A 60,948-nucleotide genomic window follows, 5' to 3' on the forward strand; every position below is an offset into this window, starting at 1 on the left:
TGACCAAAAAATAAATAAAAAAATCACTCAGCTCACATATTCAACAGAAGATTCCTCTCAAGTAAAATTATCTGTTTACTGTTCTAAACTTCTCAAGGTAATGTTGGAATTACATACTATGTCAAGGTGCTGTTGTCAAAGCTTTGCTGTTTATTTTTTTATCCCCACCAGAGGAAAAAATATATTTAAAGATCATATATATATATATATATATATATATATATATATATATATATATATATATATATATATATATATATATATATATATATATATATATATATATTCATTGACATGTTTCTGGGTTAATATTCATTTTGTATGTTGTGAAGTTGTTTGCAATATTAAACTGAAATATTTGAAGAAATAAAAATGACTATAGGCAACTGAAAAAACACAAATCAATGTCGATACAGTTTCAACATCTTTAGGCAGATTAATTTGCGAACACCTTTTTTGTGTATGTTACACAAAAGGGGCACGTTTTCAACAAAAACAACACATTTTATGACGACCTGCAAAGCTACTTCAGAGGGATTTCTTTGCTCAAGCTGCTGGAAGACAGTCATGGAATAATAGGGGAAAGTACGAAAACAGTCTTTGGTGACAAACGGAGCACACGCTCTCTTCCAACACAGTAAAGGTGACTTCAATAAATTTCATTTTATATATTTTAATATATCCTTTTCCATGGATCACTCAAACTTGCGAACGAGAAACATCAGGAAAAAACATGCCTGCAGTTTCAAGTGCAGACTAGTAGAAGTGTTTGAGTACACATCGGGTATGTCTGAGGTTGACAGTGATGGATTCAGCCACCCATACATTTGTGTACATTATAGATATACACCCAAGATTTTCTTCTGAGTTCAAGGTAATCCCATGTTTGAATCATTTTTCAATAGAGCAGTCGTGGCTGATCTGACCCGGCCTCTCACACTCACTGTGAGCAGAAGGAAAAGCCATCCTTGACACCTGGGAGACGACTGCTACATTCCCTCCAGCAGAAACACCTCACAGTATCTCACAGTATCTCACAGTATCTCATGCCAAGTCTAAACGTCACAGTCTTAAGGTTTTTACTGGAACAGAAGTAGACTGTGTTTATCCTCTGCGTGAGAAATTTTGGAAAGAGCATGTTTTTTTTTTTCATTATCATCAAGGACCTCCAGATTCCAATCACTTCAAATATTCTTTTCAACTGAAAGTTAAGTGTTGCTGCTGAAAACAAAAAAAAGAGAAGAGTCTGTCAACTTCTCCTGGAAGGATCCTTCATCAATACCAGATTAAATTAAGTTTAGTCTCTAAGAAAAAGGCTTCTCATCCATTGCCACAAAGCCATTGTGATGCAAGAAGAAAAGCTATGTGCTTTCAAAGATATTTCTCACTGAGACGGAGCTGAAGCATATTTTGTCAAATTCAAGTACAAACACATCCCTAGCAAAAAATGAAAAAAAAAAAAAAAAGAAAAGGAACAATGAATCAAACACGGGGACTCTTACTCGATAAGGTAGGTGCTCCAATTCCCAGGAGTATGAACCTCCGGCTGTTTTTGCCGCAACAATTTACAAGTGAAAGAAAACTGCCATGTTCTAATTACACACTTCTCGATGACAGTTGTCGGATAGAGGCCCCTGTTTGAATGACAGAAATATAGTCAAATTAAAATGTAGCACAGAAGAATTACTACGTCATGATATGGTGTTTTGTTTTCTCTATATATAATTTTTTTTGAGCTGGGGCAGTAGCAGAAGAAATAAAAACAGATGAACAAAAATTACAGCTGCTGCACAGATTTTAAATTATGTTAGGCCAAACACATTTCAGAGTCAACAATGTTACGGAATTTCCACAAACTTTTTTCTTGTGTTTGTTTCATCACTAGATGGGGTGTGGTCAGAAATGAATCATGCTCCAAAGTTGACTTACAGAGAGAGAGAGCAGTGCAGCAGCAGCAGCCCTGATGGGTTAGATTTTAGAGCAATGCTACAATTAGCCACAGGAGGGCAGTAAAGAAACTAATCTTCTTCTATGCGAAAACCCAAGTTTTTTTTCCTGAGGGCTCCGTTTTAATACAATAAAGTCTAATATTTACCTCTATTCAAAAGAGACTCTGGCAAGTCTCTTTGTTAGAATTAGCATAAGCATGAGTCATGACTAAAAAAATACATGATGGAGATGAAAGGGGAAAAGGAAGTACGGAGTAGCTGAACAACAAAGATTGATTCAAATGCATCATGTTTGGTTTAAAGAACAGTTACGCGAGACAAAAGTCGATACATTATCTAATAAACAATTAAAGACACGTCTGTACGGAAAATGGACGTCATCTTACACATAAAACCAGCAAAAGTATCAGTTTTTGTCGGAATTGTCCTCTGTCCGAGGCTCACCTGAACGCAACATAACACTGGCACTAGCCGTGCTAACAGAGCTAATCTGATTTATCGTCTCAGTTAAGCGCACGAAACGTCCACCAGGATTACCAAATTTAGTTTTCCTCATATTCCCCAAAGCGGCATATCGATCTAAACTCGTCCGAATTCTGTTTTGGAGGATGGCATCTCTTGGGGAGCCTGTGCGATTGGAAAGAGGTAACAATAATTAGCTAGCTAGTTACAGTTGTTTGTACGAGAAAGACGTTGACCTAGCTTTGCTGCTGGTTGTTTGAATAAAAGTTGTGTCACTTTCGCGTTCAAGTTGTTATTTGGCGGCATACGCTGGATCATGGACGTTGCACGAATCATTCAAGCTGAATTCTTTTGATCAAAGGACAATAAAGACAGGGTTAGCTTGTTTAACTCGCACTGGCTACCTAGCTAATATTGACAACAGTGATAGACCAACCCGGCTGGCCGAATGAACTTATATAGAACTTAAAAGCCTTACAAATCAAAATGTGTTCATTCTTATTGGCATGACGAAGAAAAAACTGACATGTAATAACTATATTTATTTCGAATAAATAGATATTTGTAATAGCAAATTACGCCTTTAAATTGACCCTTATCTCTTTATGTGTTGTAGCAGACTTAAACAAGTTTAAAAGTGCCTCACAGACATGAAGCACATGCACGTCTGTACAGTAAGCAGTTTGTTGGTCATGTTTGTAGGCCATTTTTGAACTGATTACAACATAAACTGAAGGAACTCCGATGACCTGAGGATGCCTTGCATACCAGGAGCAATATTTTTAACAAATGTTAATGTACAAGACACTCTGGCAGTGTTCTGAGCAGTGCTGTAAAATGCTAAATATGCTTTTGCAGTAGTCTAACCTATCAAAAACAGAATAATATCACTTTTTCAGGGTGATGGTGTCGCTGATAATTACTCAGTTTGAACCAGTTGAAGTGGCAAGTGACACAAACTTCCCTAAAATTCTAAGCAACATTCATGGGATGCTTTGAGATTTACTGTATCACTGTGCAGGGCATCAACTACAGCTGTAGGTTATATCAAGTCACAGATTTCATCACAGTATTAATGATGGCATAATTGCAATTTCTGGATGCAATACTTGATAAGTCACATTTCTAAGGGTACTTTTAAATATCTTATTTAGCTGGTTGGATGAACTTTTACTGTCCTTATTAAAAACATGTAATATAAATTTCAGTCTATAAAATGCTTGAGCTTACATGTATAAGGGAACTTGGAGAAGAGCAGAAAATGTGTGTTAATCAGATTTTATAACAATCATATTCCAATTCTTTGGTTTTCTAATACCTTGCTTCCCTAGTCTCAACACAAATATGTATTACTATGACTAAATTGTTTTCATTGAATATCTGAGAAAAACAAATATTTCTGCTTCAGCTAACACTGGGACTCTTATTTAATACCGTAGGTAACATATTGTCACCTTTATAAAATAATAGCGTAAGTAAATAATCTGCTTGGGAAGCTAGCTCGCTGTGGGTTGCTTAACAAATAAGCTGCCTAAAATTATGGCCTCGTGCCCAATGAAGTTTGTTGATTCATTTGTGAATATCGCACTGTGATGGAGCTGCTTATGTTCTGGTCGACAGATATCAACCGTGCAATTGAGCTGCTTGACAAGCTGCAGAGGACGGGGGAAGTTCCTCCTCAGAAGCTGCAGGCGCTGCAGAGGGTCTTGCAGAGCGAATTCTGCAACGCTGTCAGAGAAGTGAGACTGTTTGAACATTGAACTATTTTCTATTCTGGTGCGTTGTTTTAGTAATTTGGGCTATTTTTGTGCATCTTTAGGTTTATGAGCATGTGTACGAAACGGTGGACATTAACAGCAGTCCTGAGGTCAGAGCCAACGCCACAGCTAAGGTAGGCTTCGGATTACTTGCTAATCCACAACTATCTTCAATTCCTATTGCATCAGTAAACATTTTTCTTTGATTGCAGCATATTTTAGTGCTAACGTAGCAATTTTGCTTATTTTTAGGCAACCGTGGCAGCTTTTGCAGCAAGTGAGGGACACTCTCATCCACGTGTGGTGGAGCTGCCCAAGACAGAGGAAGGCCTAGGTTTTAACATAATGGGAGGAAAGGAGCAAAACTCGCCGATTTACATCTCACGGATCATCCCAGCAGGCATCGCTGACCGACATGGAGGCCTTAAAAGAGGCGACCAGCTTCTCTCTGTTAACGGGGTGGTACGTTCTGAGAATTACTAAGGGAAACTTGAAGCTTTAGCCTGACACCACAGTCAGAAAATATTTAGTGACTTTTGTGGACAGGCAATATTAGTCAAAGTACAACTATGCGCAAGAGGACCCTATCATTGAAAAGTTATGCAAACTTAAGATGTTAAATGGGTAATATTATGAAAAGGCTACTTTTTTTAGCTTTACATCATGTTATAGTGCTATTCCGTCATCACCAAAAACTTAGCTGGAGTGTTGCCTTGATTCTTTCATGCATGTTTGAGAAATCCTTTAATCTCCCATGGCAACCATTGAGTTGTGCAAGTTGCCTGGGTGGACATAGCACCACCTTCGAGGTGCAGCTCCTCCTCGGAGATGTGGTTTCCAAGTTTTTTGCCTCACTGCAACTCCCCCACACAGTTTCTTCAGACTAGCCAGCAGCAATTAGCACAAAAAAAAAAACCTGGTGGAACTGCACATCTGCTGAGCTCATAATATGACTTGTATTTAATTAGGACTCATAATCAAAAGAAATATATCACCATGCATGTAACAAATCTTAATAGTTTCTTAATTCACTGAAATTCAGCAATATTCCAATTTGCACATGTACTTAACTTTGTTCATATGAAATAAATAATTTTAAGCGGCAGATAGTGAATTGATTCTTGTGTTTCCCTTTAAAAAGCACTTGTGGGAAACAGATTCCAGTTTGTGAAATCGGTATTCTGTGTTTCCGCAGAGCGTGGAGGGTGAGCACCATGAGAAAGCTGTGGAACTCCTCAAAGCAGCCCAGGGCACAGTGAAGCTGGTTGTAAGGTACACCCCCAAAGTCCTTGAGGAAATGGAGTCACGATTTGAGAAAATGAGGTCGGCAAAGCGCCGGCAACAGAACAACTACCAGCAGTAGGATTTTTCCAGCTTCCTGCTCAGTTCCCAGGGGTCTCCTCTTTTAGTTATTTTGGTTATCTGCTCTAGTCTCTTTTTATCCTCTTGTTCACTCACTCTTCTCCCTCCACACACAAAAGGAAAAAAAACTTTACTAATTTTAGTTATTTCTATCATATGCTGTATATTGTGCTTCTAATCTCCTCTGTAGCATTTTAATAGTAACCACTGTTACTGTGCTTGACACTAAAACTCTAGATACACTAGAATGATCATGATTGTCTGTGACTTGACAATTTGAATGCAGAGTTGGCTTTTTTTCTTTATTTTTTTTTAAGGTGAACTGTGTGACTCTTTGACGGAGAAGGTTTTTATTTGTTTCATCACGGCCACTACCAAGTGCCTCAGGGCAAACGTATTCATGTCATGTGCTGTGGAAACTAACCTTGTTTCATTTTAACATTTTAGATGTAAGCACTAGTGACTGGTGGCAGGAATTAAACCAACAGAGCATGCTTTCTTTAAGAAAATAAAACGTTTTAGAGAGCAAACATTAAATCACGCATTTTAAATTTAATGGCATTTAACAGACTTGTCATCAATAGAAAGACTTTGAAGTTGATATAAAAGGGATGTTTGGCTTCAAAAAAGATAATAACTGTATTCTCAAAGCTCAGGGTGCACAATAACAAGCCCAGCAGGGATTTAATGGGGTCTCAACAAGTCCAGAGCTGAGCTGGTGCCACCGCCGGGCTTCACATTGTAACATTTCTCAGAGTTTGACACCTTCAGAAGCACAAACTCTGCAGTCACCCGGAGCCGAGACAAAATGTATACTCATCATAAATTTGAATCTCACAGCTTTATTGAACTTTTCATTAGTTTCAACAACCATGATTTCTGTAGCATAATTTTTGAACTTCTACAATCAGTTCAGATTTTTATTCTAAGAATTTGGTTTCTAAAATCTTTGAAGAAATATAAATTATTTTGGTAGTTTTTCTCTTGAATGCCCTCATAGGTTTCTGGTTACTCTCTTCTTATGATAATTTAAGGTTGTACAGGAGACTTCATAACTAACTACTAGGAACATTTTCATCACTACTCTTGCTAGAAAGTAGTCCCACCACATCGTACTACCACCGCTATGTTTGAAACTAGATTATGCCTACCTTGCACCTGATGTTTGTGTTACCATAAAATTTTCAAATAAAGAGCATTTTCTTTTTCTAAGTTGATCAGCTGAAAACTTTGCTGGAACTAAAGGTGCTTACAGTTGATGACCGAGGTTTCTTTATTTGGCAGCAGTCTGATGTAAAACTGCAGTCAGTGACACAGGTTTAGAGTGAGACTGGTTATTTGATGGTTTCTGCCAGTTTGAGCTACTTTTCTGCCAAACTAATAGCAAGCCTTAAAGTAATGTGTCTGTACCATCACATTTTTTTGGATTATGACCTGTAGGTCTACCGCTAAGAAATGAATGTAGACATTTGCTCCTTTTCCTGGATCTACGTTTGGACTTTTCTTGTTTTTGGGGGTTGTTTGATTCAATGATAACTGCAGGATGGTAGAAAAAGCACAGAAAGTTGGGAGATGTTTTTTATTAATTTTATTATGATCACATCTTTGACACTTTAATTACGACTAAAATAATCATCTAGGAAGGAATATGGATATATCTGATCCTGTGTTGTCTTTTGGGAAATTGAATTGTCCACAACAAACAATGCTTAATGCAATCTTTCATTATTTTTTCCTAAACAAAAGAGCAGACTTTAACCCAATATGGTATACAAGTTATCTGTATGTGCACCAAAATAAAGTGTGGATGCAGATTCTCTGCAGTTTTTAGTATTTTCCAAAAGTGAACATCTCAATTCACATGACCTTCATTCTCCATTTATATCCTGTAGTTGATGAAATCATTGAAGGATTAATAAGAAAATGATAACAGGCTTTTTAATTAATCGTTTAGATGCTTTCAGAAAGAACAGAAAGCTGCAGGTATTTCCTTCAGTAAAAAAAAATATAACAATAATTTTCTCAAAACTGTCTTTGCCTCATTTCTCACATGCATGCATGTTCTTTCCAAAAATACACATACTAAAATGTTCTTTATGAATTATGATCCAAAATTTCACTGTGATCATATAATAAACACTCCCTTTACATATACATCACTGCATGTACAATAATATCTTGTATTCCTTAAGTCTTCATTTATGAATTCTTAAAAAAAACAAAACAAAAAAGAACATAATAAATTCTATGTTGGGAATTATTTGAGTTGGTAAAGCCTCTCCTTGTTAATAAGAGCAGCATAAGTGACATGAGAAATTTCTTGCTTTTCCAGTAAAGGACATATAAAAGATGATTCTAAGGTTAAAACTATTCAAATTCCTCATAAATCAAATCAAATTTATTAACAAAGCTTTTTGTCTCCTTGTTTCTCACGTACGTTTGATGTTAAATGTGTAGCATGCTGCAAAGTATATTTTAGTTTTCCAAGCCATACAGTTGACTCAGGATTGATATGCTGCATCACTGGGACACTAGAGCATCAATAGTAGCTCTGATTAATCTAAATGAAGGAAACAGATGATAGATTAAGTGTTTTTAACAGCTCTTTAGTAGAGCATCATGTTTAAAGAAGTAGTAGTTTTGATTTTTAAAAATTAGAATGATACAGTTAAGTCAACCACTAAGTTTTAGCATGTTCTTACATAACAGAGATGACCTAAACCCAATGTAAATACAGTCAGTTTTTGTGAGCAGTGCATGAAATTTGATCGCTGAATGTACAGTTTGGTGATATTTGTGGTGGTATTTCACATAATAAAATCTATTGACAACACCAAGAGACAAATAACTCACTAAAAACAATTCTTCAGGGAGAGCTAAAGAAAAGTATTTTGTGGCAAACCTTGGGGAAAGTTCCAAGTTCTTGTGAAGGGGGTGTTAAAATTGTGCAAGTTGCATAAACAACAGTTTCTGAGCTCACAGTGCAGTTTTATTTAATGGCTTACATCCAGAACTTTTGCAAGAAAAAAAAACAAAACACAATTGTTGGGGGAAAAAAACATAAAATGGAACAGGCTCAATGCAAATCGATTATCTATGCAAAGTCATTTCATAAACTTCAGAAATAAAACCTATTGGTGCAAAACAAGTGAACAATATTGTATGATAGAATGTTACTCAAAATTGCTGTTGAACCTGAGGCTAATGGTGTACTGTGATTCATGGGAGTTATACAGCTTTACTAAATCATTATCGTTCTGATCAGCATCTATGTTTAAAATATGAGACTTAAACTCCTAATTAGTGATTGTTGAAAGGCTTAACGGAGGAACATCTTCTGTAGTTACCTTTTTATTGAGCATTATTTAGCACTGTATGATAAAGATATAATTCGAAAAGAAAGTTAAAGTATTTGTCTACATCTGTCTGCTGGTGTAACTTTTGGTTCAAGCTGGTCAGAACCAGTTTGTTTGGGCTGCAAGTAGCAAATCAGTTCAAAAATGTATTTGAATGGGTGCAACTTTAAAATAAGACTTCCCTTATAAGATATTCCTGGTTAGTTAAACCTACTACTCATAAGAGTTTAGAAACAGAAATGAAATCAGGTTTGTGTATTGCTTTTCAGGACACTCAAAGACACTTTACATAAAATCAGTCATTTTTATTCACGCACACATTCCCATCTTGCCCATTAACCAACTTCCTGTGTCTGCTTTGGAATGGCTTATAGATTAACAACTTATTTATAACTGATTTATTTACTATTAACCACTCCTAAGGAGAGTTTTGTTATAAAGTTGCGCCCATAAATTGGTGGAAATATTGGAATTGAACATTGAAATGTTTTCATGTTGACTTAGAACAACATTTTGGTATTATTGTCTAAGTTATATGATATGATCTTATTAAAGCGAAAGACTGGGATTGCATATGATTCTTATTTCAAAGAGGGAATATTTAGATATTTGTTGTAACTTACTCCAATTTACTTTTGAGTTGAGTGTAAATAAAAATCCTCAAATAGAATACATTTTGTTCCCTAATTATGTTTAAATCCAACAGTAGCTTGCTTAGCTTAATTCTCACCTGCATACATGCTCATATCAGAAAGTAAACATAATGAGATTTAGCATTGACACTGCATAGTCACTGTTTCTCTGAATGTTTATGGTCATTGTCTTGAGTTCAACTTTTTACAGGTTTCCCTTGTCTGTAAATCTGAATGGTCAATAGAATATTTTTTATAATAGTTTTCTTTTGATAATTCTTCTCAATTTTGTAAGTGGTTTTCCTAAAAAAATAATAATAATAATACCAGCAATTGGTACTTCCATTTTGACTGTGTACTAGGGCAATATCAGCTCAACCTTTCCAGAAGAAAACTCTGAATCAAAAAAGGTAAATGGTCCGATATCGGTGCTTCTTTTCTGAGCTCTGAAATAGTTTTCTTTGTAAAACTAAAACCAAACTTAATACATTTGTTCAAATTGTTGATGATGTCTTCAGATTTTTTGGGTCAGTTTTGATTCAATTTTAAGATCAGTAGATTGTGTTATGTCATTTTGTGTTGTCTGGTTTTGTTTTATTTACTCTTACATTGATGTGGAATGTAAAATGTGACGTAGAACAATGAATATAGTTGTATCATACATTCAATAAATTGTGCTTACATTTATGAAATTTATGTGTTTTGTGTTTATTCTTGGAGAGATTCACTGAAACTCTGTCTTACAGTTTTAAAAGTTTAATTCATAAAGAAGAAAAAATTCAGCTGTCTTCACGTCAGTGTGATCATGTCATTACTAAGTTGTTAAAGAGTCCATCTTAAGTATCAATTTGCAATGAGGATTGCTTGGCTTGAAATGATTGTGTTGCCAATCGTTACTTGCACAAAAACGTGCGACCATCATAGACAGAATTATGTTCCCACTAGCGCAGAGCTTAGATAATGTGAGAGGGTAGATTATTAATGAAATTAGTACTCTTCCCTGATTGTTTATTGATTCATCATTAATTATTAATTGATTACATTTTGCTTTGATTCAGACATGTTTGAGTAATTGTTGAATCTCTCTTGGCAATCATTCAGGGTTGTCTAAGAACTTACTCTCACAAAAAAAAATGGTGATAAGCCCATCTTATAAAAGAAATATTGTAGGAGAAAAACAGCTGTCCTGTTGATAAAGTTTGCCTTTAGTGGTTCTTCAGAGATATTTTGCCATTTTTGTCTTCTGACCTTAAAAGCCCCGTCAGATTTTACCCAATGGAGTTTCTTGACTGCTATATTTTATTTAGTACTTAACAAAAGTTGAGAAAAGGGACCTGAGAAATAGTTTTCTGAAGATGTTGACATTATGAATGTTTTTGTGCTCTCATTTGTTGTTGTTGTTGTTGTTTTTTTTTTCTTCTCATTATTGGATTATTCTGTGTCACATCACGTGACCTGTCTAATTGAACACACTTGTGTACAATAAAAGGGTGTGTCCTCCAACAAAGGAACAACACGAAAGCCAAACCGGTGCGAGTTTCTTGATGTCACGCTGAACGCTGTGCCGAAAACTGATTCTGCTAACAGGTTATGGGCCCAGAATCAATGAAGAAACAGGTGAATGCCTCGACAGACCGTGAACACCTGCTGTGTAAGTAAACGAGGAAAAATGAACAGAAAAGAAAAAGACATGGCACACAGCCGCTGGTCAAGACTTCTTTTTGATGGAGATGAGAAAAATTATGAACTATGGGAAACCAAGTTTTTAGGACATCTTCGACTGCAAGGGTTGAAACAGACAATTTTGACAAGTCCCTCCGATGATGACGATGAAGAGGAAGACGCGAAGAAAAATGCTGAAGCTTATGCCGAGCTCATTCAGTTTTTGGATGACAAGAGTCTATCACTTATCATGCATGACGCGGCAGACGACGGACGTGCGGCACTTGGAATCCTGCGGGCCCATTACGCCGGTAAAGGAAAGCCCGGAGTGATTAACTTGTATACTGAACTGACTTCGCTGCAGAAATCACCCAGTGAATCGGTTACAGAGTACATCATCAGAGCTGAGACCGCGATCACCGCTTTAAGGAATGCAGGTGAGGTGCTGAACGATGGACTTTTGATCGCCATGATTCTGAAAGGACTTCCAGGACATTTAAGCCATTTGCTGTTTACATTACGCAAAGCGAAGATGGTGATAAATTGACTTTTGCAGAATTTAAGACTAAAACTCAGAAGTTTTGAAGACATTGAGAATATGCGTGCTACAGTAGTATCTGAAGACAATGTGATGAAAGCTAAAGCACATTCTGGCACAAAATGCGCACCAAGAGGCGCAAATGATCCTGGAGCAGGAAGTTCTGAGATCGTGTTTTAAATGTGGGATGAAAGGCCACATCAGCAGAACCTGCCAGCGGAAGCAATGGTGCAGTTACTGTAAGAATAACAGTCACAGCAACGCAACCTGCAGACGGAGAAAAAACAACGGGACAACGCACGGAAAGTCGCCGAAGAGACGGGCGGCGACAAAGAGTTTGCATTCCGGTGTGCGACGCTGACACGCGAGTGGACGACATCAGGAGGAGAGGTCTGATGGTGGACTGGTGCAACATCGCATATAATCACCGACATCGGGAAGTTTCGGAAGCTTGATGAAAGTTTCCAGGCCGAGACGCACTGCGTGGAATTGGCTGATGGATCCAGGTGTTTTGGGGTTGCTAAGCAACGAGGAGACGCGGAAGTGTGTTTGATCGACAACAGAGGTCGACGTCTTAAAACGGTGCTGAGGAACGCATTGTACATCCCTTCATATCCGCAGGACATCTTCTCAGTGAAGCTGCAACATCCAGCGGAGCAACGGTGATCTTCAAAGAAGGAAAGAACGTTCTTCTCAGAGACGATACCAAGTTCCCCATTCACGTATGTAACAAACTGTATTATTTGCAAACGACGGACAATGAATGTGGTGATCAGTGTAAAAAATGTTATGACTTACAAGGTTGGCATGAGATTCTTGGACATTGCAATTACAGAGACGTACTGAAGCTAGAAAATGTTGTTCATGGCATGGAAATTAAAGGGAGAGGTGAACCAATGCCATATTGTGAAGTTTGCACAAAAGGAAAATTTGTTCTAACTAGGAGCAAGGAGCCAGATGCAAGAGCTAAAGAACCACTAGCAATGGTCCACACAGATTTAGCAGGACCTATAGATCCAATGTCAAAAGATGGTCACATATATGCATTATCCTTCACAGATGATTATTCCAGTGCAGTCTTTGTATATTTTTTGAAAAACAAGAGTGATACAGTACAAGCTACTGAAAAGTTTATTGCTGACATGACCCCACATGGAAAGATTAAATGTATGAGGTCAGATAAAATAGTATCAGACACGAGACCTCCGCACCATATTCTCCACATCAAAATGGTACGGCAGAACGAAACTGGAGAACTTTATTTGACATGGCTAGATGTATGTTAATCGATGGTGAGTTACCAAAAATGTTATGGCCATATGCAGTCCAGACAGCTGCTGTAGTGCGAAACAGATGTTTTAATAATCGCACAAAACAAACACCTTACTTCATGTTGACAGGCAGACAGCCTAACATTTCTAGGATGCACAAGTTTGGATGCGTTTGTTACACTTACAAACGAGAGAAAGGGAAGCTGGATTCAAGGTGTGAAAAAGGCATTTTTATAGGGTATGACAAGAATAGCCCAGCTTATATGGTCTACTATCCAAACAGCAGGAAAATCCAGAAACACAGGCTTGTGGAAATTGTATCCAGAGAGAAAAATGAGACTGTAACTTTGGATGATGATGATGATATGATAAGAATTAGTCCCAAAGCAACCAAAACTTCAGATGCTGATCCAGTAAATCAGGACCCGAGCATAGAAAAAGAACCAATGGCGAGTACCAGTCACACAACAAAACATGAAGAACCTGAGAGGCGATACCCTGTCAGAGAAAGAAAGAAACCAGATTATTTAGATGACTATGTATGTAGCATTGATGATGAAGAGCAAATAGCTAACATTGATTACTGTTACAGACTGATAAGTGGAGTACCTCAAACCTACAAAGAAGCTGTAACGTCTGTGAATGCAAAAGAGTGGGTTACAGCAATGGACGAGGAAATGCAGTCATTACAGAACAATGTTACTTTTTCCCTGACCGACTTACCTGAGGGTAAAGCTGTAGTGGGGGGTAAATGGGTGTATGCAATCAAAAAGAATAATGATGGATCAGATAAATATAAGGCTAGATATGTTGCTAAAGGATTCAGTCAAAAGAAAGGTGTGAACTATGATGAAACCTTTTCACCAACTGCTAGCATGACGAGCATCAGAGTGTTGATGCAAAAGGCAGCACAGGAGAACATGTTTGTTCACCAGATGGATGTAAGACAGCATATTACATGCTCCAATCGAATGTGAATTTATATTGAACAACCAGAGGGCTACAAGAAGGAATCTCAAGAAAATGAAAGACTGGTGTATAAACTGCAAAAATCTTTATGGACTCAAACAGTCGGGCAGAAACTGGAACAAAATGTTGCATGACTACCTATGTGAAATCAAGTTTGTTCAAAACCCTGCTGATAATTGTGTTTACACAAAGATTAATGATACTGAAACTGTGCATATCATTATATGGGTCGATGATTTGATTATTGCTGCCAGTGATACGAATATCCTTAAAGATGTAAAAGAGAAACTTGCATCCAAATTTAAGATGAAGGACTTAGGAAAGTTGACACTTTCTTGGCATTGACTTTGAAAAAGAGGCTGACAGTGTTAAAATGTCACAGTCGAAGTATGTGAAGAAAATACTGGAAAAGTTTGACATGCAGAACTGTAAGCCACGAACTACCCCTTGTGAGCAGAAACTTAATTATGATGATAATGCTGAAGTAATGAGTGATGTCAGAAAATACAGGGAGGCAGTAGGAAGCTTAATCTATTTGTCAACATGTACAAGACCAGATTTAAGCTATGTAGTAAGTAAACTGGCACAGTACTTTGCAAACCCAACCACAGAGCAGTGGAATACTGTAAAGCATGTTTTTAGGTATCTAAGAGGCACAAGATAAAGAACTATGTTTTAAAAGGGGTGCCCGTGATAACCTTATATATGCATACAGTGATGCTGATTGGGCAGGTGATGTATCCGATCGAAGGAGTACAACAGGTTACTGTATGAGTCTAAATAAAGATGGTCCGTTAGTCTCATGGAAGACCAAAAGACAGCCTACAGTAGCTCTATCTACATGTGAAGCAGAGTACATGGCACTAGCTGCTTCTATACAGGAATGCTTATACTTGAAACAACTGTTGTTCAACATGGATGGTCTGGATTATTTAGCTAAGATTTATGAGGACAATCAGGGTACCATATCCTTAGCCAAAAATCCTGTGAATAGACAAAGATGTAAACATATTGATATTAAATATCATTTTGTCAGAACAGTTGTAAATGAAGGAAAAGTCTTCTAGAGTACTGTCCAACTAATGAAATGGTTGCAGATGTACTAACTAAACCAGCAACAAAGATTAAGTTGAGGAAGTATGAAATGTTTATGTTTGGCGAATCATGAATGTATTTTGGTTGAAATATTAAGAGTCAGAGGAAGCTACCCAAATGTGAGCAAGTGGGGGTGTTGACATTATGAATGTTTTTGTGCTCTCATTGTTGTTGTTGTTGTTTTGTTTTGTTTTACTCATTATTGGATTATTGTGTGTCACATCACGTGACCTGTCTAATTGAACACACTCGTGTACAATAAAAGGGTGTGTCCTCCAAACAAAGGGGGAACAACACAAAAGCCAAACCGGTGCGAGTTTCTTGATGTCACGCTGAACGCTGTGCCGAAAACTGATTCTGCTAACAGAAGAAGAGGAAAATAAACAGTCACAGATTCAAATGAACAGTAGCACTGTGTTATCAATGGTAAAATTTGACAAACATAATCAGTGTGTAAATTCACAAAAAATGAAAGAAATGTACAATTATCTATGTAACCACTCTATACCGTGAAATTTGCGGAACATATTTTACGTCACAAGAAACATACACTTGAAATGTTTAATGCTTACGGAAATCAGTCCAGCTGCACTCCGGTGCAGCAGGAGTCCTCTCCGATCTCGTTTCCTTTCCTTTCTGCCAACTCACGAAGAAGAAAAGCTATTTCCGCTTTCCTCGAATGACGTAACGTCCTTTCTGTCTGTGCCAACCTCGTAGTGAACACGCGTTGTCCGTCTTAGCTCAAGTGAGTGCCTTATTTTTTAAGCAAAAACGGCAGTATTCTTTGGGGAAATAGTCCCGACGTCTAAATAAACTACTAATCTTCCAGTCTCGGCAACTTTAGGCGTTGAAGATCGATGTTTCCGCTCGATTTGATGTGTTTTACTGCTCGCTTAGCTGCTGCTCGCTTAGCTAGTAGCAGCGAGAGGGAAACTCGTGCCCTCTATTGGATGTTAAACGGAAAGATGTTTCATATTTTCTTCACTATTTCACTATTTTCACAGATGACGCCCATGGATTTATTTACACACATTAGTTATGAAACAGAAAGAAATCGCTGGTTTCGTTGACACATCTTAAAAAGGCCCGACAGATCGTTCTCTTAATCCCTGTCTACTGCTTGTAATATTAATAAAACATGTACACATAGAAGAATCGTAGACTGTTCATTTCTACTTTTGTGGGTAAGCAATGTGAAATAGTACATCACATAATCCGTTCTCAAAGATAAGCTCGGGAACTCACTGTGGGTCATGAAAAACCCCACTAGGTGGTCTCTCACTAATCTCTAGGAAGTTCAGGCTTTCTAGTAACATACTGATCTATAATACTAGTTAAAATGATTTAACTTAAGGTGTACATAAATATGTTTTCTTCAGTAAGAGGTTGCCGTCAGTAGAAAACAGAAAAATCTTGCCATGAGGCAAATAAAAAAATTAAACTAGTAGGAATAACCTTTATTGGCACTTAGCGGGGAAATTAAGGTCTAACAGCCGCTATGTGATAGAAAACATGAAGCATGCCCATTTACACACACAAAAAAATACAATTGCAATGATAAAAAATACTGTTGTTAAAAATATCACACCCAGGCACAACAAAATGTGCAATTGAACATAAGAACTTTAAAAACCCTGTAAATTTGTATAGTTGTGCATAAAAACAGACTATTTAAAACACACCAAGAAACTTCCAAATCCAGCAGAGATGTGAACACTGAGTTTGTTGGGAGCGGTGATGGTTATAAAGTATTTCGATACCTAAATGACCGCCTGTGTTCCAGGATGCGTTACGTAGCTGCTTACCTGCTCGCTGCCCTCGGTGGCAACAATAATCCCGAGGCCAAGGACATCAAGAAGATCCTGGAGAGCGTTGGCATTGAGGCTGATGACACCCGCCTGAACAAGGTATGGAGGCCGCCGCTTTCCATTTTCCTCCTTGTAACCGGGAGACTGCTTTTATCAGCAGCCGGTCAGGTCTTCAGATATTCATGTCTGTTTTTTGTTTTTTTTTCCCCCAACAGGTCATTACAGAACTCAAAGGGAAGAATGTCGAGGAGGTGATTGCTACTGGTGCGTTTTAACAAGCTTTTTTTGTTTAAATTATGTCTGTCTAGGGATTTGGGCACATGCTGGGCTTTAACATATATCATCTGACTCAAAACTGCTTCTAATTTTTCTAAAAGTAGTTCAAATGTAACTGCAAGTTCTGATGTTTGGTGTTGTGACAAGAAAAACAATTGGATGCAAAATGAGTATAATAAAAACAAAGGCTATTATAAGAATAAAGAATAAATGTATTCTATGATCTATGAAAACATACCATCAGGTCTGTTTCTACTACAATTTAAATAATTTTTTTGTAGTGTCTTGAAATTTAAAGATTTTAATAATTGCAAGGAAAAATTAATGCACATTTAAGTTGTAAAGTGTTGTTTGAAAGAACATGATAAGCTTTTGTCAGAATGTAGATATAATTTTAATGAAGCACACAGGTGGAGTTTGAGAATATACACATAGTTAAATTGTACTGTAGATAACTTGGTATTTTAACCTAATCTTCTTTAAGCTTAGGTTAGTTCTTCGGATTCATTTTGTTTTGATAAATTCAGAAAAACAATAAAATCCACTCCATCGATTAAACTGCTTTATAATACCCAGGGTTTTTGCTGATTCTCACGGTTTACTTGTACTTTCTCTCCCAACTCTTCTTCTGTCTTCAGGTTACAGCAAGCTGGCCAGCGTGCCAGCAGGTGGCGCTGTAGCTGTTGCCAGCTCTGCTGGTGCTGGCTCAGGTGGAGCTGCTGCTCCTGCTGCAGGTGAGCGTTTTATCTGACCTCATACTTTGTCATAAGTGCTATAAAGTATTACTAATAGATACATACAAATTTGTGTATTTTGTTGAAAAATAATAACCTTGAATATGTCTTAACCTTACGAGGTTGACCCAGTGTGTAGAGATCATATCAGTAACATAGTTTATGCTATGTTTTTGCTGTTATGGTGAATTCATAGTTTGACAACTTTTAGAAAAACATCCATTTGTTGTGCTTTGAATTGTGATTGTTTAAAATGTGTGTTGTTTTACAGCTGCTGAAGAGAAGAAGGAAGAGAAGAAAGAAGAGTCTGAGGAGTCTGATGACGACATGGGATTCGGCCTCTTTGACTAAACCTTTTTAAGTCATAAATAAAAGTTTTTGAAAATTGAAAACGTTTCCAGTCTAAATTGTCAAATGCTCTCAGAAATCCACTTTGCAAAGATGTTATATTAGAAAATCGTTTTGACGTTTAGCATGTTAATTCATGCAACTAGAATTTTAGAGATTTTGATAAGAATCCAGTTTTTTGGAGGGAAAGTTGAGGTTTTTATGTGCATGCAGGACATCATGGTGGACAGTAGGTGGCGTCAAAATCACTGATGAAGTGAAACGTGCTGTAAGAGATCCTTTTGTTTTGGACACGTTAGCTCAGCATTTTGAATAATTTAAATGTAAATAATTTAAGCCGAAACAGATTCTAAACACACCTGCATTATTTACGGCTTTACGCAGAAACTTGTGCTACTGATCTGCAGATGAATTAACAAAAAAAGCATCTTTGCAGAGTCATCCTCGATTGCATTTAAATGATTTTATTAAATTGTAGCTTAATTTAAGTTGGACACTATTAGTTACTTTTGGTATTGTTTTTTAAAAACCTAAAAAAGTTAGTTTTTTAATGTAAAAAGTTAGGTTAAAAAAAACAACTTTAAAAAAAAGAAAATTAATAATAGCCTATTATGTGAGAACAATATGGCAACAATTAGCGAGTTTAATTTCAAATTATTACCAGAATGGGCTAATCAAACGTTCAAACTGTTAAAGCCTTGTTATTGAGTTTTTGGTGTGTTAAAATTATTCCCTGCGCTCAAAGACTAACACCTGTAATTTCAGGTATTTGCGGCAACATAAACTAGTTCTGCAAGACCTGACTTCATGTAACCTCTTCTCTGATTGGATGGACAATATGCCATCCAATCAGAGACATCGCAACATTAGCTAATTCCTAGAGGAAGGTTAACAACCCAAAGCCATTTCAGCACAGAAAAAGAGAAATTGGACATAATCTAGTGAAAGCATCCTAAAGTCTCTGGATTGATAGATTACCTCTACATACAGTTGTGTTAAATGTATCTTCTTTCTCTAAAAGGAAACGCCTCCAACCTAACCTGTAGATGCATTCACTTACCTGGTTGGATTTAGTCATACGTTTGTGTTATTAACCAAATAAAGAGTTAAATATGAATATTGTATCCAGATCTTTACACGATTATTTAAGTCGCGTTCTTGCGTGTGTCGTAATGTTGCTTACATCATCCTAAACTTTTTAAAATATGTCAACGTGGTTGTTACACAAACCCAAAAGATCATCTGAGCACGTGGTTCACCACGAGTCATCAAGTGATTAACTGTCTGTCCTTGTTCCTGGCAAAGTTCACACTCAGTTTTAATCCCTTTGTCACTGAGGAATTGTTATTCTTGATGCCCCCCCCCTAAAAAAAAAAAAAAATAAATAAATAAATAAAGTGAATATATGGCACAAAAGGTAGATGTTTGAAAAATTGCAACGTGGTGCTTAAATTGCTGTAGCAAACACATATATTGTTTTTAAAAAGCTTAGGCAAAATGTCTGTAAACAAATTATACATTTCGCAATTAAGTGCCATCCGGAGCACTATGTTTTTGTTTGTTTGTTTTCTTTGTTTTTATCTTCACACTTGAACATACAGGGCATTTTTGTGTTTTAACTGGTGGTGTTACATTTGAAATGAAGTATTAAATACTTACTTGACAAAACAATTATTAGTAATTATATTATTTCCATGGGTATTTCTGTTCATAAAATAAGTGTTGTTTTAATGTATTTCTTAAAAAAAGAAGAAGAAGAACCTCGCAACGGAACATTTGACCTCCGTTGCCTGGCTCCTCCCCTATCCAGTTGTGACGTCTCCTCTAAACGCTTTATATACCCACTTTCCGCACGTAGCGCGTACAGTTGATCCTCGTTAGCGGACGGTGAAGGTTACCTGCTTCAACAGTGCTTGAACGGCAACCTTTTATCTGTCTCAACATTCAGATAGCAGCTTCTTTTCAGCTTCTTTTCTCTGTCGAGCAATTCGAACTTTAGTGCCAGCTAGCTAACTTATCCTCCATCACTTTGCTTTGCTAGAGGGCCATTTGTCTTTGAACGCAACCAGTCGAAGAGCGGCGACCTCCTCAAAAGACGACCGAAATACGGTAAGGAGAGACATGTGTTATGTAATGTTCATTTCTGTGCGTGTGTGTTGGCGTTTATGTTAGAATGTTTCTTGTTATAGGGGTTTAATTGTTCGTTTTCTCCACTAAAACGCTGCTCGTGTAGCATTTGGCGCAGGAGGCGCTTTATGAGCTGTTAGCAGTTGATGGCGCACAAAGCCTGGCTTTTCCATGCAGTGTTTACTGGGCCATGGAGGCTGTTTACTTATTATGAAGAGTCTCTAGGGGCTAGAGTCGTCTTAGTATTGATTCATTTTCAAAACTTCCGCATTTATGTCCCTCGATATACGTGTGCATAAAATTGTAGTTTTTTTTTTCATGTTTTATTGACCTTAATTCAAATACGTGTTGTGTTGTTTTTCCAGAACCATGACTTCCCAGGTGAGACACAACTACCATCAGGACTGCGAGGCTGCCATCAACAGGCAGATCAACCTGGAGCTGTATGCCTCCTACGTCTACCTGTCTATGGTGAGTCCCATATCTGAACTGAGCAGAAATGAAACAGCTGCGGTCTGGAAACTATGTGGAACAGGTGTCCAACAATATGGGGAACTGTTACCTGAAAGAGGAAGCAGGCAAACCAACTTCGTTTGCACCTGAAACTATTTGTTTTTTGTCCTGTGTATTTTGCTTGGGCAGGAGTTCCATATATGCAGAAGTTTAAAACATGATTTTTTTTTTTTTTTTTAAATCTAGACTATCTTGTTCTGACATTACTGGAATTGGAGACTTGTGTAACCAGAATTTTATTATTTTTTTTTAAATTTGTTTTTACTTTGGCTTGTGTTAAGTTTCATTCACTTCTAAATGCTTAAATATAGAGAGCCTAAACATTTTCCTTTTTCACAGGGCTACTTCTTTGACCGGGATGATCAGGCATTGCACAACTTTGCCAAATTCTTTCGTGGCCAGTCCCACGAGGAGCGTGAGCATGCTGAGAAGCTAATGAAACTCCAGAACCAGAGGGGAGGAAGGATTTTCCTGCAGGACATCAAGGTAAAAAAAATGAAAGTGGTGGATTTTTTTAAATTTATTTTTTCTTCTTTTAGGATATTGAGTTGTTTGACTTATCGTTAAACAAGTTTTGGGTGTGGCAATGCAGATACTGGGGGTGTGTGGCTGACTTCTGCTTATCTTTTCTGACCACTCATGCCAACCCTTTCAAATTTAAGTATAATGTTAAAACTACAAATGTTTGAGAATTCCTCATTAATTTGTGTTCTCCTGCTCTTTATCTTCCAGAAGCCAGACAGGGATGAGTGGGGCAGTGGTGTCGAGGCTCTTGAGTGTGCACTGCAGCTTGAGAAGAGCGTGAACCAGTCACTGCTGGACTTGCACAAGCTCTGCTCCACTCACAATGACCCACATGTGAGTATTTGAAACTCAAATTCAATTAGGACAGTCTCTGATCTAGTTAAAAGCTCAAATATCATGAAGACTTGCTGATTTAATCTCTGTCTTCCAGCTGTGTGATTTCATCGAGACTCACTACCTTGATGAGCAGGTGAAGTCCATCAAAGAATTGGGAGACTGGGTGAGCAACCTGCGCCGCATGGGAGCTCCTCAGAACGGCATGGCGGAGTACCTGTTTGATAAACATACTCTGGGCAAAGAGAGCAGCTAAATCCGTCCAGAAATTGTCAAAGGAAAAAAGCTTGTGTTTGTGGCAATTTGCATATTCTATAAATTTCACAATATATTTTTGGCATTAAATTGGTCATTATAGTCATTGTTTAACAGTTCTGAAACCTTTATATCTGTAGCTGTAGTTGCTGGATGTTTGCTATATTGTGTTGAAAGACCAAAATAAATCCTACCCTCTGGATTCTCATTTGCCTGGTTTCATGTATTCAATGTTAAGTGGCATCTTGTGCTAACTTGAATGGACTGATCTTAGAATCTTATCACTATTTTCAAAGGTTCCAGAATGTCTCAAAACTTGCTTGGAAAGATTTGTGATTTTCTATATCTTGGGCTAAAGTTCAGACATTCAGGGGTCTGAAGGCTCAAAGTGTTAAGCCATAATTACTATTTACTTCAAATCTCAAGTATAGACCTTGTGTCTCAAATGAGCAACTTGGTGCAAAACTAATGACCATCTGACAATGGTCAATGCTGAAGTTTGGGTAATTGCTTTAAAAGATCACCTTTTACATGAAGCACATAGTTAAAGTTGGGCCTGACTGAAAATGCCTGTTTGTCAGTTTGGCAGCAAATCTGCTTAGATTTAAAAACAAAAAAAACTATTTTGTGTAATTTCATGGCTGTGACTAAAAATTAATTGGATAAAATTGGCACAATCAGATTTTTTATTTAACCACTTTATCCTTTTTGTAAAATAAAAATTAAGTTTTTCATTTTAGCACATGTTTTCACAGAAGAATCTGTAAATAAGTACTTGTGGAAAAATGGTGTAGGTTTAATCTGACTGGGATTCATTGGAGAGCAACACCTTTCAAGCACTTTATGAATTTGCTTTCAGCCCTACAACATATCTAGCACAAAGAACTGCATGAACTAAGCTGATACAAAAACAATTTCTCTCCATACCACTAAATTCTGGCTTTAACATTAGTGCTGCTAGTTTAGTATTCTGGGATACACTTGATATGACCTCATTCCTAATCAGGTAGCTGTGACGTTGGAAGATTCAACATGATGGGTTTAGATTAATCTTGTTCCCTGACTTCATATTTTAGATTTTGTTTTGCCCAAATGAAATTAGTTGGAGCTCTACCACCATGGCTGACAGCCCTGAGAGGTTTCCTTTTCCATCAAAGCCATCCTGTTTCCATGCAGCAATCACTGCACTTGCAGATTAAATGTCATTCTTCTCTTTTCCAAATTTTGAGATTAGTGCTGCTTTGGACCAGTTATAGTTGCCTGGTAATACAGAAACCTTAATAGGTACACCATATGAACATGTCTCTGCCTTCACTAGATCCTTCAAGTGTTTATTGCACTTAGCAAGTCGATGTTCTTGTGTCTTAGTTTGAAGGTTGTAAACATGACTCTTAAAATTAAAGGATTTTGGTTAAGTGTCTAATCATGTGGTTCAAGGTGGTACTTTGCCTTTAGCTGCTTATTCAAAGAAGTCTTACTCAGATGTTTCAAGTGACGCTTCACAGCTTCAGTTTCAAGTGAAAACACCATACTTTTCTTTTTTTGGTAAAACCCAACATTAATTTCCAAACATTTATTCCACAACGTTCTGCAAATCTGAAGTCATCAGGGAATTTCCATGTCCTCCAAGAAAACGTAACAGGAAGTCCAAGTGAAATGTTTGAGCTTACCACACGTCATCAAGACTTTGCCATTTTGCAATCTGATCTGTGGTGTCCCTGTTTTCCTCTTGAATCTTAATCTGCGCCTTCTAGTGGTAACCCAACATTCTGGTATCATGGCTTTGTAAGCTGTTTATGTTATGATGCGTTTTGTGGTTAACTTGTTGCCTTGACACTCAGGACAGACGCATCACGAGGGCCTTAGCATCTTATAAGAGCACATGGAACCATTGAATCATTCAAATACCAGGAGGTTTCGTATTATGTTTCTTGTAGCCTCCAAGGGGAAACCAAATCGGGTCTTTCAGCAGGATGACTCAAATCAACAAACGTCATCAGACAAATTCAGCCCTCTGCCCTGGTCATTACATCACACGGACATAAACCCTGTAGAAAATCTGTGGAGTTGTAGAGAAGAATCAGGACTGTGGACCCTCGAGATTGTGCAAGAATTAACTCATGAAGATTTTTTTCTTTGTATACTTTGAACATGTGAAATGTTACACATTTTATAAATGATTCAAAAACAAAAAAAGATAAAATTTCTTTAAAGTACTTTTTTTTCTCCTCAATATCAGTTGCATTGAGTTCAAATGTATGATTTTCTTAAAATGTTTATATTATTCCACTGCAATAGAAGTGCTTTTTATGTAGCTTAACATAAGATTCTATAAATGTGCGTTATGAGGGGTAATGCGTTATATTTTAGCCATGTTAAATCTTTTTGCACTGGCCTTGTATTATTATTGGATGATACCAGCAGGGTTTATTTAGGACCATATTTGCCTGATAAAGATCAGTGACAGAAATGTTGCTTGATAAATTTCCTCAGGATGTCGAACAAGAGTGGGAGTTTTGCTTCTGTTTTCCAGAAATGATCCGTTTTTCGGCCAACCCACTTGTTTCAAGTTGCGGCCGGCAGAGAAGAACATTGTGTTCTGTTAGATTAAAATATCAAGCTCTGGTTCAAAAACGCATTTACAAAAAAGCAGGCAGTTAGTGGAAGTTCCTCTTTATGTCTAAACACGCCATACCCACTATAAATGACTCAAACAAGTACAAAACAGAACTAGGAGAGCCAGGAACACAGTTTCTGAAATGAGAAGTGCCACGAGAGCATTAACCAACGCCACCACCGAGTCATCAAAGTGGCTGAGGAATATGTAGATGTACACGGAGAGCTCCCACAGCTCATGCAGATCAGAGGCTCATGCTTCTTCCAGCTCCACCAGAACACCATCACAGTCTTTGGGATGAAGAAACATGACGGGTTTCCCATGAGCGCCTATCCGAGGTTCTGCCGACAGGGTTCTGATGTTCTTTGACTTCAAGTCAGCCACCGCAGCGGTAATGTCGTCCACCTGCGGACGGGAGGAAAGCTCTGTTAATCATTCATCTGCAGTTAGTTTATCGTACACTTTACCCTACTGCACCATAAACTGAGACAACAACTGAGTCAGCCCTCTGAATCACTTCTACTTGTCCACAGTGACAGCACACTTTTGTTGTAGTGAGAGTTAGAAAAGATGAACAGTTTCCAAAAAACTTGAGTTTCAATTAAATAGAATTTACGTTTCTACGATGCTGACAATTCAGTCGGGCAATAATGTTGAGATTTGTTTACAGAAAACCTTCAACCCTCAGCGAAATGTGCAGCAATTGAATTGTGTAGAGTTTGCATTCTTTGTTTATAAGATTCAAAGATACATGATGGAAATACTGAGCTAACCAAAAAAAAAAAAAAGAAAAAGAACACTGGCTATTAATTTGAGCTGTTCCTAACTCTGTATGAATCTACAATTATTTATGGATTGACCTGTTTTGTAAGGGACTGTTTCCAAATTATTATTTCACACTTAAAATGAACTGTAAGTCCTCCAATAAAATGCAGTTTAGTTTAAATTTCCAATCATGTAACCAAGACAACAACAAAAAAGGTTAGATCACTGAAAAGAACAAAACCTAAACTAAAAAGAAACATACGTGACAGCTCACATGTCAGTAATCTTCCTTTTCAAATGACAGTGGCAATGCCTTCTGATTATATGGTTTTAGGCAACCTGCAGAGGAACTATGTTATTTGTTATAGATTGTTACAGCCAGTGGCCTCTTCTGTTTTTCTTTTTTTTTCTTTTGAAAGAGCTGAGTAGTAACATAGATTATATTCCACAAATTAGGCACAAGGAGGTGCACAATGTTAGTATCCCTGCTGCAATAAGATTTGTGTGCAAAAGAGAGCGAGACAGAGAGAGGACAGTTTGTGTTTATAATTCCTATGATCTGGGTGTACCTTGTCTCTTGCTCAACGACCTCTAAACAAAGGCACTGGTAACTGCAACAAAGTAAAATCAATGACTTCTCAACACAGCACTTTAACACAAGAAAAAATCTCAATCCTCATTTAAAAAAGCCACATTTTTACACAAAAACAAGGAATTTGACCTCAATTCCACTTTGCTCTAAATGAGGACACAACTGTGATCATCAGAGAGACAGCCTGGGGAAAAAAAAAACTGGTTTATGAAAATTGTTTTCTGTAGCGCTGACCTGAAGATGAAAACCTAAACAGTTTGTTTAGGTCAGAATCAAGATATTTTGGTTCTGCAGAGATATCAGCAACTCTTTTAACAACGCTTGACCTGTGCAAGTCCTGCATGAGAGAAGGTCAGCCCAGAAGATATAATACTTTGAAATATTATTAAACTTCCACCTGAAGTTCAATTTCTTATTACTTTGCTTCAAAGGAGAAACAAATTCTTAAATATCCCTTATTGTCTATACACTTCTGGTCATAACAGCACACTGTGCACAACCATGGATGTGGGAATATGGAAGACAAATAAGTTTTAGGTCTAACAGCTACCTACAGCAGATGAAATGTCCTCCTGTAAGAAACAGGTAAAAAGGGCCAGCAAAGATCTAACACAGTGACTGAGAAGTATGTCCTCCTTCACAAATGATAAGATTGTACATAGTAACTCTTTGAGAGCCAACTTGTTATCTTAAAAGTTTTTTATAGACCCAGCTAAAGAAATTGGAACATATCCTGTCCTTCCAACAGGCTACTGTAATAAAGTGCATCTGTGATGAATCCTTTTTATGTCTGCATGATTTATAGGTCTGCCTGAAAATCTGTTAAGCTACTGATACTTTACAAGAGTATGAGAACATCTGGCTGCCTGGCTTTAAAACATCAAATCAAGAAATGATTTTGCACAAAACCGCTACAATAATATAGTCGCCTCCTTTGGAATCTGCATTATGAGTCTTGTAGATGTGAATACAACTTTAAGCGGGCAATCTATTTTAAACAGATAGTTTTAGTGCCATCAGTTTCGCACCTCAATACAAATGTGGTGCATGCCTCCTGACTTGTTTTTCTGTAGGAACCCAGAGATGGGGCTCTTCTCCCCGAGAGGATGCAGCAGCTCCAGCTTCGTGTTGCCCAGCTCCACAAACACTGTGTAGACACCGTGCTCCGGCAGGGGCACCTTTTCGCTCACAGTGGCACCAAGTACGTCTCGATACAGAGCCGTGGCTTTCTCTATGTCGGGCACGGCGATGGCTACGTGGTTCAGCTTCCCCAGCTTCCACAGCGATCCAGGAACACCCTGGTGGAGGGGGGCAGTTGTCGAATGTCCTCGCAAGATGGTGGCACGGGAACATCTGGAAAAGCCTGCAGCTGAACAAAGATTAATATGATGAGAAATGTTACAGCCTTGTCCAAACATTTTGCATCAAATTAGCTTCATGAATGGTTTATGGTTTAAAAACATGTAGTTTTATTTTACTAACCAGTGTTATAGATTTAAAAACACTTTAGATTTTGTGTCTAAAGTGAAAACCTACCTGTTAGAAAATACTTAAAGATCATTTAAACAACATCTGCCTTACAGACTCTCAGCTTAAAACGTGTTTTCTGCCACATACATTTAATTTGATTTTACTTACTTTATTTTCTTACCCACTATTGTCACATTTTGCATCTTTAGTTTTAAATTTTTGATTGCAGTAATTTTACTGTGATGGCTCTTTTATTTGTGTCTTAATTGTTTTAAACTAAATCGCATTTGAAAGTGCTTAAAAAAGTTTGAAAAAAAATAAAAATAAACTGTAAAGTTTGCCTCCCTTTTCCTTCAGGGTTAAGAATTTTTTCATGCAGCTTCCTGCAGATTTTCAGATAAGACCTACGACACAGGATAAACTTTTAGTTTTCGTAGATTTAAAACCCTTGTTAAAAAACAATAGTCACTCTAGTTTTAAATACTGTTAGCATAGCATGGTAATAATGAAGGTGTAAAGAATATCACATAGGAGTCCAGTAGTTGGCGTAAGACATTAGTCGACGTAAACAAACCTGCAACCTTCAGCACAGCGGACGCCATGTTAGTACCTCGGAACCAAGCTGCGACGGCAGCGGAAGTGTGTCACTTAGAGCCTATTTACCTGCGACACTCAGACACTCACACATGTGAGTGAAACATGGCTAACCGCGAAGTGAGGAGAGTGCTGGAGGACTGTGTTAAGATAATAAATGACAACACTTCCCAGCCGGAGAACTTTCTAAGGCAAGTAGCTAATGCCGGAGTAAACATCTGCTCAATCTTTCTCAGACTCAAAAAGCAACGATTGGCCTAACGCTAAGCTAAAGCTAACTGCAGTAGCATTCGTAGTAGCTGTAGCATTAGCAACAGATGTAAATTGAGTGTTATAATTGAAGAAAAAATATTAATTTGCTACAAGATAACATGAATAATTAAGTCTGAAGTGTATTTAGAAATGCAGTGGTCAGAGTTTTCTTTGCCGACGCCGATTTGTAGTTTTATATGTCTTTCTACATAATAGAAAACATAAAGGGGGGTTTAGCAGATTCATTGACAGGGATAATATTCTTCAATTCAACAGAAATTGAAACATGAAACCTGCTTCTGGTTATTATTATGTTGTAAAATGTCAATCAGAGCTTATGTTGTCGTTGATTAATTAATTAGTTCTTAGTTTTAAAGCATAATGAATGAAAAAAAGTGTTGTTTTATAGCTGACCTAACCCTATATAAAAATAGAGAAAGTGTTGTGGACATAGAGACAGACACTATTTTACAACTGTAAAGTGAAGAGCTCTCCTATATTTATTTGGATATAGAAACAAAAGACAAATATGCTGTTTGTAGAGCGAAAGTTCTGATTTTGTCTCTAAAAATGAAACACCGGTATTGATATTTAATCATATGGTCACATGGGTACAGCTATAACTGTAGAAATAATTTGTATTTTATGTGTATTTACATTCATTACAAAACAATAATTGCTTCATATTTGGGTCGTGCCAATTTCATGTTTCTGTGTTCATTTACTCTGGCCTATTTTGTTAACTTATATTGGTGGAACATGAAACATACATATTAACATTAGACTTTGCTAGATTAAATTTGGTTGCAATTCAGCCACATTTTCCCCACTCTTCTTTTCCTTATTCTGTGATCATGATGCATGAATTTATGGGTCTCGAAATCCTATTAAATATTGCATCTGAGCTGTCCTCTGTGATTGTTATATTTTACACCTGGAAGTTGCGACTAAAATAGTACATATAAAAAAGTTTAGATTTCCAGTAATCTTTATTACAAACATACATCTTTTAAAACTGTTTAAAGCATTTTTTCCTACATTTATGTGTTTGATGATGGGGTGTACATTTGTTTAGGCGTATGTTTCACACTTGGTATTAATATATCAGATGGATATGTTAAGACATAAACATCTGCAATATGTTTTAGCATATTACAGATGAATGCACTGTGTTACACTTCAGTTTTCAAATTTTTGCTGTAATTTATGTATTATAGATCATAAATCTAATATTAGTTTCTTTGGCATCATTTGTTGCTCAAATAAAAAAAAAAACAAAAAAAAAAAACCAAACACAGTTAGAAATTTCTCATTGAACCGTATTTCTAGATCTGCTGGATTAAACAGCTGTTTTCATCTTTTCAGCCTTCAAGATGGACCTGCAGCAGAATTTACTTCCCTCACCAAGACCCTGTATGACCTCCAAAAATCTGTGGAGCCTGCTGGTTGTAAAGGAAGCCCACTGCCTCAGCTGGTGGTGGATAACTTTGATGAGGAGCAGATTTGGCAGGAACTGGAGTTACAGAATAATGCTGTAATGAAATATTTTAAAAATGCCATAGATGAGGCTTTCATTAAGACTTTGCTGGAGGAGGAAGACGATAATGAAGAAGAGGCTGAAGGAGAGACGGATGATGAAAATGACACTGAACAACCTTCCAAACCACGAAATAATGAGGCAGCGGAGGCACACAGTGACTCTGAGTTAGACTCTGACATAGATTTTGATGTGGACGCTCTTGAGAAAAGAGAGAAGCAGAAGAAGCCAAGTGCGAGGAATGACTCCAGAACAAAAGTTGTTCCCTCTGAGGTTGATGATAAATTCTTCAAACTGTCAGAGATGGAGTCTTTTCTTGATGAGATGGACAAACGTGAGGGAAAGGAAGACGAGGGCGAAGATGATATTAACTATTTTCAGGATGTTCCTTCTGATGAAGACGATGATTTGGACTTGGATGAGATTATGTCCTCCAAAAAAAAGAAGAAAAATGTGGTATGTACATCACATTTCTGCTTTCCATGATTACACAGAAGACAAAAAATATAACAATTTTGTTTATATTAACAGGCAAAGAGCTCTAGGAATCTCAAGTACAAAGATTTCTTTGGCACCATGGAGGGTGGACCAGCTGAAATAAATGAGCAGTCAGACGATGATGATGATGGTGAGATGGAAGACCTCCAGGATGATGATGGTGGTGAGGTGGAGGACCTCCAGGATGAAGGTGAAGAAGAGGATTTTGATGAGGAAGAGGAGGATGATGAGTAAGTGTGATCAGTTTTGTTTTTATACATTTGAAGCACTTTAATTTGATGGCAGCATGTCTGTGCTTTCTGGTAGCGGTGACGGAGGAAGTCCAAGTAAAGCCTCTCAAAAAAAGGTGACCTTCGACCTTTCTGGGGATGAGGACAGCGAGGGAGAGGACATGGAGGAGATATTTGGAGGAAAAGCTTCAAGCTCGGAAAAGTCTGAAGTAAAGTCTTCATATGAGAAGCGACAGGAGAAGGTAAAGCTTCAAATGTTGATTTGGTTTCTAACCGATTCTGATGTTTACTTCTGATACCACAGAGTTGAATTTCTAAAATGAAGCAAAACAAAAACTTCACTATAAAAACATTGAGTTAAGAATATAAATAACTTTTTCTGTGGTCCCAAGTTTGACCTCTTTTTTGTTTTTTACCGTTTTGAAATTGTTTGATGGGTCACTTTTTTGATAATTCCTTAAGCAGAAAATCTTGATAAAAGAAATTTTCTCAATAATATGTGAAAGAAGGTTCCCTGCAGTTCACTTTTAGTTACTTCTGGTCTCCCATCTTGCAGATGTCTCAGAAGATCCAAGAGCTGGAGAACGCAGCTCTGGCAGAGAAGGCGTGGCAGCTGACCGGCGAGGTGACGGCGCAGACCCGTCCGGAGAACAGCATGCTGGAGGAGGATGTGGAGTTTGAACAGGCATCAAGATTGGGTAAGCATTTATTCTCATGCTTTTCGATTTGGTCAGCAACTCTGCTGCTGTCATTTGACATAGCAGTCCATTTACCAAGTCTTTCAGGTAAACCAAATAACCCAGTTTTGTTTTTTAGCCCCTGCTATTACTGAGGAGACCACCCTGCAGCTTGAAGACATCATCAAACAGAGAATAAAAGACCAGGTCAGACATAGAGACTTTTGTTTAACCTGATTTTTTTAAATTATTATTATTATTAATGTTTCTTTTAATCTGTGACTTTATGTTGTGTTCATACAAGGCATTTGATGATGTGGAGCGTAAAGAGAAGCCTAAGGAGGAGGTTTTTGACTACAAAAAGAGACTGAGTCTGGACCATGAGAAGAGCAAGCAGAGTCTAGCAGAAATCTATGAGCAAGAATATATCAAACAGATTCAGGTTTGACTTTAAACTTGTTTACGTTTCTTATCTATCGCATACAATCCACAGAGCCTCCGTTTTATTATCCTCTTATTTCAGAATAAGACAGAGGAAGAGGAGAACCCAGCTCATGTAGAAATTCAAAAACTTATGGACACGCTCTTCCTAAAGCTGGATGCTCTTTCCAACTTCCACTTCACACCAAAACCAGTGAGTTATTTTCTGATATCAGTAACTAAAAGGTACAAAAAAGGCAAAATAAATAAAATATCATTTTGAAATTAATTTCACTCAAATAAAATAGTTAAATGAGGATGAGACGATAAATGTAAAGGATTTCAGGATAGTGCAGGTGATGATGAACCCATCCGTCCTTGTTTACTTTCTTGAACAGCCTGTTCCAGAGGTCAAGGTGGTGTCGAACCTCCCGTCCATCACTATGGAGGAGGTGGCTCCGGTCAGCACTAGCGATGCTACTCTGCTCGCACCAGAAGAAGTCAAGGTTTGCCAACTTCAATCCGGTTACAAATATCTATGATTATACATGCTTTTCAGTTACACAACAGCTTATAAGTATTTTCTGTTTTTTACAGGAGAAGAACAAGGCCGGAGACTTACTGGGCGATACTGAGAAGACGTCGACTGACAAGAAACGCGAGAGACGGCACAAGAAGAAAGTGAAGCGTCTGAAGATTCAGGAGAAGGAGAAGAGACAAAAACTTAAGGAAGCTAGCAGAACCGGGGGAAATAAAAAGCCTTCGAAGGCTGAGGTCACTGAAAGCCTGAAGAAACTCACAAAGGGAGGCAAAGCCGTAATACTAAAGGTTGAGCACTTTATTGGATTATACACAAACCAAATTCTCATAGTTTGTCTGACTGACAATGTGAACACTATTACCAAATCTTTTAAAAACACATTTGCTATGGACATATTCTTTCTAGCTTTTATTTATATGACGTTACAGGCGAAGCACTAGTCACAGACTGGTTGCATCCTTTATCAGCACATTTTTAACCTGCACATCACAATTTGAGTATCTATTTTTAGCATTTGTACATTTCGCTGACTCATCTTTCATTTATGCAGATTGAACCACACCTTCTGATTCAACACAAACAAGTGTAAGGGGCACTTCATTGCCCCTTTTATAGCTCAGTGTGTTTCTGAAGTGACACATCTAATACTGCTTCCTTTGCTTTCAGGATGAAGGGAAGGACAAGGCTCTGCGGTCTTCTCAAGCTTTCTTCTCTCAGCTTCAGGATCAGGTCAAAAGTCAGATCAAAAGCACAAAGGAACAGTCCTCAAAGAAGAAGAAACAAAAGGAGGTTTCTGTCATTAAACTCAAGCTGTAATGACTCTGCTGGTTTATTTTTGATTTCACCTTTTTATTGTACAGATTCTTTTACGAAACAACTGCAATACTTAAAGCCTGAAAGTGTGAATACATTGATTCCATTTTTATTAAAATATATACTGTGGTCACATCTGTTTGTGTTTATTCACGTTACACGTTTATTTTACTATCTAAAATGGTTATGTGCTGCAGTAAGAGTCAAGTATCAGTATTTCCAAAGTCCTTTACAAAAAATGGCCAGTTGAAATGCAACTTAAAATGAGATTTTTTTTTTCATTCTGATAACTAAGAAAGCAATTTGATATATCTGAAATCTATAAAACTGCCATCTTTTAAAAAAGGTATGGTTAGAGGAGTGCATTGTTATTAAATGACACTTTGGTCTGCCATACATCGTCTCCGCCTCTTTGGTAAAATCCCCATGACGTAAACGCAAACCATTACGGAAGTAAACTAGGCGACGAAACAGGGACAGAAACCCGTATTAGTTGCGTGTCTTGGCTTGCCTAACAGTTACAGGCTTTTGGGTAAGTGTTTTTTTATTTTATGTAGAATAAATGTTAGACGTTTAAAATAAAATTCTGTAACGTATTTAGGTTTTTTAGCGTCTGTTTGTTTTTGTTTTGAAAGCGTTTAGCAAGAGCTAGTAGATGGAAGCTAACCGACGCAGAGAAACTGAGTATTAATAAACTGAACTCTGGGAAACAATCAGATTTTAGTTAACCTTAAACTGCTGCAACATTGTAGTAAAATATGTGGATATACAAATAAAACAAATATAATTTGGCAACCCTGAAAGTATCGCAATTTCTCATTGTTAGCTTACGTTAAGCTAAAGCTAACTGACTTTAGCATAATCAACGAATAGTTTCAGTTGTCAGCGTGATTTCAATGTTTAATTTACTCTGTGTTTACATGTGTATTTCCTCGTTTGGGGCTTAATCTGTGGGTCAATCTGCTCACCCTCACATGATGAGGTGAGTCACTGGGTCGGATGTTTCCGTATGATTTCTGATCGCACTACACTCTGTCCACACACACAGTGTCGTCATGTTGGGAGGAGGATTCAAAGGAGAAAGGCTAAGAGTTAACCTGCGGCTGGTCATAAACCGACTTAAACTCCTAGAGAAGAAGAAAAGTGAGTGCACTGAAGTTGGCAAATAAGTTTGATTCATTTTCTCTTGTTCGTGCCATTGGTGATAGTTTTAACTTAACCAATCTTCACAAATTCCAAATGAAGCTGAGCTCGCCCAGAAGGCAAGGAAGGAGATCGCAGATTACCTGTCCTCTGGCAAGGATGAGCGGGCCCGGATTCGTGTTGAACACATCATCAGAGAGGACTACCTGGTTGAAGCCATGGAGATCCTTGAGCTGTACTGTGACTTGTTGCTCACTCGTTTCGGCCTCATCCAGTCAATGAAGTGAGTACTGAAACAAATGGTGTGTCCTTTATAAGCTGTCACAAAGCTCATCTACTCCTTTTGTGGCTGCAAGGGAACTCGATCCAGGCTTGCAAGAAGCAGTGTCCACTCTCATCTGGGCAGCACCGCGCCTCCAGTCAGAGGTGTCTGAATTGAAGATTGTAAGTGCTTTTTCAATTCAAAGAAAAAAAATATATATCACACTAAGTATTTTTATTTATATTACAAATGTCTGTACATTTAGGATAAAGTTCCTTGTTTGACTAAGTTTAATTCTGATGTAACAAACAACTGTTTCAATAAACAGTTTTATTTCTATCATGTCAGTCTTTACAGCTGTCTCTCTTAATGGTTTATTCAGGTTTCTGAACAACTATGTGCAAAATACAGCAAGGAATATGGCAAGCTGTGCAGAACAAACCAGATTGGCACTGTCAACGACAGGGTAGGCCATATTTTTCTGGTATTTTCTGACGTCTTTGTGAATAATATGTGTACCTTTTGTCGAGTAACCATGTGATATGATTACAGCTGATGCACAAACTGAGTGTGGAGGCTCCTCCCAAGATTCTAGTGGAGCGCTATCTCATAGAGATAGCTAAGAACTATAATGTGCCATATGAGCCTGATGCTATGGTCCGGGTATGTTGTTATTTTCTTTTAAATACATTTCCTTTGACTATGTAGGAAGGATGATGTTATGAATTTTGCTCATTTACTCAAACTGTTTCTGGCTAGCCTGAAGTGTGTCCTGGAGAGGAAGCAGACCTAATTGATGTGGATACAGACAGGAAGAATGGAGGTGGAAGTGGTGGAGGCGGTTTCTCTGCTCCTCCTGCTATAGCTATGCCCATGCCTATGCCCATGCCTATGCCTATGCCTATGCCAACAGCTTTTAACTACCCACCTCCAAAAGGAGCGGTAAGAAATGTTAAAATACTCTTTTAACCTCTTACTGTGAGTTTACCGTAACAGTCCTAAGCAGTCTTCAAAAGTACAAAATAGACTTTCAGTAATTTTCAGGCCAAAAAAAGTTATTTGGATTTCCAGACTGTTATCCTATGTTGCATATTTTAAAAAATTTGACTTGCTTTCTAAAAATGATAAACTGAGGAATATTTCAGGACTGAAATTGATGTTTGTTTTTGGTCCATCCACATCAAGCCTGGATTAAAAGTTTTTAGTTTTTAATGTATTAAAAACCCACAGAATCGGGACACTTTCGTTTTGGGGGAATCTTTGGAACATGCAGAAACATTTAATAAACATTTACAATACCTTTTTTAAATTCCATTTCTTAGAGGACCCATAATTTGCCAAGAAAGTACTAATTTACTTAGATTTTAGAGTCACAGCGGCTCTGCTGTCATGTTGGGAGGATTTCTAACATAAACACTTAAAAAAGCTGAAGATTCTTCCAAAACAGTTGGGACTAGCTTCTTTTACTAAACACACATAAAATTTAGTGTTATCTGATGCAGTTCTAAATTATACTCTGCTTACAAAGTGAGAGTAATGTGACATAAAATGTGATCATAAGAGCTCAGTTTTTTTTTCATTGATTATATTGCACTTTATATAATATAACAAAATCCATGTCTGCTTGGATATACAGAATTATTAAAAATCTAATCTTTGTTATGAAAGTAATTTAATCTGTTTGCATTTGGACAATAGTTTCAAATGCAGCAAAATATTGGAAAATGTGTGTGATGATATGGATGATGGTCACCCAACGTTTTCCTGACTGTCTCCTGCAGGAACCCTATAACCCTTCGGTTGGAACCTACAACAGCTTCCCAGTAGCAGGAGGGCAGCCCCCTCAGCTGCCTTCTTCTCCCCCCACATATGAGTCCGTAAGTGACTGAGCCCTTCACATCAGTGCCTCCCCACCCCCATCCCCACAGATGGACAGACGCACAGGGCAGGGAAGCACTCAGGGAAGAACTGTTTATTCAGCTTGCTTGTAGTTTTACCTACATTCCTGCTTAATCTACATTTATAAATGTAGAGTGAAGCCCATATCTTACTGGAGCCTGGCATAGCCCTTGTCTCTTTTAAGCATGTACTGAGTATATTTAACTAACAGTTATGTACTGAAAATGAGATTGGAGTGCAGATTCAATTTGCAGTACTGTTTAATTTTTTTTACAAATATTTTGTTCCAAATTACAACAAATCTGAACACACTTTAAATACTAACATGCCCATTTCTTTTCCAGTAATACCAAATTGAAATAGTTCCAAATCATTTCCAGTCATATAATCACATTCAGACATCATATTTCAATTGGTGAAAAGCTAGAAAGCTGAGTGAATGATCAAGTAAATAACTTTCTAACACTCTCACATCCTGGGAAAACGTGTGCTGTTCATTTGTCGCTTACAAAACATTTTAAGCATAGCGGATTTAAAATTCACTCTTTTCACATTAACTTTCAATTTTAAAATTGTTCAGCTGTCCATTAGATAGAGCTATTTTATGGACACAGTTTTTTCAAATGACTGTTGCTGATTTGCACATGAAAGGTTCAAAGCTCATTTTAGTTGTGATATTTGCTTTTTAAATCAAAAACTTTTTTACTAAACACGCTGCTGAATTACAAGGAAATGGATGCACGGTTTTAACAGTAAAAACAAATGAGACCTATACATCTACTAATAAACTAAGCAGCTCTTTAGAATGTGTTGCATTACCTAAGTCTATAAAAATGCATCCCTTCAGCAAATACAATGAAGGGTGAAAGCAATAAGAATAGACAAGATCAGACTGACCTAAAGAAATATAAGACAGAGACAATGCGATGTCTTCCAGAATCTCTCTGATCTGGGGAATAATTTAAATCTGATGAGTTTGAGTGTTACAGCTCCCACAAAGTTTAATTGTAAGAGTGACTTGGTATTCGGCAGTGACCTGGTCAGTCACTTGATCTTCACCAGATGGCGCCTGATTCTGTTTCATCCAAACACAAACTGAGCAGAAAAAGGACAACAGCTTCAGTAAAGACCTGGCAGCACATTTTGTAGATTTTTAGGGGATTCCAGACTTCAGAAGAAGTCTTCAGCCATGTTCATTCAAAAATTAAGTCTGCACCTCAATTGCTTTTCAGTTGTTATGTATAAAAAAAACTATTTTGAGCCATCACTTTGGATTTATTTCCCACAACTTGTTTGTTTTTGTGAATAGCTTCTGCTTTGACTAACATGAGATGGTGAGTTGCTCTGTGTGCCTGAATCTGATTGATTTGTGGAGCAGAGAAGTAAAGCTGCCTCCCTCCTATCATCTGCTTTGAAGGGTGATGGTTTTTAAATAATCTGTGCACCAGAATATTTTTTTGTTTGTTCTCCTATTCTGTCTTCGTGAGGTCTAACGAACAGTTTTATTCTCAGTAGAATGATGACGATACGATCTGTGACGCATTTTTGTCTGTGTTTTAGATTGATGACTTCAATGACAAAGGTTCTGTTCCTTCTCAGGCTGTAGGTGAGTTCCATCTGCAACATGTCCAGATTTGTTTATGTTGCATAATTCCAGTTGTGGAGTGAATTTTTGTGAAATTCACTCCTGATGTCTTTTGGCTGGTTGTCGTAGAAGAAAAATCAACTGTTCATACTTCTCTTCAGGTCCGACTCCTGCACCTCGTCACTCGTTTGACCACAACAACCTACCAGAACTTCCCTCCGTTCCCGACACACTCCCCACCTCCTCCCTGGGTGGACACACCACCAACTCGGACGACATCGACTTTGACGATTTGACGCGGCGGTTCGAGGAGCTGAAAAAGAAGACCTAATCTGTGACACTGATGGTCTACGTACCTTATCTCACAGGCCTGTGTCGTTACCTACACAAGCCAGTTCAGGAAATGGGGAAACATTTAGGGTTTTGAATCAGATTTGGGTAGTTCTCATCCCCAATTTCACCCATATAAAATAATTTTACATAGATTTTAAATATACATATACTCTTACCTCATTTTCACAAATATTACCAACTTACTGAAGGTGTGGGTGCTCACCAACCAACAAACCCTGTCTGCTAGAAAATGTCTTTTCTATTCTGGAAGGGCCACATGATTTTTTCTCCCAAATAGCAAAATTTATATATATATTCAAAATTACAATCATGAGGCTGCCAAGACCCTTTCACTTGTTTCCATTTAAGGTCATACTGCCTTTTCACTGTTTCCAAATAAACCTGAGTGAATCAACTATTTAATCAAATCAAGATTTTATTTGCTTTTCTTATGGTTTGCGGTTAGATAATAAATACAGTCTATGCCTTGGCTCCAATTGGTGCATGTTGATGCCGCTGTAATCTTTTCCACTGTGTTTATTCGTCATGTCTCAAAGCAGTCGGACAAGCCCGACAGGTTTCCTCACTGGGATAGAAAATGGCCATTGACACTTAATGAAGTCATCATATCCTCTCACAGCGGTTTCATGAAGCAGTCGGACACGGAAGCCATATCTGCTGTGCTGTCCTTGTAGTCGTAACACTGTGGAACTGAGGATTTTGAAACTACACCGTTCGCTGAGCTGACAGGAAGAAGGTGTGTGTGAGGCCTTGAGGAAAAGCGAGCAGTGAAATCTCAAAACCTGTGGTAGTTGATCAGGCTTTGTTGTAAAAATACAAAAAAAAGTATATGAAACCATTTATATAGAACATTTCCAGTAATATCGATAATTATTTGCGCAAGTGATTTATAGATAAACCAAAAGATGTTTGGCTGCAGGGCTTTGTTCATTATTTGAAGAAACTTTTGTAATTGCAGCGTCTGAAAAATGCTTCTCCCCCGTTCTTTTGAATGTCTGATTTACCGAACACTTACAGTGTAACATAACCAAATTACATAATTTACAATCACTCCTTTTAGATGCAACGCATATGATTGGATCTAGTGTTTTGACTCCAGAAGTGATCATATTATCCTGTTTTCTGCAAACGTGTGCATGGATCATATACTGTATGTCCACCGTTGCATTTGCCTTAGCTGTCGTCTCTCATCCGAGGCCTTGCCAGTCTGTGGAAGGATTAAGCACTTGTCATCCATTGAGACTGGAGTCATATTACCAGTTTGTTGTTATGTAACAAATTCGTTCTCTTTAATTATTTGGTAAAGTTATGCTTTAGATAAGTAACAACCTGCTTTGTTGATAAGGAAAAGAGTTCTTCTGAAAAAATTGGAAAAAACAAAAGAGTTTTATTTTTGTGCAGACATGACGCATAGTCGTAACCTTACCGCACCCAGCACTGCTTGCACGGCAAATGGGCAGCGGCCTTGTGAACAGTGATTCAGCAGTTTCTGGATACACAAGGAGTGGCTTTCAGTGTGGATTTTAAACAATGCTTATTCTGTTGTTTAACATATTTGTAAGATGTAAAGCGAGATCGACACTACAGAGCCGTGACCTGCTCCCTATTTTTTTCTATGTTAGACTTTTCTATCATTCTGTTTCTTTAGGCACAAAATGTGTCGGTTTGAAAGAGATTTGTTTTTTCACAATGTACGCTAACATAAAAATTTAATAAATGACTGTTTGGAACTGGAGCAAAGTTTGATTTCTTCTCAACCTTTTTTTTTTTCCGTTTTAAATCACTGTAATAATTATTGGTGCCCACTAGGGGTCAGTGGCGTGTTTTACAACAATTCTGAAAGGTTGCGGTCCTGAAGTCATACATCAGTCAATTTTACCATTAACAAATTTATTTTAGTAATTCATTTAAAAAGTGAGATCTTATAAATTGATTGTCCAGGGTGAATTATTGTTTATCTCTGCTTATTTAAATAATGAAAATCCCAAACTAATTTTCTTTGAAAATTACTGTCAAAAGCAAGTATTTTTAACATGGCATGGTTATGCTACATATCAGCTGATGACTATTTCAAGATGGGCAAATCACAAGAGGTCAATGCTGAAGAAGTTGGCTAATCACAGAGCGCCGTTCATAATGCTCCATGAAGGTTAAATGGAAGAAAAAAATTCAGGAGTTGGGAGGTGAGTCACATGATGTGAACTGCAGCTGAAGACAGGGCTTCATGAGGCACAGTACACATGACCAGCAAACTGGACTGATCCAAACCTGTTAAATGGAAGCTAAGAACCACAAGAGTTAGCAATGCAGATTAGCTGTAAGACCCAATCAAAGCAACATGGGCTGCCTAAAGCAGAAACACCTCAGCAGAGTCAGACATTCTGTATTCACACAAAAGCAGACCCAACCAAGCATTAAGTATATATAAATGAATGCAGATATTTCTTATTGCAATGATTGATGTTGCTTTATTATATGTAAAAAAGAAACTGACATTGATCATTCATAACCTCACAGTTAATACAGGTATGAATGAAATAGGGTGTGTCTCTTGTAGTCACTAAATATGAGCTACATTTTATAATTTCTTTAATTCTTATGTTGTTTTTTTGCATTTGAGATACAATCTGTCTGTACAGATTCAGCATAAAAGATGAATGATCCTCAAAACATTTGGAAGAAATAGCTTTATTTAAATTCACACATCTAATATCAATAAATAAAAAGGAAGAACAAGAACTTTGTGACTGCTGTAAAATCCCAAAATATCTACCACGAAAATGAAAACGTCTATAGCATAAACACACATTTAGAAAACCAAAAGCAAAGACTCAAATTTAGTTAGTCGCTCACATAAAGCATTCAACACTGAATCCTAGAACCCACAGATGATAAAAAAAAATGCAACATCCCCCTTTCAGCATGTCTTACGTGGACAGAAGTGCAATGAAAAATGTGATCAATAATCCATCAGTTCCCTTACGCGCAATTACATAAGCAGACCCTCCCACTTGTCCACAATGTACCTTCATTTAAAGTCACTCTCTGTGATGCATGCTGACAGGAACAAGAGATCTGAGATCTAATTTTGCATTTTTTTTAATGTTACATACTAACGTTATTTTTGTCCTACTGTTTCATCTTATAAAGCCCTATCATTTCCATACTCAAACAAAAAAAACTGTTTAATTTGAATGTTTTTTCAACATAATTTAAAACAATTCAACAGTTCAACTCGAAGGCATGTAATTAAGTAAACTAATGTGAAACTTTGTATTATGATTCTTTGAGCAAACAACTATTTTTATTACTTGCTAATTGTTTTATAGTATTGAAACTATTTCACATCTGCAAATGACCAATTGAGCTGAGACCAGCTTTAGACATCAGTGGTTTACATTAACAAACATACGTAGCTATCAACATGTTTACATATTTAATCAGTCATTACATCATCCATTTACTATGACTCTCCACTAAAGAAAGGCTCTGTACATAGGAAAACATCAGAAAGTGTTATTAGATATTTATAGAGTTGTATGTGTTGAAGACAAGCAGGCGTGATGATGGTATTCATGCAGAGCAAAGCCTGTCTGGTTATGTGTTGTATCCTCACAGGGCATCTCTGCCGGTGTAGCGTCTGCATCTGTCCTGTTGCTCTGTGAAACAGAGAGGACACCAGCTCAGCTCTCATAACACTTCAGCCCTCCGAGGAACCGAGTGTGCACTGACAGCATTTGAAGAGAATTCATCTGACGTGAATCGTGTTGCTCGGTTAAAGTTGTCCAACAATTTTATTTGACTTCTTTTCAGTGTGATAAGCACATTTATGTAAGAGTTCCCAACAGTGAACCAGGAATGAAACACCGAGGCATGAATAAATAATTTGTAAGTCAAATTGCATTAAGAAGGTGTCTCAGGTTGGTTCAAAGCCAATTCCTCCATCACAAGATTTCTATTTCAGTTTTTTGTTATATAAAGGTCTTATATATTTCATGAAAACATCCTTTCAGGAGTGAAAAGCTAAGATAAAAATATTTTGATGGGAGGGTTCCAAATTTAGAAAGGGCTATGTGACCTTAGCCCCACCTAATGGAGAAAACATGCTACTAACACTTCACACTGAGTCAAAAATGAGGATAAGATGCAAACATAAAAAAGGAAGTGTTTACAATGTTATAAGAGTTTTATCCTGAGCTGCATAAAAATTGACGGATTTGGCTGAATGTGAGCAACTAATTCAGAAGAATTTAGATGGAACTGGATTCTTGTCTTTCAACATATTTTGTTGCAACCAAATTACATCTTTTAGATAGTTTTTAAAGGGGTTTTTATTCCATTTTAAGTTATTAAAAAATATTTTGAATCTAATCTGAACAATGCTGTAAAGTTGGACCATGTTGCTTTTCAGAAGCAGCACCGGGTCTCCAGATGTGGAAACACAGCTGGCGAGACTGAGCTAAAACTTTAAAAATGCTAAAAACATTTGTTTTGCTCATACCAGCAGCTACTAACTATCACTCTAAATAGATATTTTATTTTACATACGACAAAAGTAAGAAAAACTGATTGTACACTGCAGTAAATAGTTTGTCTTCTTTCATGCAGGAAAGACCAACACTGAAAACAGAGACAGCAGTCCTCTCAGTTCATGCAAGAAAACAACACTCACTGATGCTGACTCTTCAGCTTTATTCACTATATTATTCTAAAAGCCAATCAAACATATCAAGTCCTACTTTACATCTGACTATCTTACCTAACAGCGCCTGTGCTGCTTCTTCAGTCTCCTCCACGGCCACAGGTTTCAGCAGCAAGGCGAAGAACACAGCAACACCTATCACCTGGGAACAGAGATAATACACGCAATCAGTTCCAGGTTGCCTGTACCAAACAAGTTTGACGACTTGTAATCATAGTTTTTGAATAAAACTGATTTCCTTTAAGGTACCCACCTTTAGAGGCTGCAGTATGAAGATGCTCTCAAAAAGGGATAGACCCAAAGACATGACCCACTTAATGGATTTCTCTTTGCCGTACTGGAAGCCGTACAGCAGGGTGAAGTAAGTTGATATCCCACTGATGGAGACCAACAGGAACCAGCCAATGAACACACACCACCAGGGCAGCTTCACACCTGTCGGGGTCTTCTTCTTCTTCCTCACAGGGACCGGACTATTTACAAAAAAGACAAATAAAAAGAAAGGAAAATTGAATGAGAGAAAACATAGGAAAGAACATGTAATTAGTGGGGTGAGTGGGCCAACCAGTTGGATAGGTGACTGCTGAAGACCATCTCAGCCTTGCGAACCAGCAGGTTGGTGTTGTTGAGAACGCGCTGGTACTCCTCTGGACAGGAGAAGTTTTTCGCATCCAGTTTCTCCAGGTTCATGAGGAGGTGGCACAGACTGGCCAGGAGGAACTTGCTGCAGTAGACCCAGTGGTTGTCGCTCTCACTCTCACCTGTGGAAGATTTATTGAAGGACCAGCTGGTGAAGAAAAGTCCTGAGGTACTTTTCTACGGAAAATCTAACTGTACTATAAACATAATATGATTTATTCTAACCAGTTAAGATTAGATTACACATGTTTGTATTTCTGCACCTTTTTTGATAAAACATAACAAAATTTAAAAAATAGCCCCAAAGTACACAATTTGGTTTTTAATTCATTTCCTGTTGTTTAAAAATCTGTTTTTGTTTTTAATATTTATAAGCAGATGTATCCCAGCATATCTTCCTTCTGTCTCACATATGCTGTATTCTTTATTTAATTTATGTCAAACAACAAGAGAAACAACACCTTGCATGTGCTGGATAAAGACATGAAGCCGGTCCAAAGCTGGGACCAGATCATAAGATGCCTCCAGTTTGAGAACCTCCTGCATCTTGTTCCTTGGATTCATGCTCACCAGAGAAATCATCTTCTCAGTTTCCTGTGGTAAAATACATGAAATATTTGCACTCAAGAGACTTTAGTTTGGTCTTGACAAAACAAAACAAAACTCACATTCAGGACAGTAGGTATGGTGACTGCTTGAGGCTTGAAGATCTCATCAGGGCCGTCTTTTTTGGAGTTTGAAACAATGCGAGGTCGGATGCTTCGGAAAATAGTTATGATGAGGATATTGATGGGGAACATAAGAAGGCCGCTCTGCACACCCACCATGACATCCTGCCAAGTCATCTGGAGGGATCCTGGAGCAAAAACATAAAGTATTTTAAAACATTTTTACACAAAAGCTTTCAGTTTGTTCATTTACTGAATTGGAAATATGTAATAAATGCATACGTACTTGTAAGGTTCTTGCTTTATAATTTCATTTGGTAATTAGCTAAAACTCTATGTTCCATTGCCGGATATTTTTCATTAAATATCTGTGCTCTCCCTTGCTCGAGGAGAACAGGCTTGCTATACATTTCCTCGTCACCACATAAAGTCCCTAACAATCATTGTGTGACTGCGGCTATCAATGAGTAGATGAGTCAAAGGCTCTCCACTTTAATGCAGAACAGAAAACAGAAGTAGGTGCGACTCTGAACTGTGAAACCAACAGAGCATCCCATAGACCTGAATGTATTTAATGACACAGAACAACATTTTAACAACCATAAAATCAAATAATATAGCAGTCCTCAAATGATGAGGACATGAAAAGTTCAAAAAGGGCTTCTTTCTATTTTTTTAAATTTGTATTTATTTATTTTTGAGTGGTATATTGTGGTATCGCTGTCGCCCTAATTGTGCTGAAAATCTGCATGGTTAAAATGCCACATGTTTAAACAAAGATGTTATAAATTGTTTGCAAACATTTATAAATTTATACGATTGTTGTGTCAGGTTCTAGTTTCAGTTTGGTTTTCAAAAGTTTCTCATGCAGTACTTTTTCTAAGTGCATGAAGTTTTGCTCCTCAGGTCTTTAAGTTAAAAGTTACTCAGCCACCTATTGAAACGACCACAGCAGAATTTGGATCCACAGGAATGTTCCAGAAGGCGATGTTGATGGCCATGGTGCACAGGAGCAGGCTCATGCAGCAGGAAACCCTCTGAGCCCGAGTGAAAGGACTGCGGGACGGGGGATCCACGATGGACACCCAGATGTGTTCGTCCCTAAAACCAGTCGATGTTCGGCTCTGGAAAATATTCCTGACCAAAAAAAGAGAAGAAGAAAAAAAATAAAAACATAACAGTTCAACCTTGCTCTGTCAAAGCTAGGGATTATATCTTCAGTGTGAACAACTTACTCTTACCTGAAACTTGCGATCTCGTTGGTTTTTGCAGAATTGAAGGTTTTCTTGGTCATTCCGTCTCCTTGGTCAGAGCTCAGCCAGCAGTTACAGAAGAAATGCCAAACATTTTTACTTTGAAGGTCTTGTACGGTCACTTTGCTCACATACCTGACAGGTGAGGAAAAAGGTAAAGGAGTTTTAGGTAGAGACTAAAACAGTTACTAGTAACAGTTGTTTTTTTAAATTTGTGTTTCAGTACAGATGAGACAGAAAAGTTTAAAGTTTGAATGGCTCAGCCTCTGTTACCATGATGGATGACCTCCTGAGTTGTCGTGCTGCAGGCGAAGGTTTTTCAGTTCTCCCAGTGGGTAGGGTGTGGACAAAAGGAACATGTCAAAAGATCCTCTCTCAAACACCGGCTTTTCTGGATCGGTCAGGGTGTGTATGGTACTGTCTGCTTCTGTGCCAATCAGCTTCACTGTGACCTGCAGGACAGCAACGAGAACTGAAGGAACAGCACTGGAACGACATATCAATGCTCTTTTCATGCATGCAAGGAAACGCTTCACATGTTATTTCCAAGTGTGTTTTGTAGTTTTCTAATTTATGCTGCAGTGGATTGGAAAGGCAGTCGAAGGACAAGGACATCGAGCAACTGGATGAGCTGTTTGGCAACAGGGTGGAGTAATTACACATGGTGGCAGAGAGGGGAACACTGAAGAAAATAAGTATTTAGAAGTAAATAAGTAGTGTCCTGTTTGGCCAGAAAATAAAATATCTAAATGAAGAAGGGAAGTATGTACTTGTGTTAATAGTAAAATTAAACTCTAATTCTGAACACTTAAAGGTCTTACGTTAGCAGAAGTGCCGGCGCCTCTGCGATGTCCCGTCTGGATCCCGATCAGATAGTTGTAGTGAGTTCCTGGGTGATTGTCCTCCAACAGAGTTATCTTCCTCTGACAGATATAACATGCATTACAGTGAATACAATTAGATTTGTTGGAAGAAATTATTCAATTAATAACATTTAGCGTGACAAAAGGAGAAGCACAAATATTATATGCCTGACCTTAGAGCTCGCTCTGCGGTCAGCATAGCAGGCCCACAGCAGTGTGATCAGGTAAAGACCATAGAAAGCACACAGCAGGGCCAAAACCACAAAATTCTCATTCACTGTGGCAAACAGCTCTGCTGTTCGAGACACGTCAACATAGTTTGGCATCACAAAGAAGGAGCTTCCAAAGAGAGTCAGGTGGTTACACAGACAGTGTGTCAGCTCCGGAGTGCTTTTCTCTCCCACCTGCATGACAGAAAAACAGGCACCACTGTTTAGTAAGCTGTGTATCTACTGCAAATGCCAAGATATGAATCCAAAGCAATGTGGGTACCCTGCAGCCGTCATCGCTCCATTCCTCTTTGTTAGTGTGCCAGTAAAGGCACCTGGTAAGGTATGTGTTGATGTTCAGTGTTACTTCTGTTTCCAGTGTGAAATTCACAAGTCTGGCTTCCACATACCAAGTCCCTGATGTGTTCTGCAGCATCTCAGGGGTAATCAACCAGCGATAGTCCTCTGAAGCCAAAATATGTCAGTCTGTCATCAAACCTCAACCAGAAAGAGCAAAATGTAGTGTAGATGCTAGTGATGGTTACCTGAGTGGCTCAAAATGGTTGAGTTGTGGAAATATGTAGAGTTGGGAGGCGAATTGTAAGACAAGAAAACAGCCAGTGATACGTTGATGCTTGGTTCGACGTTGAATAATATGGTCATCTCAGTGTCAGACACATTGATCTGAGATACGGACTTTGTGTTCTTAGTCAACACGACAGTGGTGTTGGTCAGAGCTGAATTATTGGGGCGGTACAAAAAGATCTGAGGGAGAAAAGATGTTTTCATGATAAGAACCATTAGGATGAAGTGTCTGAAGTGTCTAACAAAAGGCTTCAAATAAAAATGATTTCACAAGTATAGTTTCATGTTTCAGAAATACTGTGTTGTTGTAGACCTGAAGGGAATCTCTGAAAATTTAAAGAAATAGTTTAAGTCTTATTGTACGGTGGGTTCTGTTGAGGGAGCTATTAGCTGCTGCAGATACCTCTGTCAGCATCTTTACTTTATTTGAAAATCTGATGTATTCTTTCCCCATACCAGATTCCCATTATTTTAAAGTGTCTCTAATCTCAAAAAGCTCAGAGGATTTTCTGTAAAGATGCTATAGAGCTTTAAATCTCAGAGTTTGCTGGCAGGGCAGTCATTCTGGCCAAAGGATTTGAAAAAGAGTAGCTTCGGGTGATAACATTTGAAACACTTTCATCTTTGTTTGCTTTACTTACTGTATGTGACTCTATATGTAATGCACTTCGTTCTTGAGGTTAAAACATAAACATTGTTCTTTAATGACAAAATGTACATTGGCTGTACCTCAACCACCTCTGAGAGATTTTGCAGCTTAATCTCAGAGTTTCCATCACTGAGCATAAAGTTGCAAACAGTTCCTGATATGTTTTCAGACGGGTAGGGGTTGACTGAGAATGTCGCCATCTAAAAATGAGAGACGATCTCTGTTACAAAAGGCTGCAAAAAATATTTTTAAAAATCCATATGTGACAGTAACTCACACAGACCTGGGCAATGACGTCTTTGTACTTTCCTATGCTCGATTGCAATGCTGAGAATGAAGGGAGCTTGACCATCCCTCCGTCTTCCTGTGAACCCACCACTGCATTGCTGAGCTCCTCAGGGGTGTACCTGATTGAAGATAAATCAAATTTAGTCCAATTATATAATTCAAAAGTGAGAAAATGGAGAAGAAACTTACGCTCTTGTTATGACACTGCCTAATTGGGTCCTGGAGACTGTTGGTGTCGTCCCCACGAGCAACAGAGAAGCTTTTTGAATGAGCTTCACTACATTTTCAAAAAATTGCTGGTGAAAGAAGAAAGCAATGCCATCTGACTTTAAAAACCAAAAGGGTGACACAGTGTGTTTCATAGTGACAACTTACTTTAGTTTGGCTGTGATCAAAATCACATTTTTGAGTAGCCAGATAAAAGATGGCATTGGTACAGTTGATGATGGAGTCGATGATAGCAGGATTAGCTTGGGCAACACTACGAGTCACTTTTTCGGTGCCAGCCAACAAATATTCAATAAATTTGTCCTGTAACAAGGGAAAATGGACGAAGTTTAACACAATATAAAATGACAGGATATTTATTAGGGTGAAAGAAAATATTTTACCCTGTGATCATCAGTAGGTTCTTCTACGGTTATTTCCATGTATGACAGAAATCTTTCTGCATTCTACCTCAGAAACAGAGTATATTTTTTCATGTAATTCAGAAATATTTGTTCTTTTAACTCAACAACTCAATTACTTTATTCATTTAATGTAACATACGTGGCTTGCCTCACCGTTACTAGCTCAATCATGTTGTTGACATTTGTATTCATTTGATCCAAATCACTTAAATCCCTTTTGGTCCCTGAAATAAAAAAAAACAACTTTATTTATTTATTTATTTATTTATTTATTTATTTATTTATTTATTTATTTATTTATGTACTTACTTACTTACTGACTTACTAGCCAGATGTATAAACAACACACAAATCCACAGCATACCACCATTTCCTTAAGATGTAATTTAAGTAATTAACTTACGAGGCCTAGCGGCATCACTGGAGGCTTTTGCATTCTAAAGAGAAAACACCGACAAAAGAAAAGGACCTTAAAACTGGCCCTCATAGATTTTTGCTTTTAGAGTGAGATTTATATCTTACCTTTAAATTTGTTGGAGACCTCGAAGCTTTAAATAGAGGATTGCACAGATTGCGATATTAAGTACAGCGTCAAAGCAAATACAAATGGTGATAATTACATTCTGCTTCTTTTTTATACATGAAAGGAAAGAGATAAAATGCAGACATAAAGAACAGATTTGACTGGTAGCCTCCACATACTATGTGTGCAGAGAAATCCTCGTCTCTTGCTGCAGTCGGACGTTAGGAGCCGGGGAGGATTCAGCTTCATGTATGTGCAGAGTTCCTTTAAAGCTTCCACTTTTTCTGTTTTTAACCTCTTCAGACCTGACAGAACAAACAACAGTCAGAAGTTTCTGGACCGACTCGGTAACACTTTATGTGATGGGTTGTGAATAAACATAATAAAATATAAACATGATATAACAGCTGTCATGGACACGAGTGAGTCTTGATGAATATTTATGACTATTGTCATAAAGTGTAATTTGGTAAATCATGACACTTTTAATACAGAGTTGACATTTGTTATAAAAGTATCACTGATTAAACTTGAGCTTTAATAACAGAAAGCTACATTATTATTAAAGTTTAATCAGTGATACTTTTATAACAAATTTATGTCAGATCATGATTTCTTAGTTAATGTCAAGTGGTCATAACAAAGACATTTTCAATAATATCAATTTTGTATCAAAAATGTTATGATTTAGTGAATGACACTTTATGACAACAGTCATAAATATTTATGAATACTCACTCATGTTCATGACAGGTGTTATGTTCATGACAGTCTTATTCACAACCTGTCAAATAAAATGTTTCCTTTTTCACAAAATATAATTTGAATGAATGAATAAAAGATTAAATGAGATAATTATTTGGAACATTTGAACAACATATGTCAGCATAAGACAATTTAATCATATTATTTCAGGAAGGAGTAGAAAGAGGCAAATTATTATTAAATCTAACTCTCATTAACTCATTCAGCTCATTAAATGAGGGTAGGAGTTATCCCCATGTGTCAATCTTCCACCTGAGATAAAGGAGAAGCAAAACATGACCAGCCTAGTCTAAGAGTTATATGAACTACCTGGTTAAAAAAATAAAACTGTTCAGTTTAACAAGATGCTCTTGGCAGATTTGGATTTAAAGTAATTGTTTAATTTGACCAACATGTTTTGTCTGACTGGAAGTAATTTGTATGTTTCGGAGAAAATAATGGTATCATTTATTTATTTACTTGCCAAATGTATGTCATTATTGTGTAACAAGTTAATTCTCTGCCTAATCTATCTATCAAAAAAAAAAAAAAGATAAGAAAATAACCACAAAGTTTAGTTGAATATTTTGCTCTGTTTTTATTGACTGTGGGTCTGATTTATGTTTGTGCTGGTATAAAATATGAACGAATAAGACTCCTGGTCAAGCCAAAATAAGTTTGAGCAACTTTTTCAAACTTATTTTGAAATCACAAATTCATATTTCCCTGAATATGAATTTGGAAATATAAACAAGCCAGTTGGTTAAAGAAATTGCAAAACATCTCCAATACTGAATAAGACTGTAAATGAATGAAACCTTAATTAAATTAAATGCCCAGCATCCTTAATGGGATGTAAAAATTAATACTGAAAGGGTAAGTGTTCAGTTGCTCATTTGTCAGACATTCCTATTGGGTAAAAAAAAGCAACACAGATTTCTCAAATACATTTATATATGCGAGCAATTCTAATCCAGACGTCTTTCATTTTTTGCTTTTCAAACACATTTATGTGTCGTTTAGATGAATTGTAAAGCAACTTCTATTGTGTTGCTTCATCAGCAACACAGTATTACTCAGATTACAATCTGAATAATCTGTTTACTCAGATTGTTTTTCAGCAACTTCAGAATAATGTGAAAAAAATAATACATGCCTTGTGTTTTACTCAGTTTATAAAGAAGTTGGGTGCCTTTTCAATTGAATTACAATATTTTTCTGTTCAGGACCTTTGTCCTTAACAGGAAAAAAGGTATTCAAAACTATTTAAATGAAGATGTTGATGATAAGAATTCAAATGAAATCCTGAGATACACTTCTCAAGAGAGAAGAAAGCCTCTTTACTGTGTCTATAGTTTTAATTTATTTTATGTAATAAATTTTACATCTTTGTCTTCATGTTTACAGACCATGAACTTCAATAATGACCATGTAGAGCTTGTGGAGCCACTAGATTAGATGTAAGTACTTTTACAACCTGGTAAGGACAAAATCACTTATACATTATACCTTAAAATTCACTTATTTTGACCATAGATGTAGTTCACACCGTTTTCTCTTAACAAAACTAACTGATCATGTGTAAACCCATTAGAAAAAGCTATTTTTCATTACTTTATTGGGAAGGCTAGACTAAACAAAAGATGGTAAGCAACATTTGTTTGCAGTTTGATAAATGACAGAGAAGTAAAATAATTTGACTCACTTGGGGATGGATCCCTGTGATGTGCTTGGACCCCTTTTTCCACCCACCAGGTGAAGTTCCTGGTGTTTTTCTCTCTGGTAATGTTGCTCAGGAACATTTGGATTGAGTTATTCAGCACATTCAGCAGCTTCCCTCCTCTCTCCTCGCAGCTGCTCCTTGCTTGGTTCCAGGTTTTTGACTCCTCCACAAACTCCAGGCAGACATTTTGCCAAACAAACTCGCATGATGCTGTCAGGTTGCCGTACGGGCAGGTCTCACACTTTTCGGTTAAAGACAGGCGTCCATAGGAGATCCACAGCAAGATAATAGTTTGGAGTAACATGTCTATTGTGCTGCTGGCCCTGTGGCTGGACCTTCTACTGAGCTTGGTGCCTTCAGTCTTTCATATGAAAATGAGAAAACGTCCTCAAGTAAAAAAAAAAGAAGCACTGTGCATATGTTCTAGGAAAATCAGTGCAGCCACTCAAACAAGATGCAAAGTGAAGGAGTTGCTTGATGTCACTCAGGTAGAGTCAAGTTTTCCCTCCTTATACAGGCCAATAACATGTTCTGAACATAATTTATAATTTTAGCCGACATATGTTGTTTGTCAGTGCATTGTGTAAGGCATTTATAACTTTTACGAATAAAAAAAAATAGTTTGTGCACTTTTATTATGTATCTGCCCTCTGTCTTGGTCTTATCAAGATTTTGGCCCCTTGTGACGTAAGTATCGCGAGAAGATGTGGAGGAAGCGTGAGAGTTTGTGTAACATGTAGGAAATAACAGCACGGTGTCCTTTAACGCAGCTGCCTCCATGGCGGGACGATTGAAGGTAAATTTGCACAATGTAGCCAAACGTGATTTTGCCTTGAATTAGATTTTCCTGAACTGCTTGCGGGGTTTCCCGTTTCCCGGCTCTGCAGCAGGAGCTAAACAATAAACACAGCCATTCATTTCTGTCGCTGACTATTACCAAGAGCACAAGTTACACAGGTTCATTTTGCTGCTTTTCTATGGCTCTGATTTTGTCCAGCCTGGTGAAAATGAAAGGCTAGAGACGCTATTCGCCATGACTGAGAGGAAAAGGAAATAAGTCAACACACTCCTTTTATTCAGCACATTTCTTTTGAGCTGTTTATTTCAGTACTCTTCATGAAACCAGCACTTTTACCAGTCCCAAAATAATTGCTGAAGTATATTTTCTGCCAAAGTTATCAAGACCTTTTTGAATAGTTTCCTATTTATTATTTCTCATTAAAACAAAAGTACAAGCAAAACTTGACAATATAACCAGTTTCTTTTAAAGAGACAGTAACCAGAGAAAACACTTATTAGATTTTTTTTATTTGCAAAATGTAAATTATACCTTCAGTTTAAAATATTTATATAAATATTGATTGCAATAATAATAATAAAAATATTGTTAGTGGTCTTGATGAGCATTTCTCCAGGTTTTCTGTAAGCTTTTCTAAGGTATCCCTTGGACTTTGTTTGCTTTATTTAAAACAAGAGATTAGAGATACACGATCAATCAACCAGAGATCACCAGACATTTTCCAGCTGATTGTTGATCATTGAGTCAAACACTGAAACATCAAAATCCCCCCCAAGCCATTAAATGCATAAAAAACTAAGAGCTTCTAATTTTTTTCTGCCCGTAATCTGACCACATGACCTTTAAAAAAAAAAAAAAAAAAAAAATCAGGTCATGGTTCATTGATGAACGTAAAAAACAAAACCAAAAAAACATGCAACACATTTTCCTCTTTTCAGTTTGAGTTCATATAATAAGTCTGAATCAGGAAATCAGAACTCAAAGAAAACTAGAAAGCAATTCAAAGTTCATGTGTGATTGATTAATCTCTATCTCAGTACATGACCGCCTCCTGAATTTAAAAAAAATTCTTATTTTGATGTTGTCATCGTTTAAGACACTAACCTCTCATACGTGACCCAATGTTGCGTCTGAACAGAACAGGCAACCAATAACAAGTCAGTTTATCTAATGTGTGCATGGAGGTTCTTTTTTTTTTTTTTTTTTGTAAGACTTTGCTGATATTTGAGTATACAAAATGTTTACATCGCTTTGGAGTTGTTTAAAGTTGCCACAAACATGCTCATCAAGCAAGAACAAGTGTATTATTGTGTTTCCATATTTCAAATAGTTTAAACACAACTATTTGAAATATTTTGTCATGGTTTCATCAACAGAAGCAGCTCAAAGAGGCGGTGAAGGTCATCAGCTCGGGCAGTTTTTTGTTAGCTTCCTACCTCACTGTTGTTGGAGACGAGCGCTTCTATGCCAACCAGCTGATGCCTTTGCTGCAGAGGCTTGTGGGCCCAGAAACAGCACATGTATTGTCAGTGAAGATGATAGGACTGGGTCTGGTTCCTATGAGCCGCTACCAGGACCCGGCGTCGCTGGTAAGCAAGTAACCTCAACGTCTCCTCTCTAATTCGGACTCTTCCCGTTGAGATGAATCAAACACTGTTCTGTTTGCGGCCGTGTGTCTACAGGAAGTGAATGTGCTTGGACTGAAGTTCAAAAACCCTGTTGGGATTGCAGCAGGATTTGACAAGCATGGCGAGGCTGTGGACGGCTTGTACAAACTGGGGTTTGGTTTCGTGGAAGTGGGCACGATCACACCAAAACCTCAGGAGGGAAATCCTAAACCCCGTGTGTTTCGACTCACTGAAGATCAGGCGGTTATTAACAGGTATATTTGGAAAGGCAATAAACTGCATTCTCTTCTGTATTCTATCCCCTCAGTTAAATATATACAGGCTAGTGTAGATTTAACTAAATAGACTCTGATTTGAGCTATATTTTACAGTTTTCACATGTATTCATGCAATGACCATTATTGAATAAAGTCAGTTTAATCTGTGCTGCAGAAAAATAAGCTTGTTTATTAATCAAATATTTTTAGCTCATTAAATTCTGTACAAAATGTGATTTTGTGTAGTTTACTATTAAAATTTCAGTTCACACAACTTAAATAACAGGAGATGTATTGGTCCACTTCTTGTGTACAGCTTAAGGACTGGATCCATAAAAGTGATTCACATATAGATATTCGGGCTGCAAGTAACTATTATTTTAGTAATCCATTTATTCTGAGAATCAATAAAAAAAAATTAGAAAGTGGCACATTCTGCAAAATTTTTATTTAGTCATGTAAGCCTTTTTATGCAGTATTAGAAATACATTAAAAGATACAAATAAATAATTTGGTTGTATTTTTGAAATAAGAAAATAACATTGCATTCCTTTAGTGCACACCTGACCATTTGTAGCAAAGGATGCATCTGCTGCTAAAAATACATCTGAAAAGCTCAGGCTTTTTTGCTTGACTTAACATCAATGCAGTGTAGAGTTAATCTGTTGGCTATTCTTTGGATTAACCAATTAATAATTGGATCGCAAAAGATGCTTCATAGGAGATTTTTCTTATTTTATACAGAATTTGAACCAGGTGAAGCCTAAACTTTCACTTGAGGAATTATGGGTAAAACATGTTTATAGACAAAGGTTTTTCTTATCTTTAACACATTTTTTATATTTTTTGTGCAGTTTTGACTTAATTTTGTTTTTTGTTTTTTCCAGCAAATTATTTTTTGTTGAATCTATATGCTCCAGTTAATTGATTACTAAATATGTTGACGATTATTTTAGTAATCGATTGCTCACGATTAATCTGATTAATCATTTTAACCCAAATAGTTCTAAGGTAGTAAAAATAATAAACTAGACTTTAGGTCATTGCTGTTGTGAATGTCTTGTGCGTTTATTTTGTCAAGGTACGGATTCAACAGCTGTGGTTTGGCAGAGGTCCACACAAGGCTGAAGGCTAGAGGAGAAACGCAGCAAAAGCGCAGTAACAGTGAGTTCATCTCATGGTCCATATGTTACTGTAAATATTTCAATTAAACTTAAAAGAAACACAAATGCAGCAAGGTGTTGTAATTTTAATCGTTGAATTGTGTTGGAAGAGGTTAAGGGGAAATTAAACGGTTCTTTCTAATTGTTGGTGGGTTTAAATGTTCCTGACCTCATCTTGTCTCACGTTTTATTGCTCGCAGCTCATTTAGTGCATCAGCTCTCTCTGCCCCTGCTGAGCCATGCATGCAATGATCCAAGCTGTGTTTGTGTTTACCTGAACCTTGCTGTTTGTGTGTCTGCTTGTGCTTCTTTTGTTTACAGCTGGCCTTCCCCTGGGCATCAACCTGGGGAAGAACAAGCTTTCCCAGGATGCATCTGCAGATTACTTGGAGGGGGTGAGAGCTCTGGGTCCGCTTGCTGACTACCTGGTGGTCAACGTCAGCAGCCCCAATACGCCAGGCCTGCGAGATCTGCAGGGGAAGGCTGAGCTCCGGCAGCTTTTATGCACGGTAGGACTGGCCGGATGTTTAATTTTTATGACCAGGAAAGAAAACTCCAGGGATTATTAGGTAGAAATTAATTATGAATTTTTGCTTGTGATATTATTATTGTAGTAATAAACACTGGTATTACTATTATTGCTTTTTTTCCTGATATCATGCAGTTCTATTTGAAAGCTGTGGCCCTTGATGATGAATAAAATCACAGTTTTCTGTCTTAACTGCCTTGTTAGTTTATATTATTTATTAATTGGCAAACTTAGAAAATAATTTCTGAACTGCTGCACACACTGCGCTCACCTTGTGACCAAAACAAGGTCAAAAGGACCGATACAGGTATGAAAGGTTATGACTGTCTGTCAAAACTACATTCTAACAGTGGTTGTTTATAAAAGAATCTGTGAAAACTATTTTATCATTTAGATGTAATTGCTCATCTCTTACACACCTTGAGTAAAGATATCACTCCATAAAGCTCTTAACTTTTGGAAATGATGGGCTGAATATCGATCTGCTCAGAAACATGTTTAAGGACAATTTCGTTTACATCACAAGAATAGATTCGCAAGCGCCGCCATTACATCATGTTACCTTGACATCTTCTGTAGCCTGTTGCAGCTCCACGCTTTGACGTAATCTTAATTGTAATCTGTCTTTTTTATTTATTTCAAATGCTTGATGGTGACGCAGAATTGATTCAGGATTATTTGTGTTGATCTCACTGGGTATGTGTTCTGTAGTAAAGAGGTGCAAACACTGTTTTCCTTACAGCTAAAAGAATCTCAAGGGCAGATTTAATGAATGCCGCTCTGCAGTGACATGAGTGACAAAAGCCCTTTGGCCAATGACCTCACTGCAAGCTTGTTGGTATTTCTATTTATGCTGCTTGAAAGAGTCCTACAGCATTTTCCATCAACCAGTTATTCACAGCTTTTTTGGATGAAATTCCATCAAATAAGATTCTATTCTCAATTATATTGTTTTTTATTATTATTTCTGATGGTGAAAAAACTCAGCATTGTCGTTTAGAAACTAGTTAAAAGAACTGTTCTTTGAAAATTATTTATATTTTCAAGGTTTCTTTTAGAGAATTTCTTTAAGCTCCTTCTGCCTTCTCACCTCATCCTGTCTGCTCAGGTCTTAAAGGAGCGAGATGCTCTGCAGGAAGTACGCAAACCTCCAGTCCTGGTTAAGATCGCTCCTGACCTCTCAGCCCAGGACAAACAGGACATTGCTGATGTTGTTACTGAGGTTTGGACATTATTCATTGTTTGTCTGTGTTGAGTTTGCATTTCTTTTACAATTAAATGAAACTTTTTCTATTCGTAGTAATAAAGACCGTGGAGTGTGGCCGGTAATATCCTTCTGAGATGTTTTCAAAGTGTCATGTTCCCATGCAAACTGCCCACACCCTTTGCAAAGCTGCAGCACTGCTGATGAAACATCCCCTGCTTGTTTTGTGCTCATTTCAATTAATTAGTTTTTTTCTGCAGAAATTAGGTTTTTCATATCAAAAACAAATAATCAGGGTTCTTATTTGATACATTAATGTAAAATGTGTATCGAGTCAGTGAATATTCAACATTTATTTAATACTTATTTAACACAAACAAAGATGAGCACAAAATCAAATAAACACTGAACAAAATCTGTTTAAAGGTTAGTTTATTTGAATTAATAAAAGTCAAATAGAAAATGTTTTTAAGGATTCAGACCCATATGATTGATTAAATAAACATATTACTGAGTTTCATGGTCATGAGAAACAGGAAAGATTTTTGAAAGGTTTTACTGAAAGTTAGTTAAAATGTTAAAATGTTGCGTCTTTCACTAAAAGCCAGCTTTGAACTTTTAATTTAATGATGTGATGAAGTTTATGGGTAAAAATCGTCCTTTTCCTTCTACTGCTTGTTTCTGCAGCGATGCAGGAACACACACTGCTCACGTCCTGTCGTCTTTTCTCTGTGTTCGCAGTTGGGAGTAGATGGTTTGATGGTGTCGAACACCACAGTGTCCAGGCCAGAAACGCTTAAAGACCCACACAAGTCTGAGGCTGGTGGGCTGAGTGGCCAGCCCCTCAAAGACCTCTCCACTAAGACTGTCAGAGAAATGTATAATCTAACCAAAGGTTGCTGTCTGCATCATTTTCTCCATTTACTGTCACTCTTAGAGTAAAGAGAGCACACATGAAGGGAAGCCTTGTTTGGTTTTAGGTGAAGTGCCGATCATTGGAATTGGGGGCGTGGCCAGTGGGCAGGATGCGATGGATAAGATCCGGGCTGGAGCCTCACTGGTTCAACTCTATACTGCCTTGACCTATCAGGGTCCACCTGTGGTGACGAAGATAAAGCGAGAACTGGAACAACTTCTTAAGTGAGTAAAAATGTACCAAAATTAATAATACCAAGGATGTTTTTGACATCAGTGATTTAGGAAGATATCATTTTAGCTTAAATGACTTTAAAAAATTTCATCAAACATCAAATGCCCATTCACTGACAGTATAGCTGCACACAAGCAATGAGTGTGTGAATGAAATGATTTGCAAAGAGTATGGTACATTTAGATAAGCGACCAGAGACAATAAGTGGTAACATCAAGATGCAGCAGCAGTGACAGTCCAAACAATTAGAAAAGATGACCAAACAGAGAAGGCAATACATTAGGCAGAATTGCCAAAATTTGGTGGAATTTGAAAGAGTCCATGTTGGGTTGGCGTGAGGTCAGGTGATCAAACAGTGCAACTCCAAGGAATTAATAAAAATATAATAGTATTTCAAAATAAAACTTCCATCTCTAAATATTAAGGCAATGCAAGTTACTTTGCAAAGCACCATTCACCTAATTCACAACACTTTATAGGGAAACACAAGGACAGAGATCGAATTGATCCAAAATACATGATGCATATAAAAAACACAGCTGTCAAATTTTAAGCACCACATAAGAATAAAGTAAACAAAACGATTAACAAACTAAAAACAAAAGTATGCTGCAAGTAGCTGCAATGTATTCCTGATATAAAAGAACCATCTGTTCTGCATATCTCAGTTTTTAGGGTTGAGGAACATCGAAACTAAATGCTTCCTAACCTTGTTTGGTTCTGGTTCTGGTCCTGGAATCACTGAACGAGCCAGATTCAGTCCGACAGCAACTCAAAAAAGAAACTTTTCAGCAAGGAGAGACAAGTTTCTGCAGAAGTAGAATTGTATTATTGGACAAAGTATGATATGAGACTGAAAATGTTTTATTAATGTTTGCCCCATAACCACATGGAGTTTAGAGGTGATTTCTGAGTCAGCTGCTTTCTCTCTGGTTTTCAGAGTAACAACATATGTCTTCCTGTAGTAATGATCACTAAGTTTGCATGCTTAGTGCATGCTTTTATCAATGTGAAACATTTGTTGCTGCCTGTCTATTATTTGGTTGTTGTTAGTTACTTCCTCAGTAGTTAAGCAGTACAAAGGGGCTTTTTATTACAATTACTAATACTTATTTTCTTTGTTTAGAGATCAAGGGTTCAGCTGTGTATCTGAGGCTGTTGGAGCAGATCACAGGGAGTCAGAGAGAAAATCCTAAGACGCTGCAGCACATGTAGCTGCCTTCTTCTCCATCAAATCAACACAATCAAGTTTCAAATTTTTTGGGATTGTTCATTAGTCAATTCTGATTTTCAGGGTGGCAAATAAATCATCTGTTTTTAAGTTTCATCTTACGTTTTCAAAACATTACTATATCTTAATTTTTGAATATTTTGCTTTGGTCACTGTATTGTACAGCAGATCTGTAACCTGTTTACAGCAGGTCATGTTTTGTTACAATGTAACAGAAGTTTGTGTTTTTAAAATGCATGAAAACACCAAATGCTTAAAAACATTTTTAATAGTTTAGATATTTTTGTTTGTGTAAAGAACATAATGTGCCATAACAACATTTGGCTAAAACCTTAAAACTTGATTGAATAATTAAATACAATTCAAACTTTAGCCCAAATTTTGAACATGTTTTTTTTTCTTTGTATTGCTGTCAGTTGCTATAGCTATAAAAGTGTAAGAACATGATGTATCTCAGATGCATTGAAATCTCATTCATGTTGTTCTCGGCATTCATGTGACACCTGCTTGAGTGGCAGTGCATCGAAACCTGATTCCAGGCAAGATGCATTCATTTCAACAACCAGACAGTTCGGTGCTTTAAATGATGAAAACATAGGTGTACGTTTCAGGGACATCATCAAGGAAAGGAAACCAAAGAAAAGTTGGATAACATACTAAAATTAATGTTTCAGTAAATATTGAATAGTCAAAGGCAGCTGCCAACAAATTAGTTTTTCAGCCTTGATTTAAATCGACTCTTTTTCTGGAATTTTTTTGGAGCATAAAACCTGAATGCTGCTTCTTCATGTTTGGTTCTGGTTCTGTATTGAACTTGAAGACCTGAGTGATCTGGAAGGTCGACAAAAACAGCAACAGGCCTATAGTGTGTTTTGGTGCAAAGCCATGCAGTAATTTCTAAGCTAACAAAAGTGTTTTAAAGTATTTTTCTTTGAGTTAATGGGATTTTAGAACCTGGTTGATATACTCTGTGAGAACAGAACCAGTAATACCAGAACTGTGGTTGTTCTGGTGCATTTATGTTGCTGTTTTGATAACGGAAGGCTCAGTGCTATTGTGACTTGAGCAAAAGATATCAAAGTGGTTGGTTTGATATCTTAATATCAAAACAACCCAATATTTGAATATTATTTAAATATTTGAAATTGGCCTGTAATTTTGCAATAGCAGTTTCTCCAGATTGTTCTTTTAACTGTGATTTGATAGCTGCTGTGTTTAAAACTAAACAGTTTTTAAAACAATTATTTGAGTCGTATCAGACGCTATAACTGGTAAAACTTTCTTATTG

At 37.3% G+C, this 60,948-nt stretch overlaps 8 protein-coding genes across 8 annotated transcripts; 6 read left to right on the forward strand and 2 right to left on the reverse strand.

Annotated features, from left to right (window-relative positions):
• Window positions 1–2,422: 2,422 nt before the first annotated feature.
• Window positions 2,423–10,210, forward strand: lin7c (lin-7 homolog C (C. elegans)). The gene is made up of 5 exons (XM_055044839.1): window positions 2,423–2,594; window positions 4,032–4,150; window positions 4,231–4,302; window positions 4,421–4,630; window positions 5,364–10,210. Exons 1-5 carry the CDS (start codon window positions 2,558–2,560, stop codon window positions 5,529–5,531), a joined length of 606 nt encoding a protein of 201 aa, XP_054900814.1. The 5' UTR covers window positions 2,423–2,557; the 3' UTR covers window positions 5,532–10,210.
• Window positions 10,211–15,715: 5,505 nt separating this feature from the next.
• LOC129369445 (60S acidic ribosomal protein P2-like) lies at window positions 15,716–18,263 on the forward strand. The gene is made up of 5 exons (XM_055044840.1): window positions 15,716–15,798; window positions 16,837–16,960; window positions 17,077–17,125; window positions 17,776–17,871; window positions 18,143–18,263. Exons 2-5 carry the CDS (start codon window positions 16,838–16,840, stop codon window positions 18,220–18,222), a joined length of 348 nt encoding a protein of 115 aa, XP_054900815.1. The 5' UTR covers window positions 15,716–15,798; window position 16,837; the 3' UTR covers window positions 18,223–18,263.
• A 1,809-nt stretch (window positions 18,264–20,072) lies between these two features.
• On the forward strand, window positions 20,073–22,180 carry LOC129369446 (ferritin, heavy subunit). Its single transcript, XM_055044841.1, has 5 exons — window positions 20,073–20,328; window positions 20,712–20,817; window positions 21,199–21,345; window positions 21,592–21,717; window positions 21,815–22,180. Exons 2-5 carry the CDS (start codon window positions 20,716–20,718, stop codon window positions 21,971–21,973), a joined length of 534 nt encoding a protein of 177 aa, XP_054900816.1. The 5' UTR covers window positions 20,073–20,328; window positions 20,712–20,715; the 3' UTR covers window positions 21,974–22,180.
• Window positions 22,181–24,629: 2,449 nt separating this feature from the next.
• On the reverse strand, window positions 24,630–28,039 carry mcee (methylmalonyl CoA epimerase). The gene is made up of 3 exons (XM_055044842.1): window positions 27,991–28,039; window positions 26,975–27,315; window positions 24,630–24,994 (listed from the first exon to the last, which is right to left on the reverse strand). Exons 1-3 carry the CDS (start codon window positions 28,016–28,018, stop codon window positions 24,842–24,844), a joined length of 522 nt encoding a protein of 173 aa, XP_054900817.1. The 5' UTR covers window positions 28,019–28,039; the 3' UTR covers window positions 24,630–24,841.
• Window positions 28,040–28,087: 48 nt separating this feature from the next.
• Window positions 28,088–33,113, forward strand: mphosph10 (M-phase phosphoprotein 10 (U3 small nucleolar ribonucleoprotein)). Its single transcript, XM_055044740.1, has 11 exons — window positions 28,088–28,201; window positions 29,628–30,255; window positions 30,331–30,527; window positions 30,604–30,769; window positions 31,084–31,225; window positions 31,344–31,411; window positions 31,509–31,646; window positions 31,728–31,838; window positions 32,023–32,130; window positions 32,222–32,452; window positions 32,832–33,113. The coding sequence occupies exons 1-11, from the start codon at window positions 28,116–28,118 to the stop codon at window positions 32,979–32,981; spliced, it is 2,025 nt and encodes a 674-aa protein (XP_054900715.1). The 5' UTR covers window positions 28,088–28,115; the 3' UTR covers window positions 32,982–33,113.
• A 295-nt stretch (window positions 33,114–33,408) lies between these two features.
• On the forward strand, window positions 33,409–39,951 carry ist1 (IST1 factor associated with ESCRT-III). Its single transcript, XM_055045168.1, has 10 exons — window positions 33,409–33,510; window positions 34,027–34,121; window positions 34,224–34,404; window positions 34,478–34,565; window positions 34,766–34,849; window positions 34,936–35,046; window positions 35,143–35,325; window positions 36,165–36,260; window positions 37,843–37,888; window positions 38,029–39,951. The coding sequence occupies exons 2-10, from the start codon at window positions 34,034–34,036 to the stop codon at window positions 38,196–38,198; spliced, it is 1,047 nt and encodes a 348-aa protein (XP_054901143.1). The 5' UTR covers window positions 33,409–33,510; window positions 34,027–34,033; the 3' UTR covers window positions 38,199–39,951.
• An 869-nt stretch (window positions 39,952–40,820) lies between these two features.
• On the reverse strand, window positions 40,821–52,039 carry LOC129369393 (polycystic kidney disease protein 1-like 2). Its single transcript, XM_055044746.1, has 23 exons — window positions 51,682–52,039; window positions 49,412–49,537; window positions 49,232–49,257; window positions 49,113–49,146; window positions 48,863–48,933; window positions 48,689–48,751; window positions 48,453–48,608; window positions 48,267–48,373; window positions 48,073–48,196; window positions 47,870–47,989; window positions 47,101–47,320; window positions 46,839–47,020; window positions 46,520–46,750; window positions 46,305–46,406; window positions 45,757–45,935; window positions 45,472–45,618; window positions 45,165–45,367; window positions 44,231–44,418; window positions 44,024–44,156; window positions 43,489–43,684; window positions 43,177–43,396; window positions 42,981–43,065; window positions 40,821–41,880 (listed from the first exon to the last, which is right to left on the reverse strand). The coding sequence occupies exons 1-23, from the start codon at window positions 52,001–52,003 to the stop codon at window positions 41,834–41,836; spliced, it is 3,282 nt and encodes a 1,093-aa protein (XP_054900721.1). The 5' UTR covers window positions 52,004–52,039; the 3' UTR covers window positions 40,821–41,833.
• Window positions 52,040–52,415: 376 nt separating this feature from the next.
• dhodh (dihydroorotate dehydrogenase) lies at window positions 52,416–60,032 on the forward strand. The gene is made up of 9 exons (XM_055045264.1): window positions 52,416–52,495; window positions 53,875–54,087; window positions 54,181–54,380; window positions 55,465–55,547; window positions 55,868–56,055; window positions 57,184–57,297; window positions 58,021–58,174; window positions 58,260–58,419; window positions 59,556–60,032. The coding sequence occupies exons 1-9, from the start codon at window positions 52,478–52,480 to the stop codon at window positions 59,623–59,625; spliced, it is 1,200 nt and encodes a 399-aa protein (XP_054901239.1). The 5' UTR covers window positions 52,416–52,477; the 3' UTR covers window positions 59,626–60,032.
• The last annotated feature ends 916 nt before the right edge of the window (window positions 60,033–60,948 follow it).

Source organism: Poeciliopsis prolifica, unplaced genomic scaffold, assembly GCF_027474105.1.
Source record: "Poeciliopsis prolifica strain line A6 unplaced genomic scaffold, Auburn_PproV2 SCAFFOLD021, whole genome shotgun sequence".
Taxonomy (NCBI): domain Eukaryota; kingdom Metazoa; phylum Chordata; class Actinopteri; order Cyprinodontiformes; family Poeciliidae; genus Poeciliopsis; species Poeciliopsis prolifica.

Bases quoted from the DNA above. Each gene is read 5' to 3' on its own strand.
- mcee (XM_055044842.1), bottom strand. From the start codon at position 28,018: ATGGCGTCCGCTGTGCTGAAGGTTGCAG. The intron at 27,316-27,990 runs GTTTGTTTACGT...ATCTTTGTTCAG, and splicing joins CGCTGTGCTGAAGGTTGCAG to CTGCAGGCTTTTCCAGATGT. The intron at 24,995-26,974 runs GTGCGAAACTGA...TCCCGTCCGCAG, and splicing joins TGCACCACATTTGTATTGAG to GTGGACGACATTACCGCTGC.
- LOC129369393 (XM_055044746.1), bottom strand. From the start codon at position 52,003: ATGTTACTCCAAACTATTATCTTGCTGTGGATCTCCTATGGACGCCTG. The intron at 48,752-48,862 runs GTGAGGCAAGCC...TTTCTGAGGTAG, and splicing joins ACATGATTGAGCTAGTAACG to AATGCAGAAAGATTTCTGTC. The intron at 44,419-45,164 runs GTGGCTGAGTAA...TTTTTGCTCCAG, and splicing joins TGCTGTGGTCGTTTCAATAG to GATCCCTCCAGATGACTTGG.
- lin7c (XM_055044839.1), top strand. From the start codon at position 2,558: ATGGCATCTCTTGGGGAGCCTGTGCGATTGGAAAGAG. The intron at 4,151-4,230 runs GTGAGACTGTTT...GTGCATCTTTAG, and splicing joins TCTGCAACGCTGTCAGAGAA to GTTTATGAGCATGTGTACGA. The intron at 4,631-5,363 runs GTACGTTCTGAG...GTGTTTCCGCAG, and splicing joins TTCTCTCTGTTAACGGGGTG to AGCGTGGAGGGTGAGCACCA.
- LOC129369445 (XM_055044840.1), top strand. From the start codon at position 16,838: ATGCGTTACGTAGCTGCTTACCTGCTCGCTGCCCTCGGTGGCAACAAT. The intron at 16,961-17,076 runs GTATGGAGGCCG...TTCCCCCAACAG, and splicing joins ATGACACCCGCCTGAACAAG to GTCATTACAGAACTCAAAGG. The intron at 17,872-18,142 runs GTGAGCGTTTTA...GTTGTTTTACAG, and splicing joins AGCTGCTGCTCCTGCTGCAG to CTGCTGAAGAGAAGAAGGAA.
- mphosph10 (XM_055044740.1), top strand. From the start codon at position 28,116: ATGGCTAACCGCGAAGTGAGGAGAGTGCTGGAGGACTGTGTTAAGATA. The intron at 31,647-31,727 runs GTTTGACTTTAA...CTCTTATTTCAG, and splicing joins AATATATCAAACAGATTCAG to AATAAGACAGAGGAAGAGGA. The intron at 31,839-32,022 runs GTGAGTTATTTT...TTTCTTGAACAG, and splicing joins TCCACTTCACACCAAAACCA to CCTGTTCCAGAGGTCAAGGT.
- dhodh (XM_055045264.1), top strand. The intron at 56,056-57,183 runs GTAGGACTGGCC...CTGTCTGCTCAG, and splicing joins TCCGGCAGCTTTTATGCACG to GTCTTAAAGGAGCGAGATGC. The intron at 57,298-58,020 runs GTTTGGACATTA...CTGTGTTCGCAG, and splicing joins TTGCTGATGTTGTTACTGAG to TTGGGAGTAGATGGTTTGAT.
- ist1 (XM_055045168.1), top strand. From the start codon at position 34,034: ATGTTGGGAGGAGGATTCAAAGGAGAAAGGCTAAGAGTTAACCTGCGG. The intron at 34,122-34,223 runs GTGAGTGCACTG...TTCCAAATGAAG, and splicing joins ACTCCTAGAGAAGAAGAAAA to CTGAGCTCGCCCAGAAGGCA. The intron at 35,326-36,164 runs GTAAGAAATGTT...TGTCTCCTGCAG, and splicing joins ACCCACCTCCAAAAGGAGCG to GAACCCTATAACCCTTCGGT.
- LOC129369446 (XM_055044841.1), top strand. From the start codon at position 20,716: ATGACTTCCCAGGTGAGACACAACTACCATCAGGACTGCGAGGCTGCC. The intron at 21,346-21,591 runs GTAAAAAAAATG...TTTATCTTCCAG, and splicing joins TTTTCCTGCAGGACATCAAG to AAGCCAGACAGGGATGAGTG. The intron at 21,718-21,814 runs GTGAGTATTTGA...TCTGTCTTCCAG, and splicing joins CCACTCACAATGACCCACAT to CTGTGTGATTTCATCGAGAC.